This window comes from Nymphaea colorata, chromosome 5 (genome assembly GCF_008831285.2).
Source record: "Nymphaea colorata isolate Beijing-Zhang1983 chromosome 5, ASM883128v2, whole genome shotgun sequence".
Lineage (NCBI taxonomy): Eukaryota > Viridiplantae > Streptophyta > Magnoliopsida > Nymphaeales > Nymphaeaceae > Nymphaea > Nymphaea colorata.
This window is the reverse complement of record NC_045142.1, coordinates 8,854,143-8,914,862: the sequence shown is the minus strand read 5'-3', so window position 1 is coordinate 8,914,862 and position 60,720 is coordinate 8,854,143. Positions and strand designations below refer to the sequence as shown.

General features: G+C 38.8%; 3 protein-coding genes and 1 pseudogene across 3 annotated transcripts; 2 read left to right on the top strand and 2 right to left on the bottom strand.

Annotated features, from left to right (window-relative positions):
- Nucleotides 1-16,596: 16,596 nt before the first annotated feature.
- LOC116254540 (uncharacterized) lies at nucleotides 16,597-26,726 on the bottom strand. The gene is made up of 8 exons (XM_031629988.2): nucleotides 26,376-26,726; nucleotides 25,478-25,533; nucleotides 24,469-25,406; nucleotides 24,145-24,343; nucleotides 23,719-23,901; nucleotides 23,244-23,620; nucleotides 18,290-18,479; nucleotides 16,597-16,910 (listed from the first exon to the last, which is right to left on the bottom strand). The coding sequence occupies exons 1-7, from the start codon at nucleotides 26,555-26,557 to the stop codon at nucleotides 18,339-18,341; spliced, it is 2,076 nt and encodes a 691-aa protein (XP_031485848.1). The 5' UTR covers nucleotides 26,558-26,726; the 3' UTR covers nucleotides 16,597-16,910; nucleotides 18,290-18,338.
- Nucleotides 26,727-29,220: 2,494 nt separating this feature from the next.
- On the top strand, nucleotides 29,221-42,634 carry LOC116254096 (isovaleryl-CoA dehydrogenase, mitochondrial). Its single transcript, XM_031629184.2, has 15 exons — nucleotides 29,221-29,726; nucleotides 29,836-29,919; nucleotides 30,053-30,110; nucleotides 32,642-32,766; nucleotides 32,845-32,889; nucleotides 33,895-33,943; nucleotides 34,015-34,124; nucleotides 34,659-34,735; nucleotides 35,140-35,190; nucleotides 35,274-35,338; nucleotides 36,923-37,077; nucleotides 37,211-37,251; nucleotides 37,336-37,390; nucleotides 40,263-40,319; nucleotides 42,248-42,634. The coding sequence occupies exons 1-15, from the start codon at nucleotides 29,613-29,615 to the stop codon at nucleotides 42,389-42,391; spliced, it is 1,230 nt and encodes a 409-aa protein (XP_031485044.1). The 5' UTR covers nucleotides 29,221-29,612; the 3' UTR covers nucleotides 42,392-42,634.
- An 8,381-nt stretch (nucleotides 42,635-51,015) lies between these two features.
- Nucleotides 51,016-54,495, bottom strand: LOC116255131 (uncharacterized). Its single transcript, XM_031630890.2, has 3 exons — nucleotides 54,182-54,495; nucleotides 54,014-54,070; nucleotides 51,016-51,577 (listed from the first exon to the last, which is right to left on the bottom strand). Exons 1-3 carry the CDS (start codon nucleotides 54,431-54,433, stop codon nucleotides 51,098-51,100), a joined length of 789 nt encoding a protein of 262 aa, XP_031486750.1. The 5' UTR covers nucleotides 54,434-54,495; the 3' UTR covers nucleotides 51,016-51,097.
- Nucleotides 54,496-56,660: 2,165 nt separating this feature from the next.
- On the top strand, nucleotides 56,661-58,838 carry LOC116254455 (methylsterol monooxygenase 2-2-like; annotated as a pseudogene).
- Nucleotides 58,839-60,720: the final 1,882 nt, after the last annotated feature.

The window sequence follows — 60,720 nt, the reverse complement described above, 5'->3', positions numbered from 1 at the left end:
AATATGCACCACATTTCTCTTTCGTGAATCCTTCCATGATTCCCATTTCTAGTGAATCCTTCGACGATCCTTGACAATCACCACACAACATAGTTGCCCATCATCGTTGACTCTAACAATGTTCATTAACCGGCCATTTCTAGCCAATCTAATGGTGTCTTTACAATAAATTCCAGTTCCCTTCCAAATTCGTAGTTTAATTTCTGTCTCAAGAGGCCACTTGACAAAGCAGAAACCATCCATATAGCTCTTCAAAACCTCTCTTTTGAGCCTACTCACTGAGGTTTCAATATTGTCATGGAAACATACGTTCTTGAGACGCCACATATTCCAACAGACAATTAAGGACATCCTCGCACTGACGCCTCCACTTCCCCAAGATCTTTGCTTGCAGCCATCTTTGGAACTCATATAATCTCACCTTGAGGGAATTTAACTCTACCAAACTTTGGAGTAATGTATCTTTAAACTTCCTTTGCTAACTTATATTTTATCATGACATGGGCATTCGTCTCCTCAGCACATCGGCACAAAGAACAATGGTTAGCTAGCTGAAGCCCAACCTTATGGTTCCTGTCAAGGGTGGGGCGCGTACCTTCACAAGCGATGTAGAAATGCCAGCAACTCTCGGATGGAGGTTGGCTAATACATAATTTCTTCTGCCACCATTCTCTAATGCCATGGACTACACTTCTTGATAATCTCTCCTGCCTTGAAGCTCTCCTTGCCACCCTCGCTCTAAATTGAAGTGTCATCGGCATCACGTAACCGAATGTTAGCAATAGACACTCCAAAATGCATAGCAAGAGGAAGGGGCTTACTTTCTTGGCTTACACAAGGTTGCTTTTGAATATTGTTCGTAACATCACTACAAATCATTGTGCATCCATTTCCATCGACTCTATGGAGGAGGACTTGCCCTAGCTATCGGTTAGTCTAAATCCTTATTTGTTCTCCATTTCCTACTTTCCACTCAACTTTGTTTTGAGTCCAACTCCATCCCCACTACAATCCCTTTCAGCCCCAACTTTGATTAGGGGATCTTTTGAGTGTCCAAAGACTATGAGAGATCAAATATTTTTCCTTAAACATGTTAGTCCAAGGATCCCCACTGGTCAAAAGACTACTACACCTACTAGCAAGCATCTCTCTGTTGTCTTCCTCCAACCTTCTTATCCCAACCCCTCCTTCCTTTAGAGAAAGATACAGTCTCTCCCATTTAACTAAATGCATATGTTCAGATCTTTCTTCCTCATTCCATAAGAACTTAATACAAGTTTACTCAATTCTTCTTAATACGATCTTAGGCAATCTAAAGGCCATCATCTAATAGTAAGGCAAAGTCATCAACACATACTAGATGAGGCATAGCCGGCCCACGTAGGACAAAGTCCGAGCTTTCCATGCAGCCAACCTCTTCTCCATCTTAGTGAGAAGTGGCAAACAAAGATCTTTCGTGAGACTCCCCAAGAAAAGAGGCAACCCAAGATACTCCGAAGGGAGGTCCCCAAATGACCATTGTAAAATACTTTGAATTTCTCCCATATGGCAGTCGATCGTGGTTCTAGCAAAAATCTCGAACTTGTGCTTGTTCACCTTCAAACCAGCAAAGCATTCAAAGCCCTACAAAATAGCTTCTATAGTACTAATAGTTATCTTTGAGACCTTAACCACCATTATCACATTGTTGGCAAACAACATAGCACAACCATTAAGCCTCACATGATGAATTTTAGGGACAAGGATATTTTTATTAATCAATTTTTTGACAAGGCATCTATTGAACATTTCCATAACAAAGAGAAAAAGAAGGGAAACAAGGGATTCTTTGTCGCAGCCCACGTCTCCCATCAAACTTCTCTCCCATCCTACAATTCACACGAATCAAATAAGACATTAAGGTTATACACTACATGATTCTATCAATCCATCTTGAATGAAACCCAAAAAATTGCATACTATTGGCTAAGAAATGCTAGGTGACCATATCATAAGCTTTTCATCAAATCAAGCTTTAAGACAACAGCCTCCTTTGTCCCAAAACTCTTTATAATTAATAATTTCGTTTACCCACATGATGTTATCATGGATATGTTTCCCTTTCGAAAATGCTATTTGGTTAACATCAATAATACGGCTCAAGATTCTCAACCTATTCGCAATAACGTTCACGACGATCTTATATATAGTGTTTCAAAAGGAAATGAGTCTGAAATTTTCAATTTTCTTGAAATTTTCTTTCTTAAGGATGAGAATATCAGTTTCATTAATACTCTTCACCATGTTTCCAGAGGAGAAAATGTTTTGCATAGCAATCACAACATCAGCCTTCACCATTGCCTAACACTCTTGATAGAAGTAATTAGTGAATCCATCCGGACTGGCTTGCATGGTTAAGATAACAAAAGGATGAATTTTCCTTGCAATGGCATTAGTCATATATTTGTCAATCACAGTAAGGCAAGAATGAAGCCGTCAATTGCCTCTATGAACATTACCTTTCCTGCCAAAGGAGAATAGTGATATTTGCTAGTGTTCTTTGAATGCAGGGGTAACTCTGCTTAAGGGTATACTAGATTTTAAGGATATTGACGGATTGGATTTAAATATGTATTGGTTTTGAATCGGATGCATATTTTATCATATCCATTTTTTTGGATATGTATAAATTTGGATTTGAATTTAGATTTGTATTTGGATAAAATAATTGAATTCTTCTCTGAATCTGAATCCGACTTTAAACCAAATCTAAAGTGATATTATCGGCATTGAGTATAGGATGTTTATTGAAAAATATATCTATCCAAATCAGATTTCGGCCGATAAATTAAAATCCAATTATGTCCTGAAACTCCATATGAATTATTAGTCAGGTATCAAATTTGTATTTGATATTCAATTTGTTTTATGTAGTTCCGGATCTATCCATAATGGATTCCCTACTTCATGCCCCAACAAAATGAAAGGTTGAACAAATAGTTCTCCTAGGAATGTTAGGATCTATCAATGAGTCAAGTCGGCTTGGCCCCTTTTGTTGGGTACCTTGGTCTAAGACCCTGGAAGCATCATTTTGGGTTTTACTATGACCATGCACAAGTGGCTACCTCGAAACCCAGAACTCCTTGTGCACTGAATCAAAGCTGGGTAAGAGGGCGAGATTGCTCTCTTATAACAAGGCATGGATTCCATGAAGGTGTCTCTTCTTAGGTGCACTTAGGTGCACTGACGTTTGCCCTTTTCATTCTAGTTATCAATGTAGTAAGGAATGAAGAAGATGGTTTCTAATTATTATGACTTCCCTCAGGAAGGGTAGCACATGGCCATAGGGTGCTTGGCGTGACATGGAAATCTTGGGAAGTTGAACCTTGAAATCATACAAAATCAGTTTATATTTGTGACATTTATAACCTGCTGCAATTGCATGCCAAAAGTGCAACTAGCTTCAGCGTGACAGCAAGAGATACATGGATCCATGGGCTTTTAGTTCATATCTCTTAAGTAAAAGTAGGAAAATGAAATAAAATAAAAATCCCTATTTTGGGTGCATATTCTTGATCCACATCTCAAAATGCCCTATAATTCCGATTCAGCATACTACAAAAAAGTGTTGGCCTCTATTTCTGACTAACTTTGCTTTTGCCAATGTAGAAATAAGAAACCCCTTGTCCCTTCTACTCCCTTGAGTAAATTGGATGGTTATTTTGACTGGGCATGGGTCTTGGCTTTGACATGATCAAACATAGGCAGGGAAACATGCCAAGCTGCTTCTATTTTCCTAGGCTCTCAGCAAGAAAAGAACCCATTGAACTTTGGCCTAAACATAGATAAGTGGCAAGAAAGGTTGAATAAATCTTCCAGGCAGCCTCAATCTGTACGTTCTTGCATCAGATCAACTGTTAAAAGCTTTTGCTAACGATTAATAACACTATAAACATATCATGTCAGATACCTTGTGCAAAAGAACTTGTTGAAAAGTTTGTTTTCAGGCAAATATGTTTAAAATTCAAATTCTACTCTAAAATTAACTTCGATTAAAGTCTACTACTATACTCTTTGTTGCTCTGAGCTGGCTTGGCCTCAGATTGTTTAGCGCAAGTCCAGTTACAAGCTCTCAGTTCAGCTTACTAGAAAACAACCAAGTTTGGACATGCTAAGATTGGTTCATTCAGCTTATTCACTACCACCAATGGAACATGAAACAGTGTGTCGAAATTGGATATGGATCAATTCAGAGATGACCATAAACTCAAAGATAACCGACCAAGACCCAAGCTGTTTTCATCCTTGATTAGAGCTGATAGGTCAACCATCTGGCATACTTTTGAATCTAGCTGCAAATCCCGTAGTCCAGCAGCAAATTGGTAGAGTTGACATCCTTCAAATCTCCAGATCCTTGTCTTCAACCCGGGTAACGGATTCATGGTAGTTAGTACCGCAATTAGGATCCTCAGGGCATCGTTCTTTTCTTCTTCTTCTTTCCTTTTTCTTTCTTTTTTTTTTTTTTTTTGGTGAAGATTACTGTATGAACCTCTCAATTTTCTTTGCAAAGCGCAGATATCCTGTGAATTTTTCTGTTAATCTAATAACAAATAAAACCACCAAATAGTGGCAGGGTAATGATTGAGCCTAGGTTAAACGCCCTCCTACTTGGCCCAGAAGGTCAAGTTACTTCATAGGCATCCCTAAACATGTATCATCAACTTTAGAAGCTATCTGAAATCATACGGTCTCCTACTTTAAGACAGATGCTAAATTCATACTTGGCAGTGTGGTAAAGGGGGTAAGAATGGACAGTGAAGCAGTTTAACAGGCATACAGTCCCATGGCTTGGTACTGTGGGTAGGACTGATTTCAAACCAGTGTTGCTACGTAAAAGCTAGATCCCTCGATTCCTGGATGTTGTGGTGTTCAAGAACTAGGTGCTAATGACATACTAAATCATGAGATGAAGAATCTGCTAGATTCAACATGGAAAACTTGCCAAGACGCATTTATTGGTTTAAAGTGGAAGGAAGAAGAGCAATTGGTGAAAAGTTATGATTTACATGTCTAATTTGCAGTAATGAGCACGTATCAGTAAGTATAGGCAGGATGGTGGCAGATTGTCTCCATGTGGAGAAATCCAAAAGAGTAATTAATGCAGTGTGGAAGGATAATATGGAAGGAAGTTTACAGGTTCAGATGACTGAGGTTAAGGTGCGGGGAGATGAGGCCGAAATGAGTGTACTTTTAATTGGAGTTGTGCTTCATGATGAGAGAATCAGTTATATAGAGTAGCAAAGGATGGGAAAGAAGGTTGAACGGCATGCTGGACGGCAGCAGAAGCATTCTACGAAAGTGGGATTGGCTCAGTGGGCTCTTAGGTCAAGATAACAGTGCTCGACATGCTACAAACACCAGAAGCAGGAGCTGTACTTTCTAGATATGGGGATATGTAAAAGCTAGAGACGGGCTAGTCAATTACAGTTTCTGTTAAAGTGTCAATTCTTTTTCTGTTGCTGCAATGTCCTCGAGCTGCACTGCCTTGGCAGCGTATTCCCTATCCTTACATGTGTAAATCATTTTTTGACAATAAAATGAAGGGGGACTAACTTCCAGCAGTTTTTTTCATTGAAAATCAGAACTTTCCAAATAAATCTGTCCTCTCAACCATGTTAAGTCCTCCTAACAAAAAGTGAAAGGATACTAGTGGAAGGAATAAAAAGAAAAAGAAAGGGAGAGATTAAAGGGAGGGAAAAGGAAATGGAAGGAATGGTGTTTCTTTTTCTTCACAATCCCTTCATTCTTGAAAGGATTGGAAATACACTAGTTAGTCATTTCTTTTCTCTCTTTTTCATTTCCTTTCATTTGCACCCAAACAAAACTTTTTTTCTTTCCATTTTTTTCTTTTTTAATTAGTCATCCAACAGATGCTAACTTTCCAATTCCTTTCTCATTTTCCCTCCATTCAAACAGGGGGTAAGGTCATCTACCAAAAGAGTTAACTCTAAATACAAACAATAACTTTGATTGCATTCTATGTGTAGACATATTGGAGAACAAAGAAGAGAAGATAGAAGCGCAGGTTTAACATGGAAAACCCTTCAAACACAAGGAAAAAACCACGGGTGAGAAGTACGGTGCCCATAGCAGCCGTTGCACTCTCTCTTTAAAATTTTTTATTAAAAACAGATTAGGGTTAAACACCTCTCTTAAGTGCATGCTAATCACCCGCAACTTAAGAGGTGGACGGGTCGGGTTTGGACCCATGACTCATCCAGATACATGTTTGTTGACAGTTGCACTCCCCCTCAAGTTGAGCATACAGGTCTAACATGCTCAACTTGCTTACATTCTTCTCAAACTAAATAGAAGACAAAGCTTTTATCAACACATCTGCAACTTCATCATCAGACTTCATATAGGGTAGGACAAGTTCATTGGAGTCAATTCTCTAACAAATGAAATGTTATCAATCTTCACATGTTTGGTCCTATCATGTAACACAGGAATGTTTTCAAGGTTTATTGTAGATTTATTATCGCACTACATTTTCACAGGCCCATCAATTTTAATCTTGATATCATCCACCAACACTTTTAGCCATAGCAATTCATAAACTCCCATAGCAACAACGCGATACTCAGCCTCGACAGTCGAGTGAGAACAAACATCTTGTCTTTTTAACTTCTCCATACCACCAAGTTGCCTCTCAAATAGACACAATAACTTGTGCTACACCACCTCGTATCAATGCAGTAGACCCAATCAGCATCAGAGTATTCCTCAATGTTAAGTTGATCTTGTCTCGTGTATAAAAGGCTCTTACCATGATTCTTCTTCAGATAGCACAAGATCTTCTCAGTAGCCTTCCAATGAGCATTAGTAGGAGCATGCATGAATTCACTTATCACATTCACGACAAAAGTGATCTTGGGTTTAGTGAGTGTGAGATCAATCATCTTCTCAACTAAACGTTGATATTGCCCTTTAGCTTCATCATCAAGCGGCTTCCCATCCTTGATACTGATCTTACTACTAACATCCATTAGAGTAGATGGTTGTAGGTAGCCAAGTTTCTCAGTCTCCTTCAACTGATCAAGAGTGTATTTCCTTTGATTTAAGACGAAGCAAATGCTTGACTTAGCCATTCCTAACCAAGAAAGTATCTTAAGTTTCCAAGGTCCTTGAGATTAAACTCTGAAACTAACATCTTTTTCAGCACTGTAACTTCTTTATCATCTCATGTAACTATCATATCATCCACATAAACTGAAAGAAGAGCAACCTTGTCCTCCCTCCGATATCATGTCAGCATTCATATCACTTTTGATACCTTTATCATGTTCCTCACACATGGCTCATCCGAGGATATCTCAAGATTGGGATTGGTGTCTTCATTCTTTTCATCTTCAATAAGGTGCCTCCTCGAGTAAACTTGTCCAAATAAATGATCACACTACCCTTCACATTGCCTTGTAGTACTCTATGGTTCATTTTCATTCCCAGATTGCTCGGTCACATCAGCTTATCTATGTTGTTCCCTCTTATAGTCCAAGAAATCAGCAAACTGAATTTCTTGCAATTGAGAATACTCTTCCTACTTTCTTTCCAAAATCTCTCCCTAAAGTAGGAAATATGGTCGAAGAATGCACATTCTTGGTCACATAACAATGTCCTAGAGAGGGATCCAAGCACTTACGCCCTTTTTGTGTAGGAGAGTAACTCAAGAACAAGCCTTTAATGGCCCAACGATCTATTTTTTTGACATGTGGACGGCTAAGTCACACGGATACATGGGTTTAGCCCACGTATCCGTATCGATACGCCGATACAGGAATTCGGACACGAATACGGTGTAGATACGTTTTGGAACGGGTCTGGCTCAAACGCAATCCGAACCCAAAGAACCCAATTTTAAAACCGATTGAGCTCTTCTCCCTTTCACCCGTCGAGGTCTCCCACTGCCGAAGAGGGAGGTGTTCTCTGTTACGTGAAGCGGGCGGCAAGATTATATCCTATTTTATTGTTTTAGATATTTTCGATACAAGACTAAAGTTGGCCATCTTTCCCTCCCTCTCAATATACAACTTTGATATATATACGAAGGCATTTTTTTCTGAACGAAGTTAACGCAATCATCATGGAGACAAGATCTACTAAATAATGAACACATAAACAAAGACAAAAGAGAAAACGAGTCCAGCCTCTTCTTTGTTGGTTCATGGGTTTAAGGCGAGACAAAAGAGAATTGTTCAGATTGTATCAAATTTTTCATTTCTAGGGAAAAATATAAGTCCTTAAACCATAAGCTTTGAGCTAAGTCACACGGATACATGTGATAAACAATATTTTGTTTGTTTTTTTTTAATTTATAATTTTTTGAGAATATTATATTTGTCATACCCGCATATCCAAAAATTGTGAAACTTGCCATATCCACACCCGTATCCCCGTATTTGCACCTGCATCGCACCCGCACCTGTGTGACATAGGTGGACAATGATTATGAATGAAGCAGACAACCAAACACATGAGGGGGGAGGGTGAAAGGACTCGGGCAACCATTAAAGAGTTCGCTCATTCAACACACAACTAAACATATGGTTGATAAGATAAGCACTGGTGAGCACATCACCCCAATATTTCTTAGGCATATATCGCCGAAAGCGACATCAAGCAAGTGGAGGTTCTTTCACTCAACAACCCCATTTTGAAGTAGGGTGTAAATATATGATGTCTCATACACAATTCCCTTTTTTCAAAAAAATGTTTCAATAGAATAAGGGACATACTTACGAGAATTTCAGATCAAAACATCCGAACAAAACCATTATATTGTGTTTCTACTAGGAAAATAAAGGATTCAACGACATGAGCCACTTCACTACGATCTTTCAACAGATAAACAAAGGTGTGTAAATAATCATTAATAAACGTAATGAAGTATTGAAAGCCATGACAAGGGGAAATGCTTGAGGTGTCCCACACATCAAAATGAATCAAGGCAAAAGCTTTATTAGATCGACTTTTATAAATGGAATATGAATCTGGAACATGTTTAGCCAATTGACAGACTTCACATGACACTAGGTCCTTATTAATGTTGGAATACAAATCAGGAAATAAATGCCAAAAACAAAAAGAAGATGCATGAGTCTCTCGTGTTATCTCCAAACAAGTTGAATCTAACCATCTTTAGTCCTTTTCTCATTGATTTTTTTCATAGGAGCAGTTACAACCTTCAATGATAGACGATATAGCCCATCAGAAGCCAAACCAATCCCAATCTTCCTTCCTGTCACCAAGTCCTGCAAAACACATCTATTAGCAAAAAAGATTAAGTACAATTCAACTCTTTAGTGATCTTGCTCACAAACAAAAGATTCAAATGAAAACGTGGAATGTGAAGGGCATTATGAACTAAATATTTATTTAACAGTACAAGACTCCAGGCAGATATAAAAGATCTGTTGGCTAAAGCTACTTTCTCTTCCCCAAAGGAGAGGTGGTATTCCTAAAACACCTTCGGATCTCTTGTCATGTGGTGTGTAGAACCACTATCAATAATCCATTCACCCATGCATGCATTACCTTTATCACCACTCATGGCAAGGGCACAATTGATCTTCACATCATCAGAAGGCTCCTCGTAAACATCAATGCGGCTTAAGTAAGCTTGAAGTTTACGAATCTGATTGACTGTAATCTTCCTTTTTTCACCAATAAAATTAGCAACTTTAGGAATAGCTCTTGGGTCATTACCACAATTATTCTTCCTTTTCGGATGGAGATCCCAACAAAAATCAACAATCTGACCATTCTTTTTGTAATGTGAGCACCTTCAAATGCCTTTCTGACTCGATCTAGGACCACGACCAACCAAAGCAGATTGCGTGACTGGCATGGTCTCAAAGGAATCTTAGCCAATCATAACAAGTCGCCTTTGTTCATCAGCCTCGACTCTAGCGTAGACATCTTCAATGTTAGAAACTTCCCCATGGTTAAGAATCTGACTTTGAATGCCCTCAAATTCATCCTTCAAGCCTCTAAGAAACACAAAAAAGTGACTTTTCTACTTCTTTCCCAAAACACTTCTGGTCATACGCACACTCCTACTTATCTTCGGAGTAATAATCCAATTCTTCGCATTTTGACTTGAGGGAAGCATGGAATTCGGCCACAGTCTTATCTCTTTGCCGAAGAACATATATATCTTTTATCAATTGATTGACACGAACATCTTTCTTTTGTTGCCCATACATCTGCTCAATGACAACCCACATATCCTAGGCAATCTTTTTCAAAGAATTCATGACTGAGTTTCATTAGCAACAGAGTTGACGATCTAGGTTTTGACTTGAAAGTCTTTTGATAAAGAGTGTTTCTGCAATATTAGAAATTTAGAGAGGAGGTTTTTAAATATTTCTTTATACTAGTTGGACTGTTTTTGTAAATTTTGTACCGCCAGCCTAGGGTTACGTTAATGTGAATACTTTTTGGCTCTCTCTCTCTCTCTCATCGTAACATGGTATCAGAGCCTTCTCTTGTGCCGACAGCCAAGTGAATTCTCCGGCGACCTCTTCCTCTGGTGATCTCTTCCTTTCTCCCTCTTCTCATCACCCATCTCTATTCTCTCTTACCACCCAATAAGGAGACGGTAAGAGAATAGAGGTTGGGTTTGCTGCATGGAGAAGGACTTGATCACGCCTATTTGGAAGGCGTTATCAGATCCTTGAGTGGATCTTGTGGATGTCACTGCTAATATGATCAAAGTTTAGGTTGACCATGAGGAGCAGTTAATAGTGTTGCTTTCTTTGTCATGTGTTGTGGACAACCAGTTTTATGTGGTGTGGCTGTATTTAGGAGTAGCAGCAGCCATCAGTCGATGGTGGAAGTAGTTGTTGTCATCGGTTGAAACTATTTGTTTAGAATTTATTGCCTATTCAGATTTCCTACATGTGTTGCAGTCATCGGTTGAAATTATTTAATTGAGTTTCTGCTTGTATCGCTACCTGAGTTTTTGCCTGTGTCGGCTGAAACTATTTAGAATTTCTCCCTGGGTTGCTGCTTTTTTATTGAATTTTTGATTTGATGTTGGGGCCCGTAAGTATTTTTCCAGATTTTTCTGTGCTGCAGTGATTTTGATATTACTCTGATATTCGTAGTCAGCTGGGTCTTCTGTATTTACTATGGCTGAAAACAGTAAATTTGAAAGTTCTACTGAATATAAGATGGCTAGAAATTCCTTCTCTTATGGAACCACGATGAATATATGCAGCTTGGGATGAAGATAATTATATTGTTATATCTTGGATTATGAACAACGTGGAATCTCATATAGCTCCAACTATTGCATATTATACCAAAGCCAAAGAATCTCGTCTTTCTTGAGGAAGACATACTCTCATGCTACTAATGCTATTAAGATTCTACAATTAGAGGAGGAAGTTATGCAATATACGGCAAGAGGATCAAGACTTATCTCAATATTTCGCTACATTGACTACTGCATATGAACAGTTAAAAGCCCTTCGTCCACCTTACTAGCATTGTTATGCATCACACTTTGAAATTGGGGTAGCAAAGTTTCTATCTAGGTTATTTCAAAGTACTCAGTGGCAATGTCTCAAATCCTCACAAGCAATGATCTTCCCGACTTAGCAGTCACATATAATAGTTTGAGTCTCGCAGTCACTCTTTCTCAGCCTCTGCATGATACACCAGTCTCTGCACTGGTGATATCAGGTGGACGTGGCCATAGTCCTTCTGTTGGAGCTAGAGGACGTGGTGAAAACCATGGTGCTAAGCACGGCAGGTTACAATGCACCTTTTGTAGCAAACTGGGTCATCTAGAGGATCGTTGTTGGGACAAGCATCATCATCTTCGTTTTGTGGGTCCTGCTGGACGTGGTGGAGGTAGAATTGTTGCAGGCAAAGATCATTCCCAAGTTGTCCATTCAAAGGTGACAATATCTATGGTTGAGTCTTCTACTGATCCTCCTATATTCATGTCATATTCCCTTAACTTAAGGGAGGATGAATATGAACTTGTTCTTGCTCACAGGTCAACTTCTACATCTGCCAATGCTACTGTAATAGACTCAGCCTTCTCTGTCGGTGCTCCTACCAATGACCAAGGTATGATGTGGATGATAAACTCTAGTGCTTCCAGGCACTGTTGTAATCAACCACATAATTTTTCATCAGTAATCAGATTCTCTACACCACAACATGTCAAACTAGCTGATGACAAGTTGTCCCCTGTTTTGGGTAGTGGTGATATCTACCTCCCACTTAGGCACTATTGCACATGTGCTATATGTTCTTCATTTTCCTATTAATTTATTATATGTTAAGCAACTGGCTATTGACTTATAATGTAGAGCCAATTTGACCCTGGTTGTGGTTCTTTTCAGGACTTATTAAGTGGGAAGATGATTGGTGGCGGCCATGAGCTTGAGGGTCTCTATTTGCTGTTTGTCCCAGTAGATGTTGTTGCATCCGCTTTTTCCCTGAGGACTTCTCCTTTCTAGTGGCATCTCAGACTGAGTCATTCAGTACCCAAACTTCATCGCATGTTTCCAGATATTCCTGCATTAGAGTCCTTCTTATGTGACGTTTGTCAGTTAGGCAAGCATACACGGAACAGCTTTCCTTCGAGTCAGAGTCTATTTGATCTCTTTCATGTGGATGTGTGGGGTACTAGTCGAGTTCCTTTTCATTCATGTTTCTAATATTATCTTGTTTTAGTTGATGATTTTACTAGAGTCAGTTGGGTATTCTTGTTAAAGGAGAGACCTGAAGTCATACGTATTCTTCAAAAATTTGTCAAGGAAATAAATTCTTCAAAAATTTGTCAAGGAAATAAAAACTCAGTTTGGTTTCATTGTCAAAAATATTTGCACTGATAATGCTCTTGAATTTAAGTCTTCCATTCTACTTCAGTTTTATGTCAACCATGGAATTCGACCTCAATATACTTGTCCACACACATCCCAACAAAATGGTGTGTAACAGAACGCAAACATCAGTAACTCATAAATGTGGCTCGCACCCTCCTGCTACATTATCACTTGTTTGCCTATTTTTGAGGTGATGCTATCTTACTGCATGCTATCTCATTAACAGATTACCCTCTTTTTCCATCCAAAAACGTATTTCCATTCAAATTCTATATCCAAGTCGTTCATTATTTCATTTACCTTCCAAAGTATTTGGATGTACCTGCTTTGCACATACCTTAGGCCCAAACAAAAATAAACTGCTGCCCAAGCCATCAAATGTGTTTTTATTGGCTACTCAGCCAATCAAAAAGGATATAAGTGCTTTGATCCTCTAACTAAGAAAGACATTATCAGTGTGGATGTTACATTCTTTGAGTCTTGTCCTTATTTTTTCCCTTCGAGTCCCTTTCTGTCTGAGATGCTTGTGCCTGTACCTCTTTCTATTCTACCAGTGTCACTTGAGTCATTCCCACCATCTCAACCTATGTCACATGAACGTTTCCTTGATCCTCCATTGGTTTACACTCGTAGTCTTGGTTTCTCTCCCAACCGCCCACCAACGTCTTCTCAAGAGGTAAGCTCCACTGATAAGACTAACTTATGTTTAAATGATGATCATTCTACAGAAGATCTCCCTATTGCCATTCGCAAGGGCAAGGGACAATGCACACTACATCCTATTTCTAATTCTGTCTCTACTGACCGTCTGAGTACAAGTTTGGTGCAGTTTGATCGAGCTCTATTTAGTCACATTATCTCGTCTTCTCACCATCAAGCCCTGTTAGATCCACGATGGCGACAAGCCATGCAATAGGAAATGGATGCTCTTCTCTCTCAAAAGACTTGGGACTTGGTGGATCCACCGATGCACTGTGATGTTGTTGGTTGAAGATGAGTGTTCAACGTCAAGTATAATTTTGATGGTTCAGTTGGACGGTTCAAGGCACGTCTTGTTGCTAAAGGATATACTGAAACATATGGTGTTGACTTCTTTGAGTTTTTTTCGTTTGTGGCTCAGTTGGGTACTATTCGATTGATTATATCTCTTGTTGTCCAGCGAGAGTGGCCTCTCTTTCAGCTAGATGTGAAAAATAATTTTCTGTATGGAGACCTTTCTGAAACCGTCTATATGCAGCAATCACCTGGTTTTGAGCGATAGGAGGAGTGTTCCAAGGTATGCAAATTAAAAAAGACTATTTATGAACTTAAACAAAATCTTCGTGCATGGTTCTAGAAGCTAACTGAGGTTTTATCTAAATGTGGATTTCAATGATCCTAGCTTGATCACTCGTTGTTTATCAAGCGAGGCACATCCGGTATAGTAATATTGATTGTATACATAGATGATATTGTTCCCACTGGAGAAAGTAATCAAGAGATAGCTCAGACAAAAGAGTTTTTACAGCAACACTTTATTACAAAAGACCTTGGACAACTCTGTTATTTTCTTGGTATTGAGGTGGCTCGTAGTAGTAAATGAGTTGTAGTATCTCAAAGAAAATATGTTCTTGATCTTCTGCACGAAACAAGTTTATGGGAGGCTAAACTTGCCACACTTCTCATGAATACCCGCATTAATATACATGATGATGAATCTGAGCCTTTTGACTCTAGATCTTACAGATTTCTAATAGAGAAACTGTTACATTTGACTGTCACTCGCATCAACATTAGCTTTGTTGTGAATAAACGAAGTCAATTCATAGAAAAACCCCGGAAGGTTCATTGGGATGTTGCTCTAATGATTGTCAGATACTTGAATCAGCCCTGGAAAAGAGGTTATGGTTCAAAAAAGGAGATGGTGTTGACCTCGAAGCATACAGTGAAGCTGATTATACAGGGTCTATAGATGACAAAAAGTCTACTACAGGTTTTTGTGTATTTGTGAGAGGTAATGTTATTCCTTGGAGGAGCAAGAAGCAGAATGTGGTGGCTCGATCTAGTGTTGAGTCGGAATATAGAGCTATGGCTCAAATTGTGGCTGAAATGTCATGGGTCATATCATTATTTCTAGAGTTGGGTGTTTCTAACAATCATGTCTTCTATAAAAGGACAAAACACATTGAAGTGGATTGCTACTATATTCAGGACCTAGTTTAATTAAAAAGTTAGAGAAGATGTCTTTAAATATTTTCTTATACTAGTTGGACTGTTTTTGTAAATTTTGTACTGTCAACCTACGTTAATGTGAATACTTTTTTGCTCTCTCTTTCTCATGTGATAGTCTTTAAGAGAACATGTTTTCCAATAGAGATAAGTCTCAGCCGACTATTTCTTCTCATTTATGTATGAAATCCAGCCAAGACCAGCAATTCCCATCGTAATGGTTGCAAACCAGCAAAGCTAATTGTCCTTGGTCAAATGAATCATTTTGTCTTGAACTGGTAGATGATATGATTTTTGCGACACACACTTCATCCTTTTAATTGAGCTATCCCCCTTATCCTTAGCAGCCATCTGGAATAGAGATGATCCATAACTCATAAGCACTCATGTGACCTTGTTGTCAACGCCAAGCGACAGCACACAAGCAACGTCTTCAAGCTGCCACAATCCCAGTGATGGCTCCAGAGACTGCTCTGGCAATAATGCAGCATGCAACAATCTTCAAGCTATGACAATTCCAGTGAAGGCTCCAAAGACTGCCCTAATGATGACACAGCAGCATGCAGTGACTCTAGTAGCTCCAACAATGACGCAGCAAGTAGTGACGGCTCCAGCAATGCATAGCAGGTAGGCGACGACTCTAGCATCTCCAGCGATGACGCAGCAGAGGGAAAAAAAGAAACTTCTTCGATCTCTATAGCTCTGATACCATGTACAATTATTGGAGAACGAAGAAAAGAAGATAGAAGCACAGATTTAACGTGAAAACCCCCTCAAGCATAGGGATAAAACCATGGGTGAAAAGAGGGATAAAACCATGAGTGAGAAGCACAATGCCCACTAGCAACCATTGTGCTCTCTCTCTAAATTTTTTATTATTAAAAAACAGATTACGGTTAAACACCTCAATCAAGTGCACAATAATCACCCCCAACTTAAGAGGTGGATGGGTCGGGTTTGGACCCACGACCCATCCAGATACATGTTCGTTAACACTATGTGCGTCCATGTATACATAGATCTTTCAAGCCACTAACTTTTGCTGCCGTTTCACTTGTTCCATACTTATTATTGACGATGGAAGGCCATTTTTTCAATCGAAACAAGATGGACAGAAATTGCTATCAATGCTTTGTTTCATTAGCGACAACCAAAGAAAAAAAGGAAAGCAAAAAAAGGAAGATAGACTAAGCAGAAGAATTACATAAGATTGCCTTTTCTTCTTTTTCGAAGCATGTTAACAAGTATTGCAGGTCAGCTATGTTGAAGTTTCTTCGTGAAGGCTGAGAACAGTTAGTAGAAAGGAAAGAAATATATTCTTAACCCTCAGTTTGGTAGGTCTGATCAAGCGTTCTTTTGTGTCTGTCTTCCACCACAAGGAGCACCGATGTTATCCCAGTTAGTAGACTCCAGTTTTAGGTTTGATTCTATTGGAATAAACGACAATGATGATTCTGGGTGACTGGAGTACAAGCCGTAATTCGAACCAATACATAGAGGGGACAGAGAAAGAAAGGCTAAATACCTATTACTTTTTCCAAGCAATTTTCAGCAGTTCCGAACCTGAAAACATGCTGGAAGCTGAATTCACACAAAGCCTCAAAAAAAATTCACAATTAAACAGTAACCGACCATGTACAACACAACAATTTGTGAACACAAAAATACATTACAATCATGTGATGCCTTTCTATCACCTTCCTTGGCCTCCATTGCCTCAGAAAACTGTCCATCATCATACCTGAAGATGTGCATGTTGTGAAGATTCCATCCAAGAACCATGACTGCAGGAATCCTTCTAGCTTGCCAAAACAAGAGCTGCAAGTACAGCATGAAAAAAACTCAGTAAAAACCACTGGAAATATGAAATAATCAGACAATATAGTCGTATCTTCACAGTAAAACCAGTGAGAAATTTGTGGTGCTAATATAAGGCTATCGATTGTGCCAACACTGGCATGATTCCAATTTAGGCCACCAGGAAGATGTTTCCCACTCCCAGCTCTCATCAGTGTGAGCAGGGCCTCCTCACACAGCTCAGATCTAAATCCAACCAACTAGGAGGCAAAAACAAACCGGGCAACAACCCTTCCAAAATTTGCAGAAGGCTTCAGCATTAGTTGGATAAATCCAAGTGGCGGTTTAGATAACCTAATCTCTTACAGATTGCACATACCGTACTTTTATGTCTATGAGCTAGACTTCTAGCACGTGAAAGTCAAAGTATATACTTCGACACAAACTGTGTTTTTTTTAGAGTTCACCACGATAATGAGAGATTTCTACATATCCAACAGAATCGAGCAATAATATCAGAATCCAACGAATCAGCTCAGACTGGCTTACTAATGGGATGCCCTGATACATTACAAAATTTTGCTTTAACCAATGATCCAATCAGAGGAAAAATTCAGATTTCAGACTACTATATTGAATCTCTCAATAGTAGTATCATAAATGAATTCTCAAGCTTTTTGGCTTCTTATCATTAATGATGCACGTAAGTATCATGTTGTTGAGCTATGCACCACTTTTATGTGGATCATTATTATTCATAACTCTCATGGTCATTACGTTTAGAAGCAACATAGATATTTTCTGTAAAACCAATCACTTATTAATTAGATCATTTTCTTTTGGTGAGACCCAATACGTGAACTTTTTCTTAGAAGCTTCAAATTTTTTTTCCAAGAATATATATATATATATATATATATATATATATATATATAGATAATAACAGAATATTAAGAAATTATGATTTTCTACTATTTCACTGCAAAAATCTTGACACATTCAGAATCATGTCAAAAATTTTAAAATAAGCAAAAAATGAAAAATGAACACCTAATGAAATATGAAATAGAACTTTTAAAAAAAAGATGGGGGATATTGCATTTTGAGAGATGTCTTAAAAATAGTAACTATGTTCCTAACAAAATATTTTTCTTAGTTTTTGCAAAGAAAAACATGATAATTTCAAAATATTTCTAATAATTAATAGCTATGATTTTAACACCACATCAAGTCTCGGTCAATAAAATGCAGTGCAATTATAACGCAACAAGATAAACTTAGTACTAGTTAGTGTAATATGAGAAATGAGGATACAAGTTCTAGATGCCTGAGTTACATGAATAAAAATGAGCCACCACGAACCAAGAAATGAACACTCACAAGTAACAACCAGCACATACCTAAGTGTAAAGAAGACAGGGAGAGAAATAAAGATGCCAAATAGGCAACCTAGTCATCAGCCTCCAAATCCAATATGGGAAGGATGTTTAGTGCTGATGAACCAAGATGCACCCCTCGCACTACACTTCCATACCCAACCTTGATCCTATGACAGAGAAGTAAGATAGCATCCCAAAGTGCAGTGCGACCCTGCAAGCAATTAAAATGATCAGTATTACACAACTGGACTACAAAAGCCACCTACAAGGAAGTACAAAGATGAAACTTTGTGATAAAAAGAAGAGAACAAAATGTCTCAGTACTAATTACAATAACAAAAAGATATTTGCTCGAAAAATTTCATTCTGCTTAAAAAACTTGCAAAATAGCATAAATGGGAAAAAGGTCTGCCTCGTCGTAGCACTATGTAGTGTACCTCAAGTGAGGGGCTTGCGGTGTTCCAAATCTTTTGCACTCTGTGTTTTTGTTTGTTTATGTTATATGTAGCTTGCACTATGTAAGCTTCATTTATTTTAATGTTATTTTTCTGTATATAGTACCTTATATAGCACAAGAGATTGACACATATTGCTTAACTTTCTTATGATAGAAAAGGGATTTATTTTCTACCTTCATGCAATAGCTTGATCAAAGCTGGGCTTTTCATTCTAGCACTATAATGATGTGAAGAGACATGAAATTTTCCTAGCAAATATCTTTTTGTTATTGTATAAAAAAAACATATTTTAATTGATATTCACTATTGTGCATAATCCTTTGTTAAGAAAAAAAAAATCCAAAAAACCAATTGCAGACAATAAATATCAAAGAAAAAAAGGTAAAAGCCCTTTTGAAATTCATTCACTATCCGCAGACATACTTTAGACAACCTTTCCATGTCTCTCCCAACACACGGCTTGTCTTATAACTCCAGAGTATTGAGATATCACCTTCAATTTTGTTACCCATATTCAGCAACAGTGCCAGAAAGAAAAAAACCAAACATGAATGCCACAAGGATGCGGCCTGGGATAAAGGTCTATCCTTTCTTTATGAAATTTCCAAATAATTCTGTATAAGAGGACACGGAGTGTGGGTGAAAATAGAGTATCCACATGCAGAAAAATTCATGTGATCAAAAAGTCAAGGACCAGTGACCACATGCTATAGAGTATAGACATTGTTTTTTATCAACACGTCCAAAAACAGATATGCCTGCATACTTATGCCAGCAAATATTAAGGCATTGTTCCACAAGAGACCCTACATGGTAGTCAGGTCAGAGTGGGGGGTTCAAAGCAGAATTACATAATATCTACCTAACCACATTACGTGATACCATTTCAGCAATGTCTTGCAAGGATTTTCTTTCGGGTTTCTGGAATGGGTGTTACTTGGGATATTTCTGGGAAAGACTCAGAAGTTGGCTTTCTTCGCCACCACCCCCCCCCCCCCCCCCAAACTGTAAACCAGGCCTCAATTTGAGAATAACTTCAAGAGTCACACTCTTGAAGATACCAGCCACTCCAATAAATCACGCAAGGAGAAACCTCAAATAGAGGTGTAACACTTCTAATTAATCTCAAATAAAGTACAAAACCGGCCTTAAAGCCATACAAAGCAAGGGACCCAAGTCCCTTATTTATAGAAGAAAGTAAAGAAGAAAGAGAAAAGGAGCTAGCTGTTGGGCAGCACCAACGGCTAGATTTCTAGCCGATGGGAGCAGCCAACAGCTAGTTCCCTTGATAAAAAAAAAAGCAATATAAAAAAGATATACAAAAAAATACAAGAAAATGAAAAGAAAATAAATACATAAAGGCCTATGTAACACAGGTACTGCTCTGAAGGAGCAATACCCACACCGTACTGGTACGATACCAGTATGGGTACGGCTACGTACTTCGGTATGCCCTAGGTACTCTGTTGGCCGTACCGGGTACGGTCAACATATCGGAGTACGAATCCGACGATCTTCAAACTCGATCAAAGTTGACCAAGTTCAAAAGCGTCCATAGTTAGGGTTTAAGTTTTTAACGTGGTTTACATTTTTCACGTAAAAAATATCTTAAACATTAAAAACGCCTTCGACGGTTCTGCGTCTTCACCGTGTTTTCACCGATAGAGTTCGATGCCAGGAGGCGATTCTCCACTCCAGCGAACGGCAAACGACGATTCTCCACTTCGACGAATGACGATTCTCTGCTTCTTCCTCTTCGGCGAATGGTGATTCTCTAGTGATTTATTCACTCTGGTGAACGACGATTCTCTGCTTCTTCCTTTCTTTATTTTTTGTTCTTTTGTTTTCTCATATGTGCCTGTCTGCTTGTCTGAAGAGTTTGAGAGCATTGCAGTTACCTCTGAATTTTTGTTGGGTTTCCTTTTTGTTTTTTGGTTTTAAGACCAAATTTTTTGAAAATGGTCCGCACCTGTACCCACACTGGCACCCGTACCCGTACCTATGTGACACAGATAAAGGCATATGCATACATGCATACATTTATATATACAAATCATACATCAAACTACTAGGAGTTTAAGATATATGATAGTACATATAAAAACATATATGCATACTTACATTAGTGCTAATCTTTAAATTCTAACACCAATCTCTCTCTCTCTCTCTCTCTCTCTCTCTCTCTCACACACACACACAAACACAAACACACACATATGTCAAGGAGAAAAGATGGACCAGAGGAAAAGAATTAAGGGAAAAAGAAGCACCATGGTAGCCTATCATTGGAGGGTCTCATCAAGGTGTAGATGATGCTGCAAGAAGTTGCATTAACTCGAGCTCCACACAATTAATAAATTGGTTGAGTTCGAGCTAAAACTCTGAACTTTATTAAGTAAACAAGTTGACATCGAGCTACATATGCTTGACTAATATAATTTGAGAAAGCTTGCTAGATTAATTAGGCACATTAAGATGATATACATAAGTGGTTGACACAGTCATCAGTTTGTGGTGCAAGGAGCATACACACAATTTTTACCTGTAGGGTTCCCATTTCAAAGCCCATTGCTGTTCTCTGGTCAGTAATGACTTTTTTAACAAACCAACGCTTTTAATTTCAGCTTGGCTCAAGCACAGCTGAGCCAAGTTTGAGCCTTAGGAAGCTCACATGAGTCAAGCTCAAGCTGCACAACTCGAGTTTGAGCCAAGCTCCTTAAGATTTGAGTCAAATTCGAGCCAGCCAAGCTTGTGGCGATCTGAGCTCGTGCTCAAGCCTAGGTAGAAATGGTCCACCAGTCATGAAAATGGAGAAATATGGACATTCACAGCTAAATGGAGTTAGATCAACACTGAGAAGATCAATTGGAGGCATGGACTACCAATGGGGCCAAGGGTTCCCTCTTGCAAACATCGTTCAAAACTTTGCTCCTAGGGAGAGAACTCATAGAATACAGACCTTGCTTCCAAGGCATCCGGTGCATATTGAGATCGCAGGCCTCACATTTTGCATGAGAAAGGTATGTCATGAAGGGATCTCTGCAATCAATCAGGCCCTACAACAGGAATGATTGCTCCACAACAAATATATGTTCCATTAGCTACAAGCCTACACCTTTAGACGTGTTAGATGCTTTTGCAACCCTGCAGCCTACTTATGTTGTTCATACCAAGAAAATTTGCAGGACATGTTCCTTCGGGAGGTGGTGCAATGACTGCCATTGAGTCTTACATCTTCACCATATTTAGCATCTTCTAGCAATAGTGAATCTGATCATTTTTTCCAATGCAAGTAAAAAATGCAACACATTAGACCCAGATACACCACCTCCTCTCACTTCTATCATTAAGCAAATCTAAAATTACAAGTAGATAGATTGTTATTATCCCATTCCCATGTATTTTGCTAAGTAACAAGTAAATATATATCCCTCTAGTCATCCAACAATTGGTGTACTGAATGCATTCATCTTGTGCATATGGTTTTCCCAAAGTGTGTTAATGCTTCTGATTTGCTTTCACAAAAATAGATCTGGGAATGAATAGAAGGATCTCACTAAATAAGCTTGATTCTAAATCTGAAAATGAAAGGTTAATATTCATCCCAACCTTGACAATCCATGTTAATATAAGCAAGTCTATAGCTCCTATTTACAAATATTGTGCCAGTTTTAAAAATTCTACAATTATTTTTACAGAAATATTAAGCAGGACATCAGAAAAATGGTTAGCATATTTAAATAAGCAAGAACAAGTTTTCCAAGCTACTGAGACCAAGTTCTTTTGACAGAATTTGAAGTTTCCCAGAGGAAGAACAGCATGGAGTTCCAATCGTGCTCCTGACAATAGCATTCTAAGCAGGTAAGACAGGGTTAAGAATATAACAATGGAACAGCCAATTACTAACTCACATTTCAAATAAAAGTTGTTTAGACGGACCAAAATATGAAGGTCTTAGGTACTAGCAATTTGAGAGGAATCATGTCACTGTTTAAATTCAAAACATCTAAGCATAGGTATGAGTACCACCGCCCACATTATTCTACTTTCAAGTTAGTTGATAACATTGGAAAAGAATTGCGATACTTTCAAATTAATGCCAGAACATGAATATCATGATAGTATCACAAAAGATTTCCTTTTGGGAAAAAAAATCATCTGTTATATATATTTTGTATATACCTTTTTCTTTTATACTTTAAAAACTTTCATGAAAAAAGGACATAATTTCATAGGAAAAAAGTAGAAAACTCGTAATTTTATAATTTTGTATCCTTTATATTTTTCTAAATTTTTGAATGTCCGAGATTTTTCTAAGGAAAACAAAATTCAAGAAAAAATTTCTGAGAGATTACCAGGAGTTTCCTAAGTTTGCAACTATGTCATGACGTATGAATAACACAGTCAACATGAGGCAGGATCTAGGAAAGATTCATCCAACTAGTTCAAGGCATATAAATCCATCCCAGAAAAACAAAAACAAGGATGGGCTTTCCATAATGAACTAAAAAACATACCTGTATGGAGAACTGTAGTTTCTTGTCCCAATACAAGGCAAAGACTGGGGGACTCTGCTTTCCAACCACCAAAATGCATGCACCTGGATGGATAACAGAAGGGACAGAAGACAAAACAGCCACATATTTTTCTGGCAATCTTTCTTTTGGCGGTAAGACCCCTAAGTACAAGGGATTCTTGCTAGATTGGATGCTAGCATAAGAGGTCGGATCTACATGCAACATCCACTTAGGGTGTTCCATAAATGCACAGAACAAATACAAAAGAAGGTGAGAATCTATAGGAAGCTCGAGAGTCCATTTCTTATTCACCTTGTCATAAACTTCTCCACTGCCAAGATATTCATAATTTTTCAAACAAGTGCCTTCAGCTAGTTCTGCGAATAAGTATAAGCATTACCATTTAAAATTTTAACTGCAACAAACTACCATAGCACCAACTAGGCAAGCATAATGAGATAGACTAGATTTTTACCTCTAATCCTTTGTACTGTGTAGTCAGCTCGAACACTACTTTGAGGTAGCAAACCCTTCACTAACTCTCCCTTCAATAGTGCATGAAGCCTCTGGTGTTCAGTGATTGCATCTACACATTCTTGGATAACAGGTAGGAAAGGGCTCTGTTGTGGATGTTGTAAACCAATGATAGAAAAATGAGCTGAAAACACAATGATACAACATTAAATATGTTCAGAAACATTTTTGAAATAATACCAACAAAAATGGGGGACTCCCAGATGAACAGAAAACACAAATAACAGTCAGCAAGACCTCTAGTTACAAGTGAAAACAGCAAAACAATCGTGAAAATTGAAATGAACAAAAGCAAATTCCTGGTACAAATTTAGTCGGATCTCCAAAGATGGCAGAACTAAGCAATCTATTTTCTAGAAAAACTCACAGGCAGAGCCATCACGCGCTTGCAGAAGAGTTGCGCGTAGCTGGTGAAGAATCCCATCTTCATCAAGCATATAAGTGGACTGCCATTCGTTTGCCCCGTCAACAGGAGGTGCATTACTGGAAGCTGCTTCATATGGTAAAGCACTTCCAACTTGATTTATGGAGATAGAAATGCCAACTTTAGCAGCTGTCTGCATGACCTGCATAAATCATGCAAAATGTATTGTCCGTCAAGATCAAATTGCTAACAGATACCAGCCATGAACACAACCTCTACAGAACTGAAGCAGAAATTATCCATTAAATCATCAGGAAAATATGGAACCTGAACATGACTTGCTTCGATTTTTTCCAGAAGTGGTTTCAATAAAACAGCAGAAAACCATTGCCTGAGACGGTCCCTCCACTGCTCAATATGAGGATAAACACCCAGGTGACCGAAGGCTTCAATAGACTGTTCCAGTGTCATCGGAGGAGGAAGATCACCCTCACCTTTTTTTGGTGTTGTGCTGTACTTCTGTGAACTTGGAGATGCCCTCACAGGCCTCAATGGTGTGCTCCTCGTAGTCCCAGAAACTGAACTAGTGATAGGGCTATGACCAGCCACCCCCACACCATGAAGAGTGGGAGGAGGAGTCATAAGACTTTGGCTCGGTGTGGTAGATTTTGTAGCAGATTCCAAAAATTTCTCATCTAAATCTGCTAAAAAGTTTTCAAGCATCTCTTCACTTGAGATTTCTTTAGAGAAAGCTGACCTTTGCTTTAACCTAGGAGTCGTATACGGCCTATCCAGAGAGCGTGTGCCATGGCTCGATCCTTGAGATCTAGATGCAGTAACAAGATTTGGAGAAAGAGAAGCAGAAGGCAACCTTCCACTAGGAGTGTGAGAAACTGTCTTTCCATCACTACGTTTGCCAGTCACAACTCTTGATGAATATGTTAGGTTTGTGACTGGAGTATGAACAGGAACAAGTACATTAGCTGGTGATGTTGTCGGAGGCTGTGTTGCCTTCGATTTCTGATGTGCACTAATGTGATCCAGAAAGTCAGAGTCCACTTTTGTAGCTGACTTTGTCTTTAATCCAAGAAGCTCTTGCTGATGCTTGGTTAGCTCGCCATGCCCTTTTGTGACTTGAGAAGAATGCAATGGTGATGACAAACCAACGTTCCTTGATCTTTGTAAAGAAAATGCTTGAATAAAAGCGGATACAGCTCCCAGCAAAATGAACAACAGAACTATTTTCGTTACCTTAGTAAAAAATCCTGCAATAGCCATGAGAGATACGAGGCATGAATGCCAATATAAAACATAAAAATGCGCACCACAAACTTACCAGCTGTACTCTGTGATACATGAATGGACTTCAAGTACTCCACAAACATCTCTTCCCTTCAACAAATATAAAAAATAGTAATAAGCAAATGTCATATGAATGGAGCATTTGATCAAGCACATACTGGACGGAAATTTATACAGACAAAGTGACAGAAAAGGGACCTCCGCAAGGACATCAAAATTCAAAAGATGATCCTTCATATTTATTAGAAAACAAATTATAACTGATATGTAGCAATCAACAGCGAACAATATGATTAATCCAACTTTCTCGGCCTATAGCAGATAAAATAAAAGATCTAAAAAGCCCAGCACTTCATACAACGGATGAAGTATGATAAGAAATCCACTTGAATGTCTGTCTCTTGTCTAGAACAGCATAAGACCATTAAAGATGTATTAGGGAATATGCACACACACACAGCCCACTTACGGAGAAAATAGTACGTTCAACCAGGTGACCTTCTTGTTTAGCTTCTACAATGTTATCTAAATAAGAATCTACAAACAAGAAATCACATACTTCTTACGTAATTAGATTACCTTTAGGCGGACGAGTACTAGAAAAAAAAATATATTCGAAACAGAAAGTGGAAACCAATCATGCTGGTGCATTTGAAAAAACACCTTGACTGTTTGCTGGATAACATGTTCTTCATCTTCAAATGTAGAGCACGAAATAACCAACATAATGAGTCATTCCCAGGAATTCTCATAACAAAAGAAAGGACCCACTGGTCCCCAAACCGACCCTCAAAGTGTCTGTCTCTCAAAAGCAGTGTTAGCTTACCCTGTAGCTAGAATGCGATCCCTAACCAGCAAGACCCCCTCACTAAGTCCACCCAGAGAAAGAAATAAGAAAGGTCGTAACTGGAGAAGATGAGGATGCATAGGACCTGGAAGCGAGGGAGATGATGGCGGAAGCGGCGGCTAGGAGGGCGAAGAGGAAAAGGAGAAGGGTTGTAGTGGAAGGGCGGACGCTCCTCGCCGTCAGGGCTGCCGATAGCACCGGGTTCTCATACACGCTGAACTTAGGGGTCGCCCTCCCCTTGGGGCTCCTCTCCATCGTCTCCTCCATTCTCTCTCTATCTCTCGTGAAGAACAGACCGTAAAGAATGATGCAGGAGGAGAGGCTTTCGAGGAACTCAGGGAGAGAGAGTGAGCTCCTCCCAAATGCGCCCGTCGCAGCAGGGAGGGAAAACTCAAAGGCGAGAGTAGCAAGCTTTGAGGAAATTCATAAAGTCTCCTGACTTCAGTGTTATGTAGGAAAACCTCAACTTGATTAGCAAAGATTGTTATGCCAATCTTTGTGTCAAGGTTTCCTATCTGCACATTGTAATTAGCAAAAGAGGAAAACAGAAAAAGAAACAGTTGGTTTGGCAGGCGAGGTGAGTGAGAGATTATTCTTGCCACTTGTAACAAGGTCCGAAGGCCTAAAACCTTGGGTGCAAGCTTAAATGTTGTACAAGTCATCTACCTTAATATGTAAAAGCATAGTGATCATCAGAGGTGGAGCCAGTATTTTTTTTAGGGGCGAGTTGACGGTTCAACCTTTGAATCCGAGTAGGGCTAAGTAAATTTAAATCCAAAAAATATATTGTGTAATTAAAAAATTTTATTTTTCTCAATGTAATTTTTTTTTATTGGCCGGGGTAAAGCGATGGCCTAGGCAAGTCCCACCCTCCCTAAGTCATTGGTTTTACTTTTGATATATTGATACAAAGGAGGACAAAATTAAGGTTAAGTTGTATATATTATTTTCCGTTATACTGCACAGGACGAAGGAGACGGGGAATAGGTAGCATGTGATCGCGCGTTTGTGTTTGAGGCCAAAGAAAATGGCAAAAATACCTTTCCTGATAAAATGGAAAACCTCCAAAGGGCTTAAAAAAATGTTATAAGGGCAACAGCGGACTGGAAAATATGACCCCTAAATGAAAAAATTACCCTTGTGATTAAACCTTGTGAACACAGTTGCCGTGCCAGTGACATAACATGAAAACACTCTAACTATGAAAGAAATCACAAGAGGATGATGCAAAATCCAGAATTATTTTGTTATTTCATCAAAATAGTTGCTAGAATGGAAATTCCAATTCATCAAACACTACTTAACACGAAACTTGGATATGTTATTTCATTCCATGTTTAATTGGAATAAAGTTTATAGAATCAATAAGCAATTTTCTAGCGTGTCAAGAGCCCCAGAATATGGGTAAAGAATAGAGTTACAAGACCTCAATAGGAGGGGCCTTGGCAAGGTTACCAAGAGACTTCCAAGTCCTAACGGTACCTAAAGGCGGTCATTTGAGGCGATTTTGTTATTAAAGTAAGGTTACAGCGATGGGTTAAGTGTCACTAATGCATAAATTAAAGGAGCCTTGCAAGAAAGCCTTTCGGCTCGCATCACGGCATGATACGGAGTTGGTGGGATTCAAGCCTACCAACCAGGAGAGGTAGGATTCTGACATGTGGATGGTGGCTACTGAACTAGCTAGGCGGATTCCATAGACTTTAGATAGAGGTGAGCAAGAACGGGGAGACGGAGACAATAATTGATTAAATGTTAATTACTCAACCAATTAATTGGTCTCTCTCTCTTCTCTCTATATCATTTTTTTCTTGGTCTCTCTCTCTTCTCTCTATATCATTTTTTTCAAAACGATGCAAGTTCGGAGGATGCTACATATACAATATATAAAGCTATGTCACCAGGGTGTTAGGGTCACATCTCAAAAAAATTAGGTGCGGTAAAGATATTTTATTATTATTATTATTTTATTTATTATATATATAATAGAATAAACATGTATATATTATTATTACAATTTAGTCCTTAATGTATATAACTTGAATAATTGTATTTCATAAAAAAATATCAGAACAACATATATTATATAAGTAATTTAGTAATATGACATTTTAACTGGGCTTGAATGTGAGTCGGAGCCGCACCCATATCCGGTGCGCACCCAACTTGATGCAACTAAGGTGCGACAGGAAAATAAAAGACTTCGGGTGACTTAGATCTAAAGATCAGTTGATTTTATGTCATTCATAAATTAAATTAATAGAGGAGTTTTTACTCTCGTGTAAGTTTCCAATTTGATCAGGAAATGTAGGCGCAAGTGCATATGAACTTGTGTACGTAGCAAAAAATAAACTGCGTTATTCAAAGCTATTTGAGTTATTCCAAAGACCTTCCATTCATGAACTTGAAGAAGGCTCTCTATGTGGTTGTGCAATTGCTGCTCAAAGAGAACAGGAGCTTGTCTCTTTCCTTTGCTTCTAGGATCTGGAGGTTGTACCAGTAGTACACTGTCAACTTGTGCTATAGCTCATGAATATAAAGCCCATGCAAATTGAATTGATGATATGTGGTCTTATGGTCGTCAATACGATCAGTTATGCTATGCTTTAGAAGCCATGGAAAAAACCTCTTAGCTTATAAGCATGGGCAAAGGCCAATTCTGACAAAGTATAGGTCTTACCCACACAAACCACAAAAAACCACAAAAAGTAATTGTGTTTATGTTGACAATTTAAAGACACTTTTCATCACTTAGATGTTGATGCCTTTTAGTTACAAATTTTCAGCTCCACCAGTTCTTATAAGCGACACATCAATGTGATGCATTGGCGAGATTTTGGTTTGAAAATAAGCAATAAAATCCTTTTTGCCTTTATTCTCTTTTTGCCTTTATTCTCAATTTTTATTTTTTAGACGGGGGATAGGCGCAAGCGACGGAAGAAGATTGTACGGGATCGATTCAAGGTATTTCAGGATAAGTTTTGGAGGAAGACGATCTGCTTCTTTCATCAACGTGGTGGTCGTACTCGTAAAGTCAGACCGGGAAGTTGCGTAGCAAGGCCTCTCATTGATACTGGGATTTGGACTAGGGATCGATCCAAGATAGGTAGCGTGCCCACCCAAAACTTGTCTAGATTTTTACGTTATAAGCAATAAGGAGAGGGATGGGATGGGGAGTTGCCTCTCTCGATAAAAAACCATTATCGATTTCGTTTCTTTGAACGCTTTCCAACCAAGAATCGTACTCGAGCAGTCCCCAGGTTTGGGAGGAGGACGCTAGGAAAGGAAAAAAAGTGAATATCAACAGACGGATAGTTAAAAGATGCACAGAATTCCAAGGATCTTCTGTTCATCTGCATGGAAGGGAAAACATAGAATTGGAGTCCTAAGAAATTACTCCACTACGTCTCTACTCTTTGATGATACGCAGAAGCAGGTTCCCCACCTCACCGTCTTCCATTTTTTCTGCAGCTTTTCTTCAGTCCTATTCGTGCTTTGTGCATAGGTTTTTGCCAGGTTCATGACCTGCCATTATTTTTGTTCAGTTCAAGGAAAGTGTTTCCCAGTTTGCGCAAGATAAGATTGCTCCTCATGCAGCAAAGGTGGACGCTACCAACAACTTCCCAAAGGTTGCGCGTCCATGTCATTTTTCTGTTTTACTTTTCGCGTTTCTTTTTGCTTTCTTTTATTTTTTCCATATTCCTGCCTATTTTTTTCTTGTGAATATACTAGTCTGGTCACTTAGATGCTCTTCATTGTTAGGATGTTAATCTGTGGAAGCTCATGGGGGACTTTAATCTTCACGGAATCACCGCTCCAGGTAATCCCTGTTTTAATGTCCCTATGAACTGTCGCTGCCAGACGATTTCAGTCAAGACTTGGCCAATGGTTTTAGGTCCTGGATGCTTACTTTTCCTAAGAAATACTTCTCATCGTGATAATTTTTAAAGTTTGTGGTGCATTGTCTTGATTATGAGTCCTGGTCCAAGTTTGTCCTACTTCCAAGTTACATAGCTGCTGATCAAATGATCGTCCAAACTCTGAAAAAAAGAAGGGCCATTGTGGATTAGAGTAAAATCGGCCCTAACCTACTAGTTTGTCTGCAAGAACTGGCCCCTGTTCAATCTTAAATCCACGTGGAGATGCCAACTGCCTTTAATGTCTTCGATGTGCAAACCACAATTGTTTGTTTATATGTTTTCTGCCCAGTATCTTTTACGCACTGTTATTGCAAATTTCTTTTCGTGATAGTACAACTAACAATTAGTTTCTGGCATATCAAAACTGGCGGTTCACTCATCTCTAGTATGCTGCAGGAAATTGGTGCAAATTCCTATAAACTTTATTTGTTGTTCTGGAAATGTCATGAGAAAGTTAAAATACAACATCCCCTGGTTAATCTTGGCCTTTGAAAGTGCTAACATATTACATGGATAACTTAGAATGCCTAAATTTCTTCCACTGTCTGTGAAAATTTTGCCATGGTGCCAGCAGTTGTTATTAGGAATTACTCCTTTAGGTGATTCATATAGCATTATCAACTCCCTTTTTCCTCATTGTGTGATATTGGGTTGTGGGAGATAACGTCAATGAGGAAGATTTATTGCTTCATTGATTTGATGCACGTTGGATTCTGGTTGGGGGTTGGGTTAGTCAAAGGCTATGTCACAGGGATGATCCACTTCCACATTTTGCCCGTTTGTGTGCAGTCCAGTTGTAGACTCCAAAAAACTGCTGAAGCTGGTATCAGGATCTCTCTATTGGCATCAATGTGACATAACTCCAATGGCAATCTTATTAGTTGCTAATTCATCGAACCGTAACCATGTGCCCCTTGTTGCTGCTTCAAGTTATTCCCTACCAATCTTTTTCCTGGTTTTTGGTTGCTTATACTAATGAACCTAGGATACATCCTAATTTAGTGCCCTACAGAACCCTATGCTATATATAGGAAGGTTTAAGTTTCTGTTTATGCCCTATGGTGCTATTTAATAATCACTAACAAGTTTAGATTGGTAATTCAAATCTGTATGTTATGTCTTTGAGGTTTATTATATATTTGCATACACATGCAGCATTTGTGACAAAGTAGAATGGGAAGCATAATTAAAACACACTATGGTATGGCATGAGTTTCTGCTGAGCATCTAATGCTTAGGATGGACAAAGATTTGATGGAGTTACTCTTCGGTGGAGCCCTGTTGCAGAAAATGATGGTTGTGCAGGAAGACAGCGCGAAGTCTTATTAGGGAAGTGGTGGTTGGGAAATAGGGATAAGGAGACTACAGTTTTCCAAAAGTGCCTATCAGAAATGCCATGCTAATTCTGACAATTTGTAAAAGTTTGGTTCATCTGACATGCATGGGTTTGCTCAAGCTTCTGGATTGGGGGAAAGAAACTGCATATGCAATTATTTCTAACCTCTAATACTGAGTGATAACTAATAAAAGCAATAAAGCATACTCTTACGAAATATAAAAGTCAGATTATGTTTGTTGAGCCACAGGGACTTGCTGAGTGTGAGAGGTCCTTATTGCAGAAGTTGTGGCATTTCCAGAATATTATGTTTATTACTAATTCAGTCTAAACTCTGAATTCACAGAACTGATCCTAACATCTTTTGTGATGAACACTCAAGGAGCTTGCTGTTGGGTAAATCTTTAGTTGCCAAAAGCTTATCTGCAAGCATGATATTTATCCATTTCCATAAAGGCCATCAGGATTTGCACTAAAATTTTTTGTCTGGCTGGCTCATTTTGGGGGAAGTACACAAATGTAAAATTTGAGGAAGAAAAATTCATTTCTCCATCCATTGCTTTCAAATATAGGGAGCTAGCATCTCATCTTTGCCAATTATTATTTTTCCACTTGCCATTCACAGTCTAGCCTGGTCCAGATTCCTGTTGTATTGCTGCCGCTGGTCCATAGAAAATAAGTGGAGTTGATTTGGTGGTGATAGGTGCTTTAAGCATGGTGTCCTGTTTTTTGGAAAGTAATGCAAGAACATTTTGGCATTACTTTTTTTGTAGAATAGTGGTGTACATGAGAGGATTCATGCTGATTTTTATTGGTTATTCAGATAAGTAGCTTGACTTAACACCTCCTGTATTTGGTCGCTAAGGAATAAGGATGTGATTTTCCATTCTTTACTAGTTTCTTAATTTCATTAGCTTTTCTGCTTGTTTCTTGCATGTTGATTCTTGAAGTGTTTGTTTTTCTGGATTTGTTTATTAAAACCTTTGAATGCTAATGCTTTTAAGCCTTTCATTTTCAATTTTTCACAATTCATCATTTTGACACGGTTATTTTATTGGTACTATTCCTGAAGTTTACATCTTCGTTTTCCTATAGAGGAGTATGGTGGACTTGGTCTTGGTTATTCATATCATTGCATAGCAATGGAAGAAATTAGTCGAGCTTCTGGAGCTGTTGGCCTTTCATATGGTGCACATTCAAACTTGTGCATTAATCAGCTGGTACATATGAAATGATTTATGATCTGAACCAGAATAATTTCACAAAATTGTGGATATTTATTTCAAAAGCTTTTCCAGGTACGCCATGGGAATGATGCTCAAAAGAAGAAGTATTTACCCAAGGTTTGTGAATAGCATGCTCAACTTTGAGGTGTTTTTTTTGGGGTTGATAGAATAAACTTGTATTTTAAGGAGGTGTTTCTGTTTCCCTAAGGTGTATCCCTCTTAAAGTATTTGCATGTCAACAGGTACCTTGATTTTCTCATGTCTTTATTTTATATGCTACTGCTATTGCATTTTTATCTGCCAATAGCTTCTTTGAAATACAGGAGATCAACATTTTATTCTTTTACTTCTTTCCACCGCCTTTATGTAATTCAAACCTCCTTTATAGCCAGTGTTAAATGGTTTTAAAAATTTATCTTCATGAAAGATTAGCTACTGTCTGGCCAACAGCTGGTTTTGCTAATTCTATCATATAGTTAAGCTCATTGCTTTTCTATTGTCAACCCTGTTGCACTATGCTTTTAAGTGCTTTGTACTTCTCCTCCTGGACATGTCAATTGGATTTAACAGTTTTGCTGTTGCACTATTTCTTAAGATGCTTACACCTCTCTCGATTTTAAATGGGTTTGAAGTTTTAATTAATGGATTATTATTCAACTGGTAGGCTACTTTTTGATCCTAAAAATGAATGTACTTTGTTATTTATTTTCAAGATCAGGTGTTTTATGTATTTTTTTCTCCTGGGACTTTCAAGATGAGAAGCCAGAAACTGGGTTCCTCGCCTTTGAAATTCAAATTCCTCAATTACTTTCGTATGGATAGTTTTTTGACATATTCCAGCAAGTTGTCTGTGTCTCGTTTATTGTACCAGAAAAAAGGAACATATTATTACGCTACTATCACCATTTTAATGACCATAATTTTTGCATAAAATGTGTTGTTCAAGCTATTTGCTGGTCATTTTGGTGCAGCTGATATTTATAAGAACGGTCAAACTGACTAATTCATATTTGATCAAATATTTTCTGAGTCTTGAAGTTATCAATATTTGTCCAAGTACACATTTTCTGTTCTTCTCCTTTCAGATTAAGAATTCTAAACTTGTTATTTTACATTGTTAAGCTCATTAGTGGAGAGCATGTTGGAGCACTGGCAATGAGCGAGCCAAATGGTAAATCTTCCACTTTTCCTATTTCATTAAATTTTTGTCACATGCGCATAAGATGCATTTCTGTGATGCAGCTGGTTCTGATGTTGTCAGCATGAAATGCAAAGCTGATCGTGTTGACGGTGGCTATGTCATAAATGGCAACAAGATGTGGTGTACAAATGGACCCATCGCTCAAACTCTGGTAGGTTCTTGTTTGGATTGCTTTTAGTGCTGACTAGCTGCCTTGCAGTACTTTGTTTAGTTTTATGTCTTCTTTTATTTTATTTAAATTTCACTTTTTTGATGTTTTCCATGTCTTTTGATATGTTTCATCTTAACTTTATTTTCTGTAGATTTTATGGCCAAATACTGTAGGTTGGTGGACTATTTCCTGCTTTTAGTAGTCAAGATGATACAATAAAAAGACTTGATTTGATCTTCATGAGAAACTAATAGGCAATAGCTGAAGGCATTTTTTTTTCCTCATGTAAGCTTTGGAAGTATGATTGGCTAATTTGTTTTTAAGAATTGCAGAATGTAACTGCATTTGCATCTTATATTTTACATCGATCTTCTTCTAATTTTCTGTTTCTGATTAAAGTATGATCTTTTATATTTTTCTTTATTTATTAACTATGTTGCTATTTTTGCAAAGCCTCTGAAGTAGCAGTGATGATAGTTGTTCTTTCCTTTCTTTATCCAAATCATCAGCACTGATCTTATGACATTATGACAGATTGTTTATGCAAAAACAGACATAACAGCTGGGTCGAAAGGAATTACTGCATTTATCATTGAAAAAGGAATGAAAGGGTTTGTACAATTGACCGTATAATTAATGGACTTTTTATTTGTTTACTTATGTTTTTGTTTTGGCGAAGGAGCTGAGACTTGAATGGAGTCTGCTCTTTTTCTGCGTTCTTTCTAAATTGTTTCATGTGTCCAGGGGCATGCAAATGGATCAGATTTGGTTCAAATACGTAAAAAACTGCATGCTGATTGCATTTAATGCAGCCCGCTACCCCCCCCCCCCCCCCTCTCTCTCTCTCTCTCTCTCTCTCTCTCTCTTAAATGGTTGCATTTTAGTCTCATGCTTCCAACTAGCTTCGATTGGAAAGGCACCTTTTGCTTTCCATGGTCTTGCATACTTTGAATATCACTTTTTTCTAGTTCATTGTTTTGACCTACCCGATATATGAATGTCATGGTGATTGCAGCTTCAGTACTGCACAGAAATTAGATAAACTTGGAATGAGAGGAAGTGATACGTATGTTCCTGACCTTTCCTTTTCAAATTTTTGTAGAAAGCTTCCAATAGTTAATGTTCACTTACATTAGGTTTCCAATGCAGATGTGAACTTGTTTTCGAGAATTGTTTTGTCCCACAGGAAAATGTTCTTGGACAAGAAGGCAAAGGTTAAATATTGTAATTCGTTTCTGTTCTTTTTAGATTTGAGTCTGCTTTGCTCTGCCCACCATCTTGATAAAATTTCAGCTGAATAGTCTTCTCACTTGGTGGTTCACTATGCATTATAAACTATTATAGCTAATGCAGTATCTCAATTTTCAATTAGTACATGATGCTATGTAAGCACTTTGGAGAATTCTGTTTTTCTGAATATAATTCTACCTTTGCATTTTCAGTGTAAAATTTATTCGATTACCAAAAACTGCCTTCCATGCAATCCATCTGTTTGAGGCCACTTCTACAGCATGTCAGTGTCAGAAGCAGTATGTCCTGCTGTTTCTTCACTACAATTGCCTCCCAGAACTCCCTTGGTTTAACTCACTATAGATATGATGCTCTGCTCCTGTTCCTTGAAACTCGCAAGCAATCCTGCTCTAATCCTGTGGGCAGGGATTAAATACAATCTGGGTTTCTAATCCATAGAGATGTTATCTCTCTGAATGCAGGAAGTCGTTCTGTTCTGACATGTACTTCCTTGGTTTTTGAACTTGAAAGGAGTACAAGGAAACACTTTCATAGTTGGAGAATGACTGGGTTGAGTTATATTACCTATCCTGTTCTGAAAAAGGAGTAACTGTCATGACTATAAATTAGATAGTGTCAGTTCATACTAGAAAATTCTGAATTGATTGTGTATTCCTCTTTGCAACTTGACTGATGGGCATCTGATGTTTCTTATTTGTTCATGTTTTAATTTGGTTTCCACGTTTCTTGAAGGAAATGCTTGATAGTTGAGAAGGATTGAGTTGATTCTGTCATACTGATGCTCCTGGAAGGGCACCGTACTCTTGTTGCACACACACACACACACACACATATGTATATATACATATTGCCGTCTCTCTTCACCCAATTTTTTACGAAAATATTTTGCACTGGTGTCTGCATCCACACCCATGTGACATAGGGTTGAGCTATTACCCATAACCATAACTAATCTGACAAAGGAGGAATAACCATTTATATAAAACTATAAATTAGATAGTGTCATCAATACTCGTTAACTTTGCGTTGATTGTGTATTCTTCTTCACAATTTGGCTGATGGGCATCTGATGTGGTCCTGTGGATTGTTTTGGTCATATGAGATTTGACCAAGGTTAGGTTTTGGGTTGGGTACCTGACTTGAATCTGTCTATCTGAATGGTGAGAAGCCTGATTTTAATTAATTTATTTGGTTCCATTCAATTTTTGAGGGCATCTAAAAAGGTTCTTGAGCCTGAATTAGCCATGACTAGGTTTACTCCTTTTATGTTTTTGACAAGATCTTCTTTATGAATATGTTTACTGAAATATTCAATTGACAAATTTACCCTGCTGTAATTATGGCTACTGTATATAACTCTGATTACTTGGGTTTGGTTTTATCTTTTGGCAAAACCTAATCTGGCTTGTCTTCATCCATATGTAAGCCTGTGTATATGTAAATGAAGACATGTTTTCCATGCATCCTTACTGTAATTCTGGCCTTGATTTTTTTTTTTTGGGATTAAAGTACTCTTTCTGAAGGTCATGGTTGGTTTGGTGGTACAGGAGTTTATGTGCTGATGTCAGGTTTGGATCTGGAAAGGCTTGTTCTAGCAGCCGGGCCACTTGGTCTTATGCAAGCATGCCTTGACAATGTCATTCCTTATGTTCGCCAAAGAGAACAGTTTGGCAGGCCAATTGGTGAATTTCAGTTAATACAGGTATGCATAGGCATATTAACAATCCAGATTCCTCTTCAAGTGGAAGTAGTAATAGTTAATAAATGTATGATCTTCTCACATGAATGAAAACCAGAATGTAATGGAGCTTATGAAGTTGGTTATTTTGGAATAGGGAAAACTGGCCGACATGTACACGTCATTACAATCATCTAGGTATTGTAATCTTAGTTTTCTGTGCACTGATTACTTCACAGTCTTTACTTTTTTGGAAAATCTAATTGTTTCTCTTCTTGACAGGTCGTTTGTGTATTCTGTTGCTAGGGACTGTGATAACGGGCACACTGATAGAAAGGTTCTTATCCTATGTTACAACTTGCAGAGTTAATTTTGGCAGATTTCTTTGTAAAACTGAATCCTGAAATTTATTATCTATTTCCCTTTTGGATTTTCAAAAAGAGGGGATGTAAATACTCAACCTAATCACAACTTCCATCAATGTTGGTTGTCACAAAACTATTTTCTCATAAGTCTAACAAACAAGAACTAGCTTACTTCTTCATATTCTTGTTATCCAATTCTTTCCTATGCCAAATTGTTTCTCAGACACATTAAAGGAATTGAGGGAAGGTGGAAGCGAGGCTCCTTGAAAGAATGACTAACACTTTCCAGAAATAGTGAGAGTGGAAAATTCTCTTGAAGCTCATTTTCTTTCAAAATCTAACATTCATTTTGGCTCCAATTCTTGGTGTCAAGCAATGAGAGTGGAAATTCTTTTGAAGTTCATTTTCCTTCAAAACCTGACAACTCATTTTGGTTCCAATTATTTGTAAATACCTCATGGTGGTTCTCGCTTCCTCCAACAAGCCTCAAGGAAGCCAAAGGAATTATGGTTCCTTAAGGGGGCGTTTGATGCAATGGAAATCAAGAATTGGAGACATTTTGCTGGAAATAAGTTTCCCGGAAAAAAGGAATTGGAAAAAAGTTTCTACTTCCCATTTGGATGTGTGTTTGATGACTGAGAAATAAATTTCTATAAATTTATTTCTCAGTTTGATTAAAAAGAAATATGTTTTTTGGTTAAGATGAAGAAGGAAGGAAGAAGGGTGATCATGTTTCTGGTTAAGATGAAGAAGGACAGAAGAAGGGTGATCGGTGAATTGTCGCAAAACTTTCTCTCTCCCCTCACTGGCTAAGCTGTGAAGGGGTTGCTGTCTCTCTCAATTTGCCGCCGTCATAGGTGAGAGCTGTCTCCCTCTTTCTCAAGATTGAGCGCCGCCGGCTCTTCTCTTTACCCATCCGGCAGCCCTCGCCCCTCTTTCTTTCTCTGTCACTGCCCTGTGTGTGCTGCAAACGGGGCCCAGACGTTCGGCGGTGGGCTCTGGTTATCTGCCGGTAAGCTTTGGTCATCCACGGGTGAGCTTTTACTCCATCGCTCTTTCCTCTTTCCTTTCCTTTTGTCCTCTTCCCCTTCTTCCCCTCTTCTCCTTCCCTCCTCGCCGTGCCCTCCTCCCCTTCTTCCCCTCTTCTCCTTCCCTCTTCGCCGTGCCCTCCTCCCCTTCTTCCCCTCTTCCCCTCTTCTCCTTCCCTCCTCGCCGTGCCCTCCTCCCCTTCTTCCCCTCTTCTCCTTCCCTCCTCGCCGTGCCCTCTTCCCCTTCTTCCCCTCTTCTCCTTCCCTCCTAGCCGTCCTCTTCCCCTCTTCTCCTTCCCTCCTCGCCGTCCCTCTTCCCCTCTTCTCCTTCCCTCCTTCCCTTCTTCCTCCTTCCTCCTTCCTTCCTCCTCCCTTCTTCTCCTTCCCTTCTTCCCTTCTTCTTCCTCCCTTCTTCTTCCTCCCTTCTTCTTCCTTCCCTTCCCTTCCTCCTCCCTTCTTCTTCCTTCCCTTCCTTCCTTCCTCCAACGGTAAAAAAAAAATTTCCAGAAAAATTTTTCCACCCCTCTGGCTGGAAAAAAATTTCTGGAAATTTTTTTCGGTTTCCACCTCCAACGGTAAAAAAAATATCTCCCCGTTTGATGAAATCAGAAAAATTTCAAATATTTGAAATTTTTCTCCTCTGCTACAGGAGATTTCCGGCGTATCAAACGGCCCCTAAAAATGAAGCTAGGTTCCTCTGTTCTTTGGAGCACTTTTCCTCTATTGGCTTTTTGTGCATTCCGTCATTCTACATTTACAGAAGTTCTAGGTCAAATCAGAAAACTGAAACTCATCCTGGGAAGTTTTGACCCAGGTTAAGAGTTTTGGTTCACCAGTTGTCAGCAATCTAGAAAAGTTAAATGCTAAACAAATTAATTTAATCTCTTTTATTTGTTGCATCCACACTTCATGCTGAAACTGAAGTGTGCACTGCATCTGTCATTTCCCTTTTCTGACCATGGTCAAGGCTTCTTTGGTTGGCATGATCTTCTAAAAGAGACAGAAATCCTGCAAAGAGCGATAGATTGATCATCTCATTACAGAAGAAAACAAATCCATTGCACAGTTTGCCAAGTTGAACAGACTACTTGAAACCCAGATGTCAGATCCTTGCTTTAGCATACATAATAGCTGGTTCAAATTCATCTGGGGTAGGACCATTGCTAATTTTCTTCAGTGAACAATTGAAAGAATAAAGGAAAGGAAGAACCTTCTTGAAGGGGCTTCCAAGAACGAGTGAAAGCGTCATTACTTAGTTTGCAGTGCTTGGAAGGGCTTCAAGTAGGGGATACATTAATTAGATAAATAGATATGATACACATCTTAGGTAGGCATGGTTAAATGGTGTTTTTGATTACCCTAGATTTGATTAAATTGGATCCTCAAATTTTAAAATCCATGGAGATCAGTCCTTTCACCCTCTGGTCTTAGACTCAACCTTTTGACGGTAGAAAATAACACAATAATGTGGGTCTTATGTCTGATCTGAGATCCTTAGTTTGATGAACCATGGACTTTGGTTTGGATTGCTTGCTACATTCACAAAACTATGCCACATCAAATCCATGGATTTAAGATTCTTGGCCCTCAAATATACACCCATAGTGATTATGTGTGGCAAACCTGTCTTTCACAAGTTTTTAGCATTGGGGTCTTTTTTGACAAACGTTTCTAATCATCCAGTTTATTCTTTTTGGCTTTGTCTCATGAATTTCACATAGGTTGCTTTGTAGTGAGCTGATATCATGCGGTTGTGACTTTTGTGGAATTATGTTTTCTAATTTCCTGTTATTTTGTGGACATCTGATTATTTTAGGACTGTGCTGGGGTTATACTTTTTGCAGCTGAACATGCCACCCAGGTTGCTCTTCAGGTTGGTGAACTTCTTCCTGGAAATTGAGGTTCTTAAAAATCAAAGTCTTAAGAGGATATAATAGGGCAATTAAGAAGATATTTGCTTACATTATAAAATTCTCTGTAATGGAATGATTTCTTGCAATGCTTACATAAGGGACATCTTTTTCACTTTTTTTTTTGTCTAAAAGACTTAAAAGGATCTAAATTCCAAGGTGGTTAGATAGCAAAGAAATTCTATGCATAGTATCTCCCAGAAATATATGGGCATTGCAAACAAGTATGAATGCATTGCCACTTCACTCTAAACTCCAGGGCTGTCTACAATTGAAATGTTTACCTATGACTGAACTGCCTCTTGGCTTCGTGAAGCTGTTTAATATGGTTCATACGTTAAATCTCCTGATGGGAGGATTTTCAGTTTTATCCATTTTTATGTACATAGGAAGCTTTCAATCTTATGAGGCATCATCTCTTTAAGGACTTATTGACACCAAATACTTTGTCAAAGGTTGTTAACTTGTGACCCACCGTTGCTTTGAAGCATGAGTACTGCAGCAAAATGCAGTTGTCTAGGTCTCCATATGGGTCACCCGTTTTGCTAGCCTTCTCTTAGACCTTGATAATAAGAACAATAATTTGCTGTGCAAATTTTATTTCTGATACAGTGCACATAGAAATATCTGGTAGTAAAATGTTTTTGTAGGAGTATTTAACCTTCTATACCTGGTTAAATACTTAGCAGCGATTAACTGCTTGATGGTGCTTAAATGGACATGAAAACATGTACCTTAAGCAAAACATTTGAAACCTGAGATGTGAATGTGGCATGCATCTGACAATATATGTGACATGAAAGTGGTATTCTCACCAACTCTCGTGCTTCTATCTGCTTAGTTGATGTTTGCTACTTACACAAGCAGGGTCTGTCAAATTTATAAGGCCCTTGACCATATGAAGATGGTTATATGTTGAGTATTACAATTCGTTGTAATCATCACTGGCCTTTAGAGAATATGGGGAGGCCTGGATGGTTGTATGAATAGTTATTCTAATCAATTGGATGTCTTCTAGCTATAAAAGTGACTGAAAGTTCTCTTTCACTTCTTTGGGCCTTCCCTAGTTCCCGTGTCAAGGCTATGATTCTAGTTATTTAGGATATCTAGTAGCTAAGGGTTGAATGGAGCATTTAGTGTACTACATGCTAACTCTCCCTCTTTCACATAAGTTCATTCCAGTTACATTCAGTTGGTCTATTTTCCAAACCAAGTTTTTTATTTTATTTTAATTTGTCAATCTCTTTCCTATAAAAAATTTCACCGAAATTAGAAGCATAAAAGAGTCAAGATGCCTAAGGTCTGGTGCAAACCATGCACCGGGAATCATAACTATGGAAACATAATTCAAAGATAAATATTTATGCCTACATGGAGAGTGTAAAGAAGTCGAGATGCCTAAGGTCTGGTAGAAACCATGAACCTGAATCATAACCATGAAAACATAATGTGAGACAAATACTTGTGCCTACATGTGCTGCCATTCTGACACCTGGTTGAAAAAAATTGCTACTAAAGGAGAGTATTTGATTGTTAACAAAAAATGTGGATTTAACTGCACGGTCGTTTCAATGGTCCTGTAGTTAAGCAACGGGTCCATGTTGAGATCTGAATAAATTCATCCAGAGAAATTTACCAAATCCGATTTCCCATGTTTTGAACTGCTTTCTCATTTGACCTCCATATCCCTAATTCTTTTTCAATCATGTATTAGCTACAGGCTATAATATAAGTTTATGTTTACTTATCAAAAACATTCCGACGTTATTTGCTCTGTTCTTCATGGAGGTCTCTTGGCAATTGGGACAATTTCCCTCTTTTGGTTGATTCAGATAGCCATGTTTGGTCGGGCATTTCTCTTTTTCTACATTGTGTTTCTTTTTGGTCACAGGCGATACAGTGTCTTGGGGGGAATGGATACGTGAATGAGTATCCAACTGGTCGCCTTCTACGTGATGCAAAACTATTTGAGATTGGTGCTGGGACCAGTGAAATCAGAAGAATGATAATTGGTCGTGAGCTCTTTAAAGAGTAGTAGCTGCATGAGTGAAGCTGAACCCGTACAGGAATTCCTCATTCATGTGGCCGTTCCAATCAAGAAAATGCTGGCAGACTTACACTGTAGATTTTGTGGGAGATTGCGGTACAGAGGCCAACAGTTTATTTATCTGTGTACAATCTTTTCCATGAATAAGAAAATCAACCTCCTTTGTGGCGCCTATTTATGTTAACTGCAATCTCTTGTGTTAATAAAAAGCATTCTTCCTTTGTCGAGATACTTTTCATCCCTGTTTGTTGCAACGAAAGTTTTTCGTGGAAACTTGTCTGTGGAAGGCTTTTTCTTGAAATGTTCTTTCCACTTTTTTCTTCTTGGATAAAAACATGACTTCTTTCGATTATGAAAAATTGAAAAAGAGAATAGAAAAATGAAAAATTGACAACTCCACCGCCATCTCCCTCTTTGGAGTGTTGATGACAATGTAAAGCCGCTTATAGATCTTGCAAGGCTCAAACGTAGTGTAGCTGTTGCAGCCTCTTATCTGGAAAAATTGTGAAGCAGGGTCTCCTGTTTACTGCTTCGTTGTAGCTTGAACATTCCAGAGATTTGGAAGAAATGATGAACAGCTGAAGATGAAAATCAGAGTTCTAAGATGGAATAAGATGTGTATGTGTAGCGCAGATCAACCATTGGCGTGCGAAAGATATCAACGACAAAGCTTCGGATTCCCAAACTCAAACCAAGCAAATTTAGAACAAAAATGTTGGGAGCTTCGTTAGAGAAAATTTTATAATAGTTGCAGGAAACATGAAAAAAGAAATAAAACCGACGAGATGCATCAAAATGATAGGTTTTTTTTTTCTTCTGTTTTTTCAACTTCTCATTTCTTTCATTCCCTTTTCCTCGCTTTCTTCTTTTCGTCTTTTCATTTATCATTTCTTTGCGTTTCTTTTTCTTTCTTACTTTTCATTTCCCCTTCTCTTACTTTTTCTCGTTTCATGCATGTTGTTGTGTAGCCATTTTATTCCCCTTTTGCTAACAGAAACAATTGATTTCATCTCAAACATCTGGGTTAGACCTTGAACTGAACCAACCAATAATATTTTTTCCTTGTTTTTCTCTTAATCATTGACCATGCTAGATCAAACGGTCATGGTTATAGTCATCATTATATATATATATTTCATGTATGCAACGTTTCCATGAAAATTGCTTTACATTGAACAAGTCAGTAAACCAGCAATAGCCATCCTGCAAAATCTTACTAGCAATAAGATCTTGCGATTATGATCCCAACAAATTAATTGATTACTTGTTCTACAAATCCACTTTCCCCTAAGTGACGGTGGTCACTGTTTGAAGCCACAACATAGTGGTTGCAAATGCAAACACGAGATGACATGACTCCATGTCAATGTGTCCGACCGATCTGTTCCAAAAAAATCAAATATGAAAAAAATTAATATCCAAATAAGAGATCGGAACGAATTTTGATTTAAGAAATGACTTTCTAATCTTCAATGGGATTCAAAATATTTGATCAGGTACAGATTTAGATCAGATTTATTTTTAAACAAATGTCCTCTATTTAATGCTCTCATATTTTGAAAATTGCCCAAATTTGATTCAAAATTTGGATTTGGATCGAATTCAAATTGAGAAATTGGACTTCAGATTCAGATTTAGATATGACTTTCTCTGTTCAAATTCAAATCCAAATATGTGAATATCTGAAAAGGTGGATATGGTTAAAGGTATTTCTTATTCAAATTGATCCATTGACATCCCTAGGCTCCCAGTGTTGAGAATTTACAAAATGCTTGTGGCTTCTGCCAAATGTCTGCTAGAGAAGACGGTAATCGTGGTCGCTTGGTACCCTGACAAAGTCTGTTGCTACCGATCAGCAGCGTTCAACTTTGCTTGACAAAGTACCATATTCACATGACGTAAGCCGATAGATTTATGTGTTCTCGAGGTTGCTGATCAACATAATTTTCTGGCCAGCAGATGAGGAACTCATATTTCATAATAGCCAAAATCTGGGATAGGAGCGACTCAAACATAGGACTTTAGGCTGATACACAATCTTGGATTAAAGGACTCAGTGGGCATTGAATTCAGCTGCTTTGATCCAATAGAATATGAAACTAAGGCGTTGAAGCACTCGCTGAAGCGCTTGACTGCCCTTTGGGATGATTCTCTTTATGCACGGCGCATTAGATGAATAAATTGCAGAATACAGATGTATGTTTTGCTCAATATGAATGAAAACACAGGTTATCATTACAAAAACAACGTCCTGGCCATTGAGAACAAGCACAATACCATGGGTTTAACTGCAAATGAGAACTGTCAGTGAACTGTGAAGACGCTATTTGCAAGAGAAATATCTTTGACAGGACGAAGAGAACAAGAATTGCAACATATCAAGCAAAGAATTGTTCTGCCATCGTTCCAAGGATTAGAAACTAATCCGGAAAAAGCAAGTCCGCTAAGAGGAGATAATGTTGCGACCTCTGCTTCTCTCTCTCTCTCTCTCTCTTTGTGTGTGTGTGTGTGTGTACATTGTTAAGACGTGTTTATACTCAGTATTAGGCTTGAGAGGGCACTTGTGTAATAATGTTTCTTTTTAATGACTTTCTTGTAACTTATTCCTCTCCTCTAGTCTATATAAAGAGGAGTTAGGGATTCTTTGAGGTTAATCAAAGTTTAGCTCTCTTAAATTTATCATGGTATCAGAGCACCAGCCGTCTCCTCCTCAGCGAGTTGTCGCCGACTGAGCGGCACCGGCCGCCGCCTGATCGGCGTCAGCTGCCGCCGCCCGACCCAACCCTGCCCATTGCCGCCCTGTCCATTGCCGCCCGACCCAGCCCTGTCCATTGCCGCTCGACCCCCGACCCGCCCTGTCCATTGCCGCCCGACCCAGCCCTGCTGCCCCTCGTCGCCCTACCCATTGTCCGCCTGCGCCGCCTGCGCCTGCGCCCGTCCGCCTGCGCCGCCGCCGCGTGTGCACTCTGCCGTTGCTCCGCCCAGCAGACTGAACGCCTGCGCCCGTTGCTGCTTCGCCTGTCATCTTCGCCGCCGCCTCAACGCTGATTTTTTTTTCCTCTCAGCGTCTTTCCGCTGCATGCTGCTCCGCCGCTGTTCTGCACGCTGCTCCTCCGCTGCACGCTGCTCCGCCGCTGCTCTGCCCGAGGTTCTGCACGCTGATTTTCTTCTCAGCGTCGTCTCTGGTATCTCTCTTCGTTCAGCTCTGCTGTTGCCTCTTCCCGCCGCTCAGACTTCTGGATTGCTACATGCGTTAACTGCATATTGCTTCATGATCAGCATGTTGTCTTTCGATATGTGATTGTATTCTTTTTGCCTGCACTTCCTATTCCGTAGCTCGGTTTCCTCCTTTGTGTTGAAAGATGTCTGAAATTAGCAGTGGCGCTAATACCTCTTCCTTTGTATCGTCGGGAGAGATGAAGAGTTCCCCATTTTCCAGCATTATCACCAAAATGGATGAGGGTAATTACGAGATGTGGGCCATGCAAGTAAAAAGAACATTGATCGCTCATGAGAAGGAACATCTCATATTGGAGCTCGAGCCCGTACAGAAGGTAGGAAAATATACTACTTGGTTTAAAGATAATTCGTTGGTTATGGTATGGATTGTTGGTACTCTCTCTCAAGAAATTGCAAATGAAGTCTTGCACAAGGACAGTGCAAAGGATATGTGGGATTCCCTTGCTGCCACGTATTCACAGGCAAGAAATGAAACGTGCATTATGCAGCTTCATCATGATATTCATCAGATGCGACAAGATGGCCGACCTCTTCACACTTATTATTCTAGTCTCAAGTCCATGTTTGAGAGACTGAATAGCTACTTTCCCGCATGCAAGTGTGAACAACAAAAGGCATACAGAGATATGCTTATGGTAGGGGTCTTTCTTTCTGGTTTAGACTCTGTTTATGAATCCGCAAAGAACCAAATGCTTACTAGTCCCTTGATTCCTCCTATTGATGAGGCTTACAGTAGGCTCAGCAGAATTCCGATCTCTGCATCGACTGTTCCTGATACCACTTCTGCTATGCTTGCTACTCGTGGCAGAGGTGGACCCTTTTTTGCCAGAGGACGAGGGGGCCGTGGCCGTGGCAATACCCCTTCGCGCCCTGTATGTCAGTTTTGTCACCGCATTGGTCATACTGTGGATAAGTGTTGGCAGAAACATGGCCGTCCAGTTTTTGCAAATCAGACTGTATCTACTGATTCTCCTGAGCAGCCTAAGCCTCAGCACACTGCCTCCTCCAGTGAGCTGCATGTAGATGACATTCTCTCTCAGTTGAGGCACTTGATTGGCGACAGCGCCCATCAAGCCCCTGGTCCGACCACTTCTACTGTTCCTACCGCTGCGAGTGCTTCTTCATCTGGTATGTATTCTGCCTTTACAGTCTGCTCTGCTACTGACACTACAGATTGACTTATTGATTCTGGTGCATCGACACATCTCTGTGGGGATAAGGCGCAATTCACCTCTTACGTCCCTACTCCACCAGGTCGTTCGGTTATTCTAGCAGATGGAAAATATTCACCAGTTGTTGGACATGGAGAGGTCCAACTTACTTCATCATTGCCGCTGCAGCACGTTCTTCATGCACCAGAATTCCCCCATAGCCTACTTTCTATCAGTCAGATTACCAGAGAATTAAATTGTCGTGCTATATTTGACTCTTCCTCTCTTGTGTTTCAGGATATACTGACGGGCAGGGTGATTGGCAGTGGCCGTGAACAGGGAGGTCTCTATAGGCTAGTGCATTCCTTTCCCTTTGCTGGATCTACCTCGTCGGGGTCGTCCTCATCCTCAGCTTATACTTGGCATTTACGTTTTGGACATCTCCCGTTTCAGAAACTGCTGCATGTTCTCCCTCAGCTGTCTCATAAGTCGTCTTTTCAATGTGAGTCTTGTCAGTTAGGCAAACACCATCGGTCATCCTTTCCTCCGCGGTCCAGTCGAAGTAGCCACTCTGTGTTTGAGTTACTTCATTTTGATGTTTGGGGCCCGAGTCGTACTCCTGACCTTCAGGGTCATCGGTATTATCTTGTTGCTGTTGATGATTACAGTCGTGTTAGTTGGGTTTTTCTTATGAAACACAAATCTGAAGCGGGTCATGTAATCAAAAATTTTATCAATGAAATTCTGACTCAGTTTGATACTTGTGTCAAGATTGTGTGCTCTGACAATGCTCTTGAGTTCTGTGCTTCCTCTTTAGAACAATTTTTCAGGGATAAGGGTATCATTCACCAAACTTCTTGTGCCTATACCTCTCAACAAAACGGGGTTGCTGAAAGAAAACACCGCCATATTCTTGACGTCGCCAGAACCATTATCATACACAGCCATGTTCCCCATTCTTATTGGGGAGATGCTGTTCTTACAGCATGCTATCTTATTAATCGCATGCCGTCATCTGTGTTGGGAGATCTTATTCCTTTCTCTGTTCTTTTTCCTAACAGAGAATTGTTTTCTGTTGCACCTCGTATTTTTGGATGTGTTGCCTTTGTTCAGTTGCTTGGTCCTGGGAGAGATAAGTTATCCCCTCGGGCTATCAAAACGATCTTTGTTGGTTATTCCCGCACTCAAAAGAGATATCGTTGTTATGATCCTTCTACTCGTCGATATTATGTGAGTGCTGATGTTACATTTTTTGAGTCAACCTCTTATTTCTCTCCAAATGGAACTCAATTAAGGGTGCCTGAATTTAGTGATGAAGTCCACCTTCCTTTACCTCTCATGAGTTATCCACAACCCGTTGCTTCGCGTTTTGGGGCTATCTACCAACGTCGCACTAAACCTGTTCAACCTGCCCCTGTGCTCCTGTGCCTTCACCCAGCATGCCCAAGGTACTTCCTGAACACACAAATCCTGCTGACAATTCTTTATGTGATGATGACACAGGGGACTCTCCAGAGCATGCTCCTGGTCCTCATATTAATGAACTTGATATGCCCATTGCTCAAAGGAAAGGCAAACGCAGTTGCACTTTGCATCCTCTCTCTGGTCATTTATCCATGGATAGACTCACTCCTACTTACCGACAATTTGTCAAGGGACTGTCGGCTGTAGCTCTTCCACAGACTCCCATGGACGCTCTTTCTGATCCCAAATGGGCCGCAGCAATGCAAGAAGAGATGGATGCCCTTCAGTCTAGAGGCACCAGGACACTAGTTACTCCTTCATCTGATGCAGCTATTGTTGGTTGTCGATGGGTATTTACTATTAAATACAGAGCAGATGGCAGCATTGAGAGATATAAGGCTCGCCTGGTTGCTAAAGGCTATACTCAGACTTATGGGGTTGATTATTATGATACCTTCTCTCCTGTGGCACGACATGCTTCTTTACGGGTTCTTCTCGCTGTTGCCGTCAGCAAGAATTGGTCTCTATCACAGCTTGATGTCAAAAATGCCTTTCTGTATGGTGACCTACATGAAGAAGTGTATATGCAGCAACCACCAGGGTTTGTTGCTGAGGGGGAGTGTCAGAAAGTGTGCAGATTGAGAAAGGCAATTTATGGTCTGAAACAAAGTCCTCGAGCTTGGTTCCAAAAATTATCAGAGAATATTGAGAATGAGGGCTTCAGACGTTCTTCGGCAGATCATTCCCTTTTTGTCAAGAAAACTTCTACAGGTACAGTGATAGTTCTTGTCTATGTTGATGATATCATTGTTACAGGGAATGATATTCAGAGGATTTCCAACATCAAGGGCGTCCTTGGACGACACTTTGTCACCAAGGATCTTGGTGAGCTACGCTATTTCCTAGGTATTGAGTTTGCCAGAAATCAGAAGGGTCTTATCATGTGCCAAAGGAAATACGTTACTGATGTTTTGCAAGAGACAGGTATGCTAGGATGTCGACCTGCCTCTACACCCATGGACATCAATACTCGCTTGTATGATGATGATACTGAAGATGTTGATGCTAGACAATATAGAGGGATTGTTGGGAAGCTCCTATATATCATTGTTACTCGACCTGATATTGCCTATGCTGTCAGCAGAGTGAGTCAATTTATGGATAAGCCCAAGAAAGTCCATTGGAATGCTGCTATGATGATTCTCAGGTATCTAAAAAATTCACCAGGAATGTGACTCTTCTTTCAAAATGGTACATCTCTCACTATATCTGTGTATGTTGATGCTGATTATACGGGATGTCACCTTGACAGAAAATCCACTACTGGGTTTTGTGTGTTTATTGGATCCAACTTGGTCACATGGAAGAGTAAGAAGCAGACAGTGGTTGCCAGATCAAGTGCAGAATCTGAGTATAGAGCTATGGCTGAGGCTACTGCTGAACTTATGTGGGTTAGATCTCTGATGTTGGATCTTACTGTAGAAGTGCCTCTTCCTATGCAATTGTTAGGTGATAACAAAACTGCTCTGTTTATTGCTAATAATCCTGCTTTCCATGAGAGAACCAAGCATGTTGAAGTAGATTGTCACTATACCAAAGACATGATTCAAAAGGGGTTTGTAAGTACCTCCCATATTTCAACTACAGGGCAAACTGCTGATATTTTTACTAAAGCTCTTGCAAGAGGACCATTCCAAAGTTGTTGTTCCAAGTTGAGCTTGTTTGACATATACGCTCCAACTTGAGGGGGAGTGTTAAGACGTGTTTATACTCAGTATTAGGCTTGAGAGGGCACTTGTGTAATAATGTTTTTTTTAATGACTTTCTTGTAACTTATTCCTCTCCTCTAGTCTATATAAAGAGGAGTTAGGGATTCTTTCGAGGTTAATCAAAGTTTAGCTCTCTTAAATTTATCATACATTAAACATGCATGTGGCATCTTTATGTAAAACTACTGATAAACTACTGCGGAAACAAAGAATAACCATATTTCAGGGCATGGGCAACATCCAATAGACTGTTTGCACAAAAAGTAGCTATACCACTTCTTTTAGTAGATCCAACAAGAATACAATGTTATTGACTATCTTACACCTAAGGTTGGATCAGAATCATGTATCAAACATTAAGTATAACAGGACTAACGTAGCACAGAAACATGGGCATCACCAATTTCACATTGCCAAAATTCTAATCCACAAACTTGAAAAAAACTAGAAAGGAGTGTTCTATCAGGAAACATTGAAGTTCATTAAATCTTAAAGTCTACATCCACCTCAGCAGGAAGGTCCAGCTGCATCAAAGAATCAATGGCCTGGGCAGTTGGATAAAGAACATCAATGAGACATTGGTGCATCCAAATCACAAAATGAAAGCATGCATCCATGTTTACATGTGGGGATTTAAGCACACAGTTTATCTGCTTCTTGGTAGGCAGAGGAACAGTGTCCGTGGTCTTTGCATTGGTAGTTCTAGCAGCATCCATTATGTGTTTGCAGGAGCCCTTGATCAAGGGTACTCAATAGGATCTAAGCTTGATTCTTATCTTCTGCTTTGGCACCATCTGACCACAGTTCAAGTTCAACTGAAATGTTCCACTGTAGATCTCAGGGTTGGTGAAGTGGATTTGAACTCAGTTCTCCCATGTCTCAGTCTGAAATTTTTCACTGTAGATTTTCTTGGTACCTAGAAACTACTTACCCATGTCGTTCTAATCACAGCAGAAGAACATCACTTCCATTTTAGGAAACAGAGATATAACACTCATGTAAATTTTTTTCCTTAAATAAAGGAAAAAATCCAATATGAAAATAGCTAGCTGAATTTACATTAGATATGATCAGTTGGCATAGTCGTAAGAAAAATCAGATATACCAAACATGGCACTAAGCACCTGATAGATAAGATAACCAGAACCCCCTATAATGAGAATGAGAAGAAGTGCAGAGAGTGGGTTCTTCAATAGCTCTACTATGGGTTCAAGTATGGTGTAGATAGCCCCAGTGCTGACTGTCAGTGCATACAACCCATACCTTCTCACGTTGTCCCAAAATTCTTCCACCAATGGACCTTCTGGACCCAGAGCTAGGGCCTTACTGTTCTCATCCAGGCCCATAAGAAGCAGAGCAAATCCAAGGGAGGCCGCACAGAGTAGAATTCTTCTTGATTCTATACTCGATGATAGTTCGTCAGGAAGCTCCAGAGGAGTACTGTTCTTGGAAGGAGATTGCTCCAACATGTCTTGGAAGTTCTTGCAGATGGTGGGCTTTTCCTTTGGGAAGCTTGGAGGAAGGGGTGGGCTGTTTGTGCACCTAAATGTCTATCCAGCAGCAAGTATGCATTGCAAACAATTTGCAGTTATCAGATGAATATTCATCACAAATGAAGACGAAATATCATGTGTTTCTTTAAGACAGTAACCAATGGAACCATACACAAGCACCACAAATTATACATATAGATGGATGACAAAAGAAAAAAAAAAATTCAACAGAATCATGATACCATAGCAGTTGCTGAACCTTTTCCTGAATAACAGTAGAAAGATGACACTTTGGAACTAGAACAACTGAACAAGCCACTGATAGGCATATTCAATATGGAGAAAGAGTTATGACAATCCAAATTGCAATTTTTCAGAAGCCCCTCCAAAAATCAACAAAATACATAACTTGTGTCATAAGATTGGTAATTTGGTATCTTTTCAGTTTTCTTGATAAGATGTGCTGACTGCTGAAGACCTGGTGGAAATGAAAGTTAGGCTGCCTTGAATACTTTCAGCCTCCAATCTAATGGGATTTTAACCTCAGATTTTATGCTAATAATCCCCTGACAGCTGAAGCATCAGAAAAAACAATTGCACCTCTGATTGGTTTCCTTGCATCTTTTCTAGCTAAAAGCTTCTGCTCATCATCTCCTAACAGCAAAAGCATCAAAAGAAGGGTTAAAAAAAAAAAAAAAAAAAAAAAACGAGCCCCACTACTTGGTCCCCTTTGGACTGAATAAGAATGAGCCCTTAACTGCCTGGAGACTGCCCACATGCACCCCAAGAAGGCTTCTCAAACCTAGCGGGGAGATATCACAGGTTAGGAGATAAAAATGCCCAGCATGGTCTTGATCATCTGTCACAAGGACTAGCCTGTGAATAGGGGATTAAGAGTAACTCTGCTGCAAATGATTATTCATGTCTCAAGGTAATGGTGTGTCCCGCTCATCTCTGTTGATTGGAAGGATAGAAACAGTATGCAATGGAGCGGCTCCACACAACGAGATGGTATAGGGTGTAAGATTTCCATTTTTACCTTCCCAATTGTTACGTGACAGTAATGAGATCTGCACATTGAATTGATCCATGCTAGGTCCATCTGATCAGATCCCATCTTGTTAAACATATATGGCAGAAGAGGAACAAATTACTTGTCATATAAATATTCAATTTATGCGCATGTTGCTATTATTAATTGTTTTCTTTGTTCATGACTTGCTTACTGAAGGCATCTACCAAAAGCTCCTATAGGAACCTTTCCCACGACTATGCTTGATTGCTGCAAATTGTTGAAGCTTAATAACTAGGTGGCACAAAATGCAACATACGTTTTGCAAGATTAAAACATTCACATATATATCTTCAAGTTGCACGACCAGGCACCCAGTATAAATCTAGCCATCCTCTTAACAACCAATAAGTAGCAAACTTGCAACGAGAAGCAAATTTGAGAGCAAGCCTACCTCTTCTTAAAAAGTCAAAATCAAGGCAATAGGGAATCGGGTTTTTAGATAAAGACAAGTATGGAAATATTAGGTAAGACAAGCTGTTAATTACGTCTTTTTAAAAATACACAAACTCCTTTAGAGGTGCTTTCTCCTTTTTCTTCATCGGGATACAAGAAACCCAAAACATCATCAACAAAAACATGGAAAGTCCCTCATTTTAATCTAAAAGAACAACTTGGCTATCCAAAAGGTGAAGCATAGGCACTAGGCAGATAACAACAACAGGAAATCATGCCCCCAAAGAAGCAAGGACACCATTCATGCAACAAAGACTAAGAAATAAAGGACCTACCTACGATATTGAGACATGGAAAGTGGACGATGAAATGATTAGGGAAATTCCACTTGATAAGACCCAAATCAACAACAGAATTTTGTGAATGAACTAACAAAACTGTATTATAAGCCTCAGCAGCTTACCCAGCCCGGTCAAAGCCTCAAACCATCACAAACATCCTGTGCAATAGTGATGATCCACACAAAACTACTTCGGTAATCCTCTCAATTTACCACCATTTTAAATGGTCCAAAAAGTAACAGGTAACCAACATTTCAGAGGTTATCAATGCACAACGAGGGAAAGCATGTGATGGCAACTACATGGATTTGGGTGAAAGTTTAGCACGAATCTGCACTTCCTTTATATGGTAAATAGGAATGGAGATGTGGATGGGACGGATGATTCTATTTGTAAAAACACCGGCGCAAAGCTAAAAGACTTCAACCACTTCAATCAATAACGGCCGCACCATTTGACAAGACCACATTAACATCATGTATCCATGAAAGGACAGTCCATAGCTATCGTGAAAAAGCAAAGGGAGCCTGGAAAATTGTTCCGCTTTATGGAATGTATCTCGAACGAACCCGAATCCTAATTACAAGATAATGCAGAAGAAAGTACAATAAAAACTTAACAACCAATTCCATTCCAAAAAGAAACGGGAGAAGAAAAGTAAATAAAGAGAATTAAGATAAATACCCTCTCAGCATCCTCGCTTAAAGGTAGTGGCAAGACACCAGCAATGTCAGACCCAACCTGCCGGGAAAACTCAACCAACCAAAGATTAGCCGGAGCCGCGGGAGGAATTTCTCCAAAGAAAGAATGAAAAAGAAGAAGAGCAAGAGCAAGAACACAGAGAAAACCTACCTCTACCGATTCAGGCCCTGTTTCAGCTTCAGGAAGATTTTCTACGGCGACTTCATCTACAACGAGGCCGGAAGCGGCACGCACCATATAGGGATGCCGCAGTGAGGAGGAAAGAGACCGGAAAGAGAGAGTGGCTCCCTTGACCGGTGGATTGGAAGCTGTGGGTAGGACGCAGAGCAATTTGGGGCTGGTAGATTCATAGAAATTACGGAGTGGAAGGGCAGAGACGCCCCCAGGGACGGAGGATGCCATCGGTGCTCCCGAGCTTGCTGAAGCAGAAAACACGCTCGAGAGCTCAGCTGTCTACTGGCACACGTTGAGTTATCCGTTGGGGAAAAGAGGCGCGGATGGATTTGGGCCCCATCGGATACTGGATCCGAGCAACGCTTCATTTCCCAAATTTTGGACATTCGAATTAAGCTAAAGTGCAACGCATAAAAGCTTAACGAGCTTGGCCAACGATTTAATGACCATGTTTTCGATGATTAAAATTTAAAAGTTTGTCCTTAAAAATTTCACTAGGATAATTTATAATGTAGTAATGGTTTATCACTTTAGTAATGGTTTATGATCCATTTAATGACAAATTTGCCTAAAAATCTAAAAAAAATGACATAGAAATCAACTTCAAATATCTAGTTTAGATTTGTAAGTAAACAGCTGGACAGAGAATTTTAAACTCTTTATAAAATCTTATACATGCATTAGAACAACATGATATCTCTTGTTGGTTGCAATATAGAGATGACATTTCTATAGTTAGTTTAATTCATTAAAAACACCTGTATAACTTCATAGAAAGCCATCCATTCCTTTTTGTTTATAACTTTAATCTTTTACTTAAGCATGAATTTGAAAAGCCTTAGAAGTAAAGGATCAATTCAAGATATATCCAATAAAATGAGGACATTAATGGAAAATTTATTATTTTTTTGAAGAAAGTGCAACTAGAAATTGGCTCCCACAAAGAACTTCGAGAACCAGACCCAGTTCCTTTCAGATCTGATTTTCAATATTAAACGGAGCAATTCACACAGTTGTTAGATAATTTGGACTTGGATAAGACCAGCTTAATTCTAAACTAAGTGTACTTTTAGTTGTAACTTTATCTTGTAAAATAGACAAAAGGAAAACAAATTATAAACTCGACAATATGTTTGTAGGAAGGAAAGTTTAAAATATGATGGAGATCATGGATTTGGAAGTATAAAATACAAAAACATTAATATATATACTTGAAACATCTAATGCACGTGGAAACTGGAAAGTTTGGTAATTTTATTTGTGTGAAAGGAACTCTCTCTCTTTTCCCTCTCTTCCCCTCTGAGCACTGTTTACTCAAGTTCCAACATATATGACTGACGTTAGACACCACAGCGCTATATGACTGATGTTTGTTACTATTTCCATTACCAAATGTGCCTTGATAATTATCTAATAAGAAAATTATGACGTGAGTTTTAATACAATTTCATAGATTAAGCATTTCATGTTTAAGTGCTCTATATGGAAGTGTAGAAATTAAAGTTACTCAAAATAAATTTTTTTACAAGCTACTAGTGTGTTTTGATAGTTCTTGAATATGAAAGATTTTTTCTATCAGTGGTAGGTTTCTTCAAATCACGCATGCTGCTTACAAAAATTAATGTAGCTAAGTTTATCCCACTTTATTTTATTTTTTAAAAAGTAAAGTAATCCTTTTGAAAAATTATGGTTGGATGGATAAAGCATATTATCACAAGAATAATAGGGGTTAGGCACAGGGGCATTCCTCCCAAATACGATGATTTGAGACCAGCTTATTCTAGTATGAGATGATTAACAAAATGGAAAATCAAATGGGAAAAAATGTTTGATGAAACTTGACATCACTAAAGCGTATGACAGTGTAGACTTGATATTTTTGGAGACGACTCTACTGCATTTGTTCTCATCCTCATATGCTATGAGTTTGTTCATTCAACTTGTATGAATCTAATTAATTAGATGATACCCAATGAATGCAAAAAATTATCAACCTTATCATAATTTCTAGCTAGCATTGAAGAGGCACACTCAGTTCACTTACCTAAAGCTCCCAATATGAGAGCTTCCCATTGAAAGAGGTCTAATTTTGAAATCCTATGCTATGGGGACAGATTTGCAAAGATCTGCTTACTATGCACCCATAAGAAGTAACACAAGAAACCTTGAACATTGACCATTACCTTCTAGTTAATTCAAACGTATTAAAACCTTCCTTTCTTCTGGTGAAACTAATTTGGATAATAGTCAGGTAAAATTTGTCTTTATGCAGGCAAAATCAAGTGCTATCTAAATTATATGCCATGATGATTCATGTTGAGTAATGACCATCCCCTCCGAAAAATTGCACAACATTTTAATGCTAAAAAGCAAAAATCATGGGCCAGCTCTTTGCGGACTATCCATTTTTGTACAACTTTCCTTGTGGTTAAAAGAACTCATACCATTCAGACTTATGGAGCCACAGTAAGAAAATTCGTTTTTAGCAATGGCAAAGACCGTCGCTAAAAGCATAAAAACCATTGCTAAAAACTTGTAGCAACGGTTCAAAACCATCCTTACAAATATTGCAGTATCTGATATCAAATTTCAGTGACTTCTAACTTGCTTGCATCGGCACTTTCCTTGTTCATGAGTGCCTTTTTCTTATCAGGTCTTCTGTTTATATTCCTAGAAAGGATTGGGCTGTTCTTCAAGTACAAAATTCAGGTTTTCTTCTATAATCTATCATTCAATTCTAGTGTTCTTGTTCAATCTAGGATGTTTGGATGTTTTCTGCACTGCTCTTTTGCAACTTCCTTTTTCTTGTATAAGTGTTTTAGCCCACGAAATGATTACTCAGACACTGCATGGAATATGGATGCATTATGTATATTTGGTTATTGTCATTTACGAGTCGTTTGATAATGAGAGCAGTAACACACTATCCCATGTATTAATCCTAAAGATTGGGGCTGATTTATACCGCTCTTTCCACGGATATACTCCAATCTTTAACCAGATAGATATATGAGACAACATATTATTGATCCCGTTGCCAAAAGATTACCAACCACTGGGTATGGCTGAATTTTTCAAAATAAGTTAATGACATAATCAACCTAAGGGGTTTATAAAATCTGTAGAGATGGATGTAGGATGCCCAAATTACTAGAAGAAATATGAAAATCAGATCTGTGGATGAGATGTTATTATAGTTTTTTAAATTAATGGTTTTAGATTTATTTGCTTATGAAATTCAACCCAGACATCAAATTTCCATGTTTTTCATATATTTTACATATTCTACAACTATTACATGGTTGAATATGTGAAGAAACCTCAAATGTTGGTGCACATTTAGGAGATATATTTGAGGAGACATTATATAAGAATTCTAAGTATGATCCTATACTAAAAAAGCAGTTATAGAATAACTCTTACATTAATGATCAAACATAATTGGTAGCATATGGAAATTTGGTAATATAGAGCAGCAAAGGAAACTTAAACCTTCAATTATGATAGAAGGATGAAAAATTAACACAAAATACAAACAAGGAATGACTTCCTTGCCAAAAGCCAAGTTAATGCTTGGCATAATGAAGAAAAGTATAAGTGCCAAAAGCAAGATTCACTTTTTTTTCACTTGGACTAAAAATTTCAGGTTAGTTTATTCTAGTGAAGTTTCAATATTATTTGACTGTTTGATGTCAAAATTCATCTTACTCTTCAGAGAAAGCTGATTGTGCAGCTGCCCAAGTGAAGTACATCACAATTCTTATGGTGGTATACCATTTCTGTGTGAACCTTCCAATAATGTTGGTCTCTTATCCGGTCTTTGAATACATAGGTCTGCAAGCCACTGCTCTTCCACTCCCTTCCTGGTACCCTCAGTCAAAACTTCTGAACCAATTTATATATGTGCTCATTCTTTCTTTTTACAATTAGATATCTTATAGGGAGTTGAGAATTTCTCCTCCTGGTAAGCAGTAATCCAGATGAAAACATATAACTTGGTTCTACAGGAAAGTAGGAGCACCGCAAATTGTCTTTTACTTTATCCTGGAATACTTTGTCTTCTATTGGGGACACAGGGTTTTTCATATCAAATGGTTGTACCAACATGTGCATGGTATCAATCATGAGTAAGTACCCACTTTCGCTAATAATCATGCGTACGATAATGGGCATACATATAACCTTTTATTAATTTGGGTGTCTGTCTCATCCTGCGCAGGTATGCAACACCTTTTGGCTTAACTTCAGAATATGTTCATCCCTTCGATATTGTGTTCCTTAGTTTTGCTACTGTTATTGGACCCGCCATTACAGGGCCTCATCCATTTAGCTATTGGTTGTGGATGGCTTTAAGGGTCTTGGAAACAGTGGATGCTCACTGCAGCTATGATTTTCCTTTAAGTCTATCAAAGGTGCTACCCATATATGGAGGGTATGATTTTGGTTGGTGCTTAACCATATTTGCACTTTTTGCCTGATACAATTATGTGGTAATGTCACCCTTTCTCTTGGTTTATTTGGTTGGTCTACTTTGATATTTTTTGACAGGGCCGAATTTCATGATTACCATCACCTCTTGTTATATACAAAGTCCGGGAACTATTCGTCAGTGTTCACATGCATGGACTGGTAAAACTCTTCTATGATTCAAAAATCTTTTGTTAATTGCAATGAAATATATATCGTTTTCATGAGTTATCTAATCTATATTTCATGAGAACATTGCCAGTTCTACAAGAAATTATCATTCATTTGACCTGCTTTTCCATGACATTCTATTTTATATTGTTTTCGTAACTAATAGACCACGCTTTTTTGTTCTGGGTTCGTCCTAGTAGCTGCCATCCAAAGCTATCATTGTGACAGTTTTTAGTTTATTCTAGCTTTAATGTCCCATGCGTCTCCTAGACAATAGCAAATTTAGGCTTTTCAGTGCACCAAGCTTCAGCTTGCACCAAGAGCTTCAAAACCATTCGAAAAAAAGAATGTGGCTCACTTCCACTTTGCCGTCCTCCTCATTTCTGTACTGCAAGAAAAGTTATTTCGCTTCACGGGTATCTTCGTTCTTTTTTTTTTTTGTGTGAGCATAGATGAACATATGCACACATTCACTTTCAGCAGGCGATTTCTTCCGAAGCGGGTTATGTACATCATAGGTGCACGAAATTAATAAGGAAAGATGTTCCTGATTAATAAAAAAAAAACTTTTTGTAGGAACAAAAAAAAATCAATAAAATTAAAAGATTAAAAAGGACACTTTTGAAATAATTTCCAAATATCTCCACCCCCTATCTTTGTTTTTTTTTTTTTGGCGTACATGTGCTTTCTAGATTTCTCCTCTCCATCTTGGGCAAACACACTACTCTTCTCTTATGAAAATGGGGAAAGTCACGAGCCTATATATATGATACCTGCTTTACCATCTCGAAATTTCAGAAGCTTTGTCACCAGCTCTGATGAAGTTATGGTTCATCACTTACCAAAAGCACAACATCGAGACTGCTGTGCTACAGACAGCACCATCTTCACCTGTTGTGTGGCGACAAGTTAACTAATTTGATTTTTTTTTTAATAATAAGGTAATACGCTAAGCACAAGACTGCTGCACCCATGTCAACACGACTCAAATGTCGGTGAGGACACAGTGTGGCTTGGATTCGCGCTCAACACAAGTCAACAAGAGTCGGTCATTAAGTTTGTATCTTTAACGGCTATTTTTCTATCTGTTTTTGATTGGATTCTGCTATCTGGCACTTTCTCATTGCACTCTTAAGTTTGTATTTCATTTTGTTGTGCAAGGGATGCACTTCTTCATTGCACTCATTAATTTGTATTTCATTTTGTTGTGCAAGGGATACAACTATCGACTTAGGTGCTTCTATTTTTGTGTTTTATGCTTAAATCAGTAAATGTTCATGTTTGAAAGCGTTGAAAGTGCTTTTAGTTGGTCAAAACTGTAGAGGAGCATCCACGACTTGTATCCGATGTTTGCAATGAAGTCGACATCTTCAGGGATTTTATCTGGGAGAACTTTGGTACATAGCGTTTGCATACTTCTCGCATTTGCGATCTATGGAAGAAAATGAACGTGTTGCTATTATGTACGTAGCACCAAATGCACGATTCTTGCGTATAGTACCAACAAGTGTATGCATGCTGAAGCTAAACTTTATCCATAAAGATGAACATAGTTCAACTATATATGGTGGCTTTTTTGGGTGCTTTTCTGCAATCCCGACGAATAGGCCTAACAGAGAATGAACAACCCAGAGGATCAATGACATGGTAATGGTCAAAATTCCAACTTCAACCAGTCTGGTGATAGGATCATACTCTCAAGGGAGCTTGAGTTCCAATCTAGATTTCACACACTGTGCATCAAAGAGATTGAAAGGATCTGAATTTCAGCGAACTGAGATTGAGAGATTCAGGCAAGGTTTTTGATGGGTCGATTGATTACCGAGTCATTGTTAACCCTAGCTTTTTTGTTATTGAGCACAGATGGCAAAGGGTAT

What these genes read in the sequence shown, in the direction of transcription:
- LOC116254540 (XM_031629988.2), bottom strand. Translation starts at nt 26,557, where the DNA reads ATGGAGGAGACGATGGAGAGGAGCCCCAAGGGGAGGGCGACCCCTAAG. An exon ending in TGTATCACAGAGTACAGCTG is followed by an intron (nt 25,407 to 25,477) that starts GTAAGTTTGTGG and finishes TGGCTATTGCAG; the next exon opens with GATTTTTTACTAAGGTAACG. An exon ending in CACAGTACAAAGGATTAGAG is followed by an intron (nt 23,621 to 23,718) that starts GTAAAAATCTAG and finishes ACTTATTCGCAG; the next exon opens with AACTAGCTGAAGGCACTTGT.
- LOC116254096 (XM_031629184.2), top strand. Translation starts at nt 29,613, where the DNA reads ATGCACAGAATTCCAAGGATCTTCTGTTCATCTGCATGGAAGGGAAAA. An exon ending in TTGATGATACGCAGAAGCAG is followed by an intron (nt 29,727 to 29,835) that starts GTTCCCCACCTC and finishes ATTTTTGTTCAG; the next exon opens with TTCAAGGAAAGTGTTTCCCA. An exon ending in TCACGGAATCACCGCTCCAG is followed by an intron (nt 30,111 to 32,641) that starts GTAATCCCTGTT and finishes GTTTTCCTATAG; the next exon opens with AGGAGTATGGTGGACTTGGT.
- LOC116255131 (XM_031630890.2), bottom strand. Translation starts at nt 54,433, where the DNA reads ATGGCATCCTCCGTCCCTGGGGGCGTCTCTGCCCTTCCACTCCGTAAT. An exon ending in CAGGGCCTGAATCGGTAGAG is followed by an intron (nt 54,071 to 54,181) that starts GTAGGTTTTCTC and finishes TTTTCCCGGCAG; the next exon opens with GTTGGGTCTGACATTGCTGG. An exon ending in TAAGCGAGGATGCTGAGAGG is followed by an intron (nt 51,578 to 54,013) that starts GTATTTATCTTA and finishes GCTGCTGGATAG; the next exon opens with ACATTTAGGTGCACAAACAG.